Source organism: Teleopsis dalmanni, chromosome 2 (genome assembly GCF_002237135.1).
Source record: "Teleopsis dalmanni isolate 2A chromosome 2, ASM223713v2, whole genome shotgun sequence".
Lineage (NCBI taxonomy): Eukaryota > Metazoa > Arthropoda > Insecta > Diptera > Diopsidae > Teleopsis > Teleopsis dalmanni.
Window position 1 is genome coordinate 36,503,354 of NC_051847.1, and position 64,364 is coordinate 36,567,717.

Genomic DNA, 64,364 nt, shown 5'->3' on the forward strand with positions numbered 1-64,364 from the left:
TTTATGATATACCATAACGCTAAATTTTTCTCTTGAACTATATATATTCATATATAAAGAAAATGAAACGTCTCGGTCAAGTTATCAACACCAAAATTATTCGATAATAATTTTATAATGAAATTATATAGAATGAAAATAATAGATTTTAATATTATACAATATATATAATGACAATCCCAAGCGATATAGCCAGGACCTATTGTCATACTATAGGGGGATACTTTTTCCTAGCTTTCTTAGCAAGGTCCAGCAAAACTATTCAGTTTCCAACAGAAACCTTGAAAGTTCGATTTAAATTAAATAATACTACAACAAAACTGAATAGAATAATATACATTATTATTATTATACATTATTATTATTATTTTTATAGTGACAGTCCCAACACCAAAGTTATTAGGACACAAATACATTGTAATGTCATGGATGAAATTTTCGATCGCCTTCATAGCAACCTCCAGTAAAATCATTTAGTATCCGACAGCAATCTTGAAAGATTTGTTGTGGTCAAATAAATCCAAAACAGAAATATATACAATGATATTTATAGAATAATAATAATAATTTAAAATAACAGTCTTAACACAAAATGTATTCGAATTCATGTAGGTCATTGTGATGCTATAACGAAACTTCTCCCAAACCTACCCAGAACCCTCTACGGCAATTTGATTTTTAACAGATTAATTGAAAGTCTTAATAGGTTAACTGTGTCTACGTCTGCTAATTCCTATAAATCTCCCAAGAAGTCAACTCTTCGTGTGGAAAGAGCTGGACACCCCACTGTCTAGCTAATATTTACTCTAACAAGTACTGAATTATTTCTTTATCCTTACATTATTATTTCTATTAACGGCACCTTATCTAGTCACGTGCATATCTACCATATAATGACCTGTAAGAACAGACAACATTAGATTTACTCTTTTGTTTGAACTTAGAAGAGTGTTAAGTTAATAAAGTTTATTAAGCTTCCAAACTCATGCTAATTTTGGTTCTTACAGATCATTGTGCTATTCCATTGTAATAAAGGCACTCTGTAACATATCTTTTAGCCAAAGTTATCTTAACATAAGACAGGTTTTTTGTTGTAAACCTATGCCGAATATTATTACATTATCCAAAAGGGCAATACTGTGTTTGGACCGCTCATCAGGTTTACATTTTTTTGCAACATGAATGTGACTTGGAAAAGTAGTCTACTTTACTCCTCTTATTTAAGAATGAATGACACAATTATACTGATCCTAATCTCGTCTCTACACTTGTGAGCAACTTTATGACAGCATAACAATCCGTAATATTTTGCCAAACTTTTTAGTTTGTCTTGGTCTTCCTAACAATATTATTCAAATCTTAAAGCTTGCCTTAGCCGTTGTTATCTTCCTTGCAACAGTTTTCCAAACCTCATAGCTTTATCGTAACTGTCATTAGAGAGTGAATAATATACACCAAGAATTTACAATTTCCTATTGAGATAACAGAAAGGAAGAGGAACCAACTCTATTCCACTTAAGTTAAAGAATAAAATAATTTTCTATTGATGTCATATACGTAAAAGGAGAAATATTTATTATGAAATAGTTTTTAATAAATTTTCCTTAAAGATAATTTGATGACGAAAACACTACAAAAAATATATTTACAAATAGTTGCAAAATATTGAAAAAAAATAAATCAATTAATAGTGATAAGACTTGATTTTGAGATTTATATTTGTTTACTTTAATTCAGTCTTAGCTTATATATAGGTTCGGAAGGCGCGTGCTGACCGTTGTCAGCACTTCCACTCGGAGGCATATATTGCCCATTGTGATGCCCTCAAAAATTTTGCAGGGAGAGGCGTAGGTGTAGCTTATATATACAATTTATAAAAATGCAATGAGTTCAAAAATGATCTTTAAACTAATATTGCTTTTCAATAAACAAAACATTAGCTTTAATTAACAGTTAAGTGTCTATTAGTAATTAAAATCACTAATAAAGAAAAGATATCGGATTACTTATAATCGCAAACTACTTCAAAATAAAGTAGAGCAATGAGTATGTTTTCAAAAAAATTTTAAAAATTTCTACGACATTTTGTGTGGCAAAAAAAATGAAAGTTTATGGGGCTTTTAACAATTTGCAATCAATTAATAACGATCGTCCGATAACATGAGAACTTGTGATTCATTTTTAAAGAAAACAATACTTTTCATGTAAGCAAAATATAGATACTTGCGTTTTAGTAGTTAAACGAAACGAATTTCGATAACGCAGCGAATTTAATGGAACGAAAGTTTAACTAAAAAACAATGACTAAGCATATCACTTTTTTATATATCTACGAATTACTTGGATTTCAATATCTAAAATTCTCAAAAAAAAAAAAAAAAATTAAAAACATAAACGGTTTTATAGCTAAAAGGAAATAAAAATGATAAAATATAGGAAACAGAATATTTAGAAGGAGAGAAAGTAAGATCGAGAAAGAGAGAGAATAATAAATCTTATTCTTTTTTTAGCATATTTCTCCCCACACATGCAAACAATATGTGGATATTAATTTCTTAATCTGACATCTAGATACGACTTCTACAATAATCGATTTACCCAGTCCAAAGTACCCACCTTTATAAGATAATTGGCAAGGTTTAATAACCTTTATTTAGGTGACAAGAAACATTGACCAGTTACTCCGAAGATATGTCGATAGTCAGCTGAGGGGACAGCAAACTACGAAAACCAAACAAAGTGCAACAAACAGCGAGAAAAGTATAGCAGCTTTACTTAAGAATAAGAATTTCAGAAACACTGTCAAAAGTGATTACGTATATTATATAGCATTACTGGATTGTATACACACCCCATTGAAGTGGCCAAGTTTTTCCGTCTGGAGCCTGATAATTGAACTTTAATTTAATCCATTTTTTCTTCCCATTCCTTCTCCCACATTTTCAACCACCACCCACCCATATCATAACCCATGCAATCGTTTTGTAAATCCTTTCATGTTATCTGCTTATCTGCTTTCAGATCCCAGCGGGTTACAACAATAAATATATGCCATATATAAAAGATAGCATACAAGAAAGGTTCTAAAATAAATAAAAAAAACTGTTCTTTCATCAAGACAATGCACTATTACTAAACTATTTGTAATGATTAGAATTGCACTCTGAATTGATATCATTTGCACATGGCGTTTTCTCCAGATCCGACCTCACTGCATCAAAAAATTACTGCGAAAAACATAGTTACTTTGAGGATCTCAACGAAACAACGTATATGATGTAGAAGTTTTAGTTTTTAACAATGACAATTGCACTAGGAATTATTCGAAGTGGAGAGAAGGTTACTCTGTGAAATTTCAGTGGAGTATATGTATGAACGTTTGCTATATATCAAAAAACTATTTATAGTTAAATAAAATGACAGATCTATAGATCTATACTACAGCTGCGAACTCCTAGACTTATTCTCCTGCATATATTGCATATCAACATAAGGTCAAACTGTTTACTATTAAATAGTGTTATAGACTTACAAATAAATACTATATCTATTGATTCCTAGAGATATTTTCTTGCTTTCATCACTAAAAAATATAACTCCTAAGTAAATTTTATAATTGTTTTCAGTACTGATATTATATAGAATTCATTGATAAAAAAATACTTGAATAAAACAAAAACATTTACCACGATTAGTCATCGTTTCAAATTTGACAGGCACGAGTTCTAAGCCTAGTACTTGCGGTCTAACATATTATAAACTAATTAAATAAAAATTCGTATATTTTCTAAAATCACTGATGATGAGTACTTGGCATTACTTGAAACAGCGTTGTTTGATCAGCCAAATTTCAATAAATCAAACAAAATTTTTGTTGTTGTTTCTTCATTACTTTTGAAACCCTACTAAAAACGTTTACTTTAAACCTTTACATTTACTATAAAGTATGGGATATTCATTTTTCTCCCCTTTTTCACGTATTCCAAGAATAATTTACTACATTTTACTTGATATCTTAAACATATTTGATAATAATTTGTACACTAATTAATGATTGATATGAAAAGTATTATAAGGTATTTAGTATGGGCGTACATAGAGACTCATTTAAGGGGTTATTCAGGTTTTTATGAAAACATTTAATATAAAAATAATCAATATTTTTGGGGGTGTCAAACACCACAAAATCTATCCCCTGGTATACGCTATTGGTATGTAGTAATCAATATTATATTAATTTATTGAACAGAAATATTTAGAGAAAATTTTGATAAGAGTTTTAGACTTTTATTTAATGCGATATTTTATATTATTTTTATAGTATTTCAAAATTTACTGAAACTGACTAAGTCCAAGCTGAAATATTTTATTACAATAAATGTTATTTATTATAATATTAGCATCATTTTTTTAAATGTGAATTATATTAACGCAAAACAATTATTATTGCGGTTATCGATATTTTAATATAACTAAATGCCAGATATTTTTATTTTAATATGAAAGTTTTTTGGTACTCAAATGAATCTATATACACCTTTAGATCTTCTTCATCGGAAGTTTTTAGATCCACGCCTACTCTGAATAGAATAGAAAATACTTTCAAAAAGTACTCATATAAGTAATTATCATTACTTTTAGTTATCGTGCTATCCTGATCCTGATACAAGATTTGTTATAATTTTAACGCAAGGTTTCGATTAGTAAATCTGGATTCAATCTTAACTTTCATAAATAGATATAGCGAATCACTTCATATTTTATTTGTTCTCATATAAAACATCTGTTAATATCAAGATAATCTTACTTCCCTAGCGAAATATTAGTGTTATAAATTAAGCTCGAAGTGAAAACCACACTAAGTGAATCTTGATTGAAAAACTTACTTCAGACTTACCAATCATAAACTGCATTAGATTCAATTAATTCATTTATAGTACAAAGTTCATAAGCATATAAAAACCAAATTATTTTAATAAGTCGAAAATTATTATAATAAATTAATATTTATTACAATAAGTCGAAATAATTAGTTTAAAAATTGATTTTGAAAAATTGTTTTATTTTAATTAACTATATTGAATCACTGCTAGCTTAGACATAAGACTTTGCTCAAAAATTTATTAATATTATTATTGTAAATATAATAACCACGAAGAAGAAAAGTGTTTTACTGGAAGTATAACATAATACTTTTTAAAAGTAGGAATATAAATAAATATCGTTACTTTCAGGTATAGTGCAATACTTAATATGGATTCTAGATTTGTAATATTGACAATGCAAGGTACGAATATAAATAAATATCGTTACTTTCAGGTATGGTGCAATACTAAATGAGGATTCTAGATTTGTAATATTGACAATGCAAGGTTATATTTTAATTAAACATTGCACGTATTATATGAGATAACTATGCATTGCGTGATATATGAGTATTAAAATGCCTAAACAATTCCATATTATATTCATTATGAGCTCTGCAATCCAAAATGTATCTTGTTTTTCATATTTTATTGTTTAATATATCAGATATATAAACTTCACATTATTCAATTATTAGGTATAGATACTGTGTAGATACTGTGTTATCTCTCACATACACTAGAAACATTTAAAATAAATTGAATATTTTCTGTTAACTCAATTAGATTGAAATGTTATTTAATAAAATGACCTATTTGAACTCAACTACCTAAAATTTGAGTTCAATTAATAAAGCAAGTGTAAATTTATTTGTTTTTTTTGCTTCTAATTTTTTCTAACTTTATCGCTATGAAAAAAGCCTCAGACATGCTTAAACGGGCATACAAAAATATGTGCAAAAAATAGTTCTCACAAAAATTACTAAAAAAAATAAATATTAGATAAGAAAAAACAGTTTAAATTATACAAACTACAATAAAAAAAATTTAAACCAAAAGTAAAAAACAAGAATTATAAAAATCACCTTTTAATAAATTTCCGTCTACGCATTAATACCATCACTGCAAAATAGAGAAATAAAATATTTTATTTATTAAATATATTTCAGTCATTTTATTATAAATTTTTTATATTTAATTTTCATACAAAGTCAAGACCCTACAAATTACTGAACTTGCGGAACTAACAGAGCTATGATTTTAGACTAGCAGTTCAACAAGGGGGAGTTAGGAAGACCGCAAGTGACCTTTTCATATGTAAATAAATAACAGCTGCATTAAAACAATAAATAGCAGTTATTAACCAATGAGAGAGTTAGAGAGCAAGAGTAAAAACAAGACAGACAGTCAGAGAGAGAGAGAGAGGAAGAGAGAGAGGCAGAAAACGAGAGAATTCACATTAAATTTAATTATAATTAATTTCATAATTTAAAAACAAAATATATAAGCAAATTAATAAAACTTTTTTTAATTTTTATTTCTTTAATGCAACAATTTTATGTACTCGTTTAAATGTCATTAGTATTTACACTTGAACTTGAAAGAGACTCATTACAACAAACGCCCACTGTACATTTTAATTAATATAAATTATTTTTAATATTTATTTTTTTTTTTTTTGCTTAATTAAGCAAATTGCACTTTTTGTTAAAGCTTTAAATAAATTAAAAATAAAAATAAATATTATTCAGCGAAATAGTATCACATCGAAAACAGCGGTTAACAAACTATATTTCGCATAACAAAAATAATTGCAAGTGTAATCATTTATTTTTCAATTGTGATTATATTTCATTATATTTTTTTTAATTTTTTTTTTTTTTTCGATCAAGTATATTACGAGATATACTAGTACGACTGAAATTACCCGATATTAATGCCACGGCTAGCTAATCGTACGTACGCACAGCGCGGCTGACTGTTTCGGACTGAACTATGATGAGTTTACTGAGTTTTGCTGGAGTAGATAAAAGTGACAAAACAACAATTTAATTTCTAATAAATTTTTTATATATCTCTTAACCATGGCTGCCAACAATATATTATATTATTTAAAAAATAACAGTCCATAAGGATTACACAGATAATTAAAATAAATTAATTATTATTCGCTGCTACTCTCTAAAATTATATTAAAATTCTTTTAATATTAATTAAAAAAAAAACTCTTAAATGCAGGAATATTTATTGTGCAAAGATAAAGAAAATGTAATTAACTGCAGGTGTTATCTATAACACAAACCGAGGAGATCATTATAAGAGCTAGTACCGAAGCTTCTGTGAAGTGATCAACGAAGCACCATAATACAGTCAAGCAGCTATCTTACACAGGTATCCAACAATAAGATAAAAACATTCTAAACTTTAGAAAAACTTCGAAATGGCTCAATAAATAGAACAGTCAAGCTTCAGTGTTAAGCAATAGTATTATAATGAAGCTGTAAGATCTAAATAAGTTGGTAGACTAGACTTGAATAACACACTAACCTAATCAAACCTAATAACATAATGAGATACCTTTTCAATAAGTAGAATCAAACATTTCATTTTTTTACACACGAATGCGAAAGGTCCCCGGATCACAGTCAAGTAATGAATAATGACGACATTTTTTGATATCAAACTACGATTGCCTAAAATTCCTCGTCCAGAAAGCATTTCATGTGCATCGATAAACTCATATCTCATTTAAAAATATATAAGTAGGTCTCTTTAATGCAAGCTTGAATGTTAAGACAATATCTACTAGCCATCTACAAAATGACTTAAATGCCTGGAAAGACTACATGGGTCCACTAGTTGAAAAAGTAGCTTCAAATTGAGTTTTTTTCCCAATATACCGACAACATATCGTAATCTCATTTACGATATATGATATTTTAGTACAAGCTTCAATGTTGTGAAAACACCAACTAGACTTTTAATGATTTAAGGACGTGTGTGAGTTAGGCTAAGGTGATGCTAAACGAAATGGGAAATTTTTTGGGGGTTTTTGCACTGCACACATTTAGCCATTTATCAACACGTATCGACACATCACTACATTATCGGCACAACTTAAAATTTCCCTCATTTAGAACGCAATTTAGCTTAACTCGCACACGTCCTAAATGCCTGAAAAACGCTGCAGTGATCCGCTAGTCACCGATAATATTTCTATTTAACAATATAGGGGATTTCAATAGAAGTAGCTAAATATTGTGAAAACACTAACTAAGAACTAAATAACCCAAATGCTTGAAAAACATTGCAGTCGAAAGTATAGTTTCATATTGAGTTCTTTGGAGAATTCTCCAACGATATACCGATATCTCATTCAACAATATAGGACATTCCATTATAAGCTTGAATGTTGTGAAAACATCTATTAGGAACTAAATGAACGCTAGTCCTGTATTCTTAGGAGAACACCTATGTTAATCCAAACAGACGCATTTGTTGTATTTGCATTTTTATATATTCAAAAATATGATAAAAAAAATTCAAATTCCAAGCAATTTTCAACCTTTTGGACCTGACAGCATTCCAAGCAAATCAAAAAGTAAGAAAAGGCTATGATGAGAATAGGATATAAAAATATGATGAAAAGTAACACCATAAAAGGGGATCTTCAGTGGACTTCACAATATAGCCGTCGACAGATTCAACCCAAGTAAACGGGAATGTGATCCAAAAACCAATAAAAAGGAAGCATGAGCTGAAATGCGTTACAATGTACAGGATAGAGATAGTTAGAGAGAATTGTTTGCATAAAGCGGAGACTATGGATACTAATATATATATATATATATATATATATATATATATATATATATATATATATGAATGTTATTAATGCTTGTATTATAATATATGTGTATAAATATTGGTAAGAAACTAATAACAAATAAATAAAAAATTAGCAATGTATAGAAATTGGTCTGAAACTAATTTCTTTCCTTAAAACACATTAAACGAGTTTTGTGTGTCATAATAGACAGACTGAGTATTAAATCTTTTATCATATCTCAGTGATATAATGAGTGTTAATAAAAATTTATTATTCATTAACATCGTTTTAACTGGAAACACAATTTTAATGATGATATAGGATTTTTAATATATAATAAATAATTTGTGAATTGTTTCTTTAGAAATGTTTTTCTAGCGTACGATCATATGTAATTACTTTTAAATTGCTTTCAATAATGATTAAGATAATATGTTGGTGTAATTGTAATTTAATAATAGTTACATTCACTCAGAGTTAAAAAAAAGAAGAAATAAAACTGAGCATTTACCTCAATGAAACTTTTAGGTGTTGTAGAGAGAAGAATGAGACCTCAAAACTGATGCATAAACATAGTAATTACATAGAAAGGTTTTTCATTTCGGATAAAACTCTTAATGTAGGTTTAATGCTACAAAATATAGGGCTTAGAGAAATACTCTAAGCTCATGAAAGGGAACATAATAAATTTGTAGGTTGCAGTACAAACACCCTAAATAATAATAAAATTAAATTCATCCAGGAGTTGAAATGTGAAGATAAATAATGTAACTTGAAGAGAGAAGAGAAGGGGGAGTACACTATAAAACAATATGAGCAAATAACTGAACTTAAATTGGTTTCAATATATTTTTATTTCGCAAGCAAAGAATATAATATATTTTAAGAGGTCTCAAGTGCTGTTGGGGAACGAAAAAAAATAAATCAATAAATCAAAAAATTTACCTAAATACTTTTTTAAGAAGGGTTCTAAGAAATAACCCTTAACTTTCCAACTTTGTTAGGTTACACCTTAAAACCTAAGTCCACATACATGAAGACAATTGAAAAACTCTTTCAAATTGACTACGTTTTTTACTGACTAACTACTACAATATTATTTCAACTTCAGATAAATGACTATGTTAGGGTATACTTCGTAATGTATATCCAGATACCAGAAAAGAAGTTTATAGAATTATTATATTTTTTTGTTTTTTTACATACCTTTTGAATATGTTTATTTATATCTTTAATCTTCTTTCTTTTCTTGTAAAAAATAAATAAGTATTATATAATATTGGAGAGGTAATATCCAAGTTAAACACAATCTAATAGATTGGATCAACTTGATTGCATTTTACAAACACTATAATCGAACATCTCATCTGTTGAATAACCTGTAAAATAAGTAAAGTTTAAACTATATTAGCGAAATTAACAATAAAAAATTGAGTTAAATTAAGTCAAGGTAATAAATAATAACTAAACGAAGGTTTTAGAAATGCTATATATACTCATACAATGAAGTTAGCATAGGTGCAGTTTTATTTAATGTACATATTAAGTTCATGTGTAGTCAACTAGTGCAGGAGAAAATCAATATATTTTCATATTCTAACTTTCACCTGGGAAAAACTTAAACTAATTCACATGTTAATAAACATTAAATAGATAATTAGAGTAAATTCAAGGACACTATCATTTAAAATTCACCTATTTAACTCTAGAACTTTTGAAAGTTGCTATAGTATCAGTAAGTGACCAAAACACTAGACAAACTATTGCAGGAAATTGAACTCCTCAATTGTTTGTCGAACAAACATTTTAAAATTATGTTGCAGAAGGAACAAATGTCTCTTATTAAATATATTACCACACCCTCCCCCCCTTTTTTGGTCAAATTTAATTACAGTTGTTATTTCTGTCTGGGACGTAGGCCATATTTAGTCGCATTGAAAATTTTAATATTCTTCAAATAAGATTGTCATAAAAATATATAAATTAATAATATTTCATAATAATAATATTGCAATATGATGGAGAAGTTCTAATAGTATCTACAGAGATAGGCGATTGAAGTGTTACCTATTCAAGCGACAGATCCTTTTTGTGTGAAATTATTTTTTATTGATTCGAATTATAAAAATTTGTGATAATAATCATAATTTCAGAATCTATTCACTCTAGGTCCCCCTTTACCTTGACTATGGACTTCAAATGGTTAAAAAATAAATTGCATGCTTCACGAATGTGATCTTCCGGTATTTTGGCGCATTCCTGAACAATGACTTTCTTTAGCACATGTATACTGGCATATTTTTTAGTCCGCACCTTGCTCTCTAAAATGACCCACATGGAATAATTCATTCGTATGAAATTCACAGAGTTGGCTATATCAGTTTGACAGATGTACCTGTCTGTAATTGGTAACACTTCAATCGCTTAACCCTGTATTTAGTCAAAGCGTTTCTAATACATTGAAAGTTCTAAACTGTAAACCTTTTAAAGATTATATATAAACAGATATATATCAATAAGATGGCACATTTGTGACATTTCAAGCTCTAATGAAAACCAAGTCATATTCCCATGCTTTGAATACAGTAGACATTATGTGAAAGTGTCAAAAGGCCTCGTCTACTTAGAATAGGCTGTTACTGTTACTGATAAATAGGGTGAATAGGATCTGCTATAGTAAGAGTTAGATTCCAAGGACTACAGAATATACTCAAACCACTCTTGTGTGTTTTCTACTTAAAATAGGCTTTTACTGGGATCTACTACTGTAAGAGTGAGGTTTCTGGGTCTATGTCGCGAAAAGACTCGTCTATAAATCGCTGTTTGCAACGGGAAAATAGGTTTATATTATTTCTCTTAATTTTTGTTTGAAATTTGTTTTGTTTCGTGGCTTTATATTCTCGTTGTTTTTATTAAAATTTGCATCCATGATTTACACATTGGAATGTTTTATTGTGTAAATGAAGGATTTTTAAAACTTGCACCTATAATTTACACATTGGCATGTTTTATTGTCTAAATGAAGGATTTTTAAAAATACACACTCTTTTGGATTTTGTATGGCGATTAAATGGTGTATATATGTATATCAAAATTAATAGAAAAAAATTATAATGTAAATTGTAACTAATCGAGAATAACCCCTGAAGATTACTTGGCTGTTATAACAATCGAGACTGATACTTGACTTTGGATATATATGAGTTTTTGAATCCTGAGTAGGTTTTCCTGTAAAACAAGCTGTCAATTCACCCTACACTTTTTTCACATATATCATACATCTGTTAGAAACACAGAAGATGAAGGTGTCTTGGAACTGATGGGATAAAAATGGAGTATATAAACAAGAAAATGGATATGGAATTTTTATGATCTTTATGGTGTACTTCAAATTAAAGTTTCTGAAGATGGTTATTGAAAATAATAATTATTTTAATTTTTTGATATATCCCAAAATTTATTTTATTAAAATTCATTTTTATTGCATATGAAATTAGTGTCATTGAATTAGCCGGCACAAAATTTGAGTTCTTACCTATTTATGACACTAAAAACATTTCAAAGCACCACAACAATAATTCTGATAATTGTTTGACTAATTATTTGAAAAGAAATAATTTTTACAATTCAATGCCAAACGAGAGTGAATAAATTATAATTGCTTCCCCAGTGCGTTATTATGGCCTGTATATACCGCAGTTGTTGTTGTTTTCTTATTGAAATTTTTTTTGGCAATTTTACAATATCTACAGGAGAGGGCACCGTTGTGATGTCAGTCATTTTGAGATATATATTGCTAAACTAAAAGTTTTATACTTACTTTTTATATTATATGTTGATAATTACTGCTTAATTGATTTAATTGCATTACTTATTTGCGTATATAAACAATTGTTATTGCATGAAAATTATTGTTGTGATAGGATATTTTTACTTTAAAAATTTTACATTAGGTATAAACAATACAGTTTATATTTTTAAACTTTGAATAATATGTATTGTTTTTTATTCGTTAAGTAATCTTCGATAATCATAGTAGAAATTAGCACGATAATCTAATTATTTTACATTTTTCTGCAAAGATTTTTACTACACTTAACTTTTCCAGATGATTTTTCGCGTAATAATATTTTGACAGAATTGTTATGACATACTAAAGTAAAACAGGGTTGTTAAGATTTTTACGGCGAATTTCTTTTAACTGAAATTATTGTTTGAATCAATTTGTTTAGATTATAGTAAATGTACTTTTGAATTTATTATTTTGAGATGCTTTAATTTTTAATTATATAAAAATTTGATTGTTGTCTTATAACGCTATAATTTTTAGAATTGCTTATATATATTTATAAATATATAAACAGACCATAATTAGCGATAATTGAACAACTAGAATTAAATGTTTATAATACGAAAGTTCAATTAGCAAAGCAAATAAGCAAAGCAAATAACAAAAAAAATAACAGACATCACAAAACAAATTTAATCTTTCTAAGTAAAATTTTTTGTCTGTACGAGTTCACTAAATAGTAAATACTTATTTACTATATATATTTAAACCAGGTTTTAAGGAGAATATTTTATGGTATATTAATAATATGTTCAGACACAATTTAATTTCGCAATAATCTTAATTTTGTGTTCATTTCAATGAAATTATATTGTTTTAGTTTTAAGGTCAGAATGAAATTGTAGAAAATGGCCTTAATTTCATTGAAATGAATATTATGTTTAGACACATCTTTATTTCGCAAAAATCTTTATCTCGTATTCGTTTCAACGAAATTAAGTTGTTTTTTCCATACAAAATTTAGTTTTAAGGTTAATAATGAAATTAAAGAAAATGGCCTTAAATTCGTCGAATTCTGAAATTAAGGGTTATTTCAAATGCGTAAGATAAATTTCAAGCAAAAGATAAATTGAAAAAAAGACATTTATTTTAAAAACAGCTGACTTTAATAAAACCGGGAAAATATTTTGATAATAGTGCATATTTTTAAATGAAAAATAATAATTCACATACATGATTCGCAGATACAAATGGATTTTTCAGCATGTAAGTTTTTATAGGCGATTTGTAAACCAAAAATATACGATTTCCTTAATTTGTGGCAGTGTGAACAGTTGTGTTTGTGTGAACACTTTCCAAATTAACTTAATTTCAATTTAACGAAATTAAGGAAATTTGTCTGTATGAACAGAGTATTATAGGGGAGAGATAAATAAATTCATAGTATAATAGGTGAAAATTCTATAAACATATTTTTTATTATATGAAGCAATTTAACTATAAAGGAAGAAATAATATAGCGGCAAACCTTATTTAAAAGCAAATTTAAAAAAAAACAAAAATTACTTTTTATATTGTTGTCGGTTAGTTTGAGTTCTGAAAATTTTCTTAAGAAAACATTGCTGATTCGTGTAAGATAAGTTTAAGTTTAGTATTTATAATAATATATTAACACTATTATTTTTATTATCATGTAAACAATATAGCCAGAAACATGTTTACATAGTTGAAATTTCTTTTAACTGTTATTGGCTGTCATATTTTTTTGTTCATATTATATATTAATATATTTTGACTGGAAAATTCTAATATATTTACATTATTTATTATTAATCTTTTTAATAGTTAACATACTTTCTATTTATAAAATTATTTTGCAAATATAAAATTTATTTTTTTCAATATTTTTGACATTTCGCGGTAGTTACTTGTCAGTTTATCTGCTTCATAATTATCTGCATTATCTACATCAGTCACACACTGGCAGCGAAATGAGAAAAAGGCATAAAAAATGTCATAGTTGTTAAAAATTGCAAAATTACAAACAAAATAATAATAGCAGCAGTAGCAGCGGGCAATAAAAGTGACTCAGACATAATAAACAATAATCGAAAATAGTTTATGCAAAATTTATTGTTGTAATCTAAAGTAAAGCCATGCATAAAAACGAATTACAAATAAATTGAACAAAAAAGTTTGGGAGCTGTTGGCGTGTTGGACTAAATTTCGAATAGATTTTGACGTGTTTGCTCTGCGCTGTCGTCTATTGTGCGCTTACTTTGCAGCTAATTAAGCAAAATTTAGTATTAAATTATCGTGTTAAGTTTTTAACTTGTATATTTACATATATCATATCATATCATGAGCGTGATGTCGTTGAACGATATAAAAGCAGAATATCCATTGCATTGGCATGTCTGGAACAATAATGTGGATGAGCTGAAGAGAACCTTAAAAAATGAACAGGTAAAAATAATTACACACTCCTAACTAAAAGCGTGCCAAAGCGGTTAATTTAATTAGGGTGTGGTAAAATATACATTTGTAAGCGAAGCAAAACAACGTCAATGTACTATTGCTAATTTGGCTGTGGGCAGTAAACAATTAAAAAAACAAATTTAATTGGAGTTAAAGTCAACATCCTGTACAGAAAACACTGGCGTAACTTCTGTTTGTTTTACAAGCGATTAGCTACTAACGATAATCATATTATTAATGATCATTATTTTAGCAAATAACATACATATACTTAATTATCTTGCAGATTGATAAGGAAAAAATCGATCCGAGGGGTCGCACACCGCTCATGTTGGCCGTCAAATTATCACATATACAATGCGTTAAGTGCCTTTTAGCTGCCAAATGCAATGCCACCTATGAGTTTGAGGGTTGGTCAAGTGAGTATTAGCAATTTGTATACTATATGTATAATTAGTGGCGTATAATTAGCTAAATAACTAAAAAAATGTTGTGCCATTTTAGTTGTACAAGAGGCCGTGTGTTCGGGCGATGAAGAAATATTAACAGCCATCCTAGAGGTGAGAGATTTGCAAAGGCATGTACAACGTGTGACGCATGTACCAAAATTGCTGCAATATTTATTGGATGCTCCTGATTTTTATATTGAAATGAAATGGGAGTTCACTTCATGGGGTAATATTAAAATCATTTCTTAATTATTATTATCATTATATTATTTAAATGTTATTTTTCCTATTGTTTATAGTGCCATTAATGACTAGATATTGTCCTAGTGATACATATAAAGTATATAAGCGTGGTGCTAACGTACGCATTGATACAACTTTATTAGGTTTCGATAGCAATCAATGGCAACGGGGGAATCGCTCATACATTTTCAAGGGCTCAAGTTAGTATAGAATTATCAAATAAATTTAATAATTAATAATTATTTTTAATTTGTTTCCACAGAGGACACTGCAACTATGATCGAAATTGATCATGAAACAAGCGAAGTTATGATAGAAGAAATGAATAATGAAATTGGTGACATAATAGGCATACCACCTCCAATAGGCGCTGTAAGAGCAAGGCTTAATGCGCCCGTCATTACAAATAACATCGAAATGGCAAGAATCAGTTTCGAACGAAATAAATCCGGTATTTGGGGTTGGCGAAGTGAAAAGTCTGAACATATCAGTGGTTATAATTGCAAGGTTTACGGTGCTAGTAATGTAGAATTTGTCACAAAAACACGTATGGATCATCTCAGCGAGGAACAAATAAGGGTATATTACTATTATTATTATTTGTTATTGATTAAAAAAAAAAATTCATATGGTACTTACAAAAATTATAGAATATCACTTAGAATCTAAATTGATAATAACATACTTGTTGTGTGTTGGAATATCACACAAAAAAGTGCTGCCTATTATTAACATTAATTATTAATTATGAATAATAATAATTATACATTATGTTATTCATTATAAATAAAATTTATATAAGCCTATAAAATATATGAAAACAAAAAAAAGTAGTTTTAGCAAAATAACAGAATTTAAAATAAGTTTCTTTTAGATTATATTCATGTTGCTCTCATTAAAAATAGTTATAATAATTGTCTAAAATAATTTAAGACTATTAAATTATATTTTAACTTTTAAAATGAATATTAATTTAAAATAAATTTTTATTAATTTAAATACCACTTTTTTTTAAATATATATAAGATTTTAATCAAAATTTTTTGTTATATTATAGATTAAACAAGCGCGTACGCCACTTCACAGTTTTCTTGGTATTGCTGATGATGAATATGTGCCGAATACTGAAATAGTTAGAGTAAGCTTCTCAAAGTATAATCAATTCTATTTCCTTTAATATTCTATGTATTTTTTAGACGCCGACACCACAAATGATAGAAAATAATGAGCATCAAGTCGAAGAAGAAGACTCCGCGAGTAATAGTTCCGGTAGCGCGGCTTCCAGACATGACATTACGCCTGAAGAATATTTTTCAGAAATTGATTTAGGTGGACGTGATATTGGAAGACCAAAAAAAGTGACTACAAAGGTATATATAAGATTTAATTCCATATATATAATTCATTTCAAACAATCATATGCACGAATATGCATTAGATTTTTTTTTATGTAAATAAAAACACTAATTTTGTTGTATTATTTTTAAAATTAACAAATACTATTTTTAAAATTAACAAATATTATTTTTAATATTAACAAGTATTATTTTTAAAATTAATAATATATAAATTTTTTAATTTTTAATATAAGGTGCAACGCTTCAAGGCGAATCTGTGGCTATCTGAAGACTATCCGATACGTTTACAAGAGCAAGTGCTTCCTATATTGGATTTGATGTCTGCAATGGCTAGTCCACATGTTTCCAAATTAAAAGACTTTATTACAATGCAACTGCCATCGGGTTTTCCAGTTAAAGTTGAAATACCACTCTTCCATGTTTTAAATGCATGCATTACTTTTGGTAATGTATTTGCGCTAACGACACCTGTTGATAATGTTACAACGATTAATGAAGATGATCGCATTACATGCATTGTTGATGATCGCTGTTTTGATATACCAAGTCACTACACAAATCGAGGTAAGAATTTATATATCTACGTATCTACGTCAACATTTGGAGGTAGTAATTTTCAAGACACTCTAGCCATTATTGGAACCGGAGTTTAAATTGCAGGTCTATCTGCATGATATTCTCCATTAGTTCTTATAATCTTTGACTTATTGAAAGAGGTGGCTATGTTCTCCAGTTACTATAACAAAAACTACAACACATAAGATCTTAGAGTAGATATTTTTTTTTATGTTACTATTATTTATTGATTTTTAAATATATTGTTTTAAAAATTCTTTAAAACTATTTTCTTCATAGATGCCGATACACGACGTCAATTACCGCTTGAGGAAGATGATATGTTGCAATATGCCATCGAAAAAAGTTTGGTAGAGACAAGTGGAGGTGCATGTGGTATAGCGGAGGGTTCCGAAACAGAAAGAGTTGATATATGGGAAGCTTTACGTGGGCAAGCAGTTGGTGCTGATTCAAATGTACTAACAGAAGAAGATGAACAAATGCAGAGGTAAAAATATACCATTGTAATTTTAGAAAACTTTTTAAATTTGAGTATAAATAAAAAAGATTTTGAATTGTATATTCGTACGATTAATATATAATTTTTTTCAACGCTTTAAATCTGTTCAAAAATGCTAGACTAACTCCAAGTAGATTTTCTTATGCTCAACGTGCGCAGCCAAATCGTTTAACGTCAAACAATATCACTCAAGTAAACCAACTAGTTATCACAACTACCACAACCGCCTTGAGTGGTCGTTTAACGCCGAACAGTTTGGACTCTCGTGCACGTTCTCAAGCTAATACCAATAGCTCGGTATCAACAACACCGACCCAAGCAAATCAATTTAAAAATGACATAAATTATATGAAGAAAATTTTTAAATAGTTAACGCTTTCTTTTTATATATATAAAGTTTAAAATTTGATTTTATTTTCTTTGCATATCCTTATAGTTGTAGTATTTCCTAAGTAGTAGATGATCCTTTAAATATCCTCTGCAATGTTTTCTTTTCAATTTATTTATATATAGAGTGCTGCAAGAATCATTATGCGGTGCTCGCGTCACTTCATCACCAACATCAGACGATGATGATGGCGGCTTTCGGTTCATGGATCCGGATTTAGCGATGGCATTGCGTCTCAGTCGTCAAGATCAACAGCAATACGAGTTAGACCGTAAACGTGAGGAGGAAATGCTGGAACAAGTTTTAAAGTTAAGCCTGCAAGAGCATTAGATTTCGTTGCTGTGTAAATACTTTTTAGACGGACTACGGCAGAGAGCGGTGAATTTACCAAAAAAAAAAAAAATCCTGATAAAATTGTCCTACATAAACACTAATGCCAAATTTTAGGTTGAACGTTGCTTATACATAATTCACAAAAAATAGTTATATTTTTATTTAATTTGTTTCTTAATATTTTTATTTATAAATAATTCAAGTTATATACATACATATATATATTTATATTATATTTGAAACAATCGCGTCCTTAAAGCATTGGGTACTGTGCGCATTATTTAAATAAACTTAAAACTAATAAAAACTGTAATATCCTAATAGTTGATAAAACATTAATAATCCTTAATTTTTTAAATAATAGAAGAAATTTGTTTCGAAAAAATTTTTGATTTTGTTTTGCTTTAAACTTTATTATATATTATATTATTATTATATATAATTACTATTATTGTAAGGCAAGAATTCTTAATATTATATAAAATTTTAAAATTCTTTTGATGGGCGAATTGTTGTAAGTAGAAACGAACTAAATATTAATCAAATATATATGTAATTAATATATATCACTTTATTTTATATAAAGTATATATATATATATATAACTATGTTTATATATATTTGGTTTCACATTCTTCCTTTCTGCTCTTTGTTGACCACAAGCCCACATCGTTGTGATATAAGCTGTAACTAACATTTAGGATTTGATAGGCAATATAAATAAATATATTCAAATTCGAAGTTATGTTCGAAATATTTTTTTATTCAAATTTTAAAAATAATTTCATTATACTATTATTTGAAATAATTATTTTTTAATTATTTTTAATATGTATTTGTAAACAAATATATATGTTTGTGTTTTTATTTATATAAAATTATATTCGAAACATTTTTAATTATTCATATTAAATGAAAACAATTGATATAATTTTGTTCGAAATAATCAAAAAAATATTAGTTATATTTGAGTATTTTTTATAAACGAATTCTATTGATTTCATTTCATTTAAGCCGTTGTACACTTAAATATAATTATATATACCAATTTCAATTATGTAAGTTAAACACATATGATATATTTTCATATACCAAATATATTTAATATATATATGTATGTATGTATGTATGTATGTATATATAATACAATATATTTAGTATATATAATATATATTAATATCGTACGCAAGAAAGGTATAATTTATAAAATATATGTAATACTAAACAATTATTATATATAATATTTAAATATAAAATATATAATGCGGATTCTGCAGAAACTCCCCAGCTATCAAAGAGTAGAAGTGCCCAGATGCACTAACTCGGAAAAGGCTCAACATTACATTACACAATATATTACAATATATTAAATATATTTGGTATTACATATATATAAAATGTATTGTATATATATGCAAAATAGTCTAAATACAATATATTAAATATATATAGTACTAAAAAGTTAAATAAATAAATTATATTGAATATGTATAATACCAAACAGTTATATATATTGTATCTATATAATACTAAATTGTTATATATATAATGTATTATTATATACATATATATATTAATATATGTAGACTTATATTGAATATATGGTGTACTAATTTATTATATATATAATATATAATAATAAATAGTAACATGTACAATATATTAAATATATTTGGTACTAAAATGTTATATATATGAAATATATTGAATATATTTAATACTAAATATTAAAATATACAATATATATATATTAAATAATATATATAATATATAATTTAATATGATATGTAATTAGAATATAATATTATATATTAATATAGTATAATATAACATAATAATATATATAATTAATATTTAATATAATATATTTATATATATTAATACATGTATATATATATTTTAAATATATATGATACTAAAAAGATATGTAACTAATATATGTTATAAATATATATAAATATATTATTAATATTATAATATATATTATAAACACTAAATAATTTATTTATAAAATATTTTATATATAAATTACTAAATAGTTACATATAAAATATATTAAATGTATACTAAATAATATATATAATGTATTAAATGTATATTAAAAGTGTTATCTTCTATAACTCAATGAGTGAAATGGAATTTATTTAAACGTACATATATTTATTTAAAACATTGTTTTCAAAGTAATTTCGATTATTGATTCTAATCTAAAAATTAAGTAATATATAAAATTAAAATAAACTTAGATTATATATCAAATCTTTTTTGTGTAAAGATCATAAAATATAAAAAATAATTGTGTCCCAACTGATATGGTTTCTTTTATAAACTAAATGCTTTTCATTAATGTTCATAACTCAAAATAAATAATTTATATTTAAAAACACTATTTAACAATATTAACAGTAGAATAACAATAACTCTAATAGAACATTAAAAGCTGTACGGGGACAATCTCAAAAGTTTGAAAATTTATTATAATATAAAATGTATATATATTTATAATTGTCACAATTGTTTTTGATAAAAACCAAATATATTTAATATATAATAATAAAATTAAAATGATTCAAGTAAAATAAACGAAACCCATTTTCTGTAAACAATCAAATTATTAATATAATTTTTAAATTATAGTGTCTATCAAATCAATTTAAATATTATATTTTTATAAAATTAAGAGTCAAAACCTATCATAATTTGTTCACAAAAAATTTCACTAAAATTTATTTTATATATTATTTTTAACTAAACATTTCACAAATAATATATATATATATATAAAATAGATTAAAAAATTATACATGTGTATATTTTCACTATATATACGTAAGAGAAATTTTAGTATAATGCAGCTAATATAATGAAAGTAGATAATAAATATATAAATATAATATAATTATAAATAATATTATATATATATATATATATATATATATATATATATATATATATATAAAATGTAACAAAATAACTAAAAAATAGATAAAATTTATATAAAAAAAATTTGTTGTACTTTATTACACTTACCTATACAAATTTAATATATTTTTCCTATATAGAGCAGTGTTTTCTTACCTTTTCGAGATACGCCCCACTTAAAGCTTTGAAAAATTCTAACGTCCTCCTTGCTTAACATTTACAAGGTGCATTCGTAAAGGCAAGCAGATCAATGGAATATTTCCATATTCTTTTAAAAGACGAACTGTAACTTTCGCATAGGCAATTTGGAATGCACTCGTCTCTCCCTTTAAGATGCATTGGTCGATTCCTCTTTTCTTATCATAGAGATATCAACACCTTTCGCAATTGAGCTATAATCAGTTACGTTAAATATATACACGTGGACCAATATATCCTATTTGAGAGCAAGGTTAACTCACAACAGAGTTCTCAACAGGCTCCCGCCTAACTTCTCTCAAGAAGGACGTTTTCCCCGTGCAGCAAGAACTGTGCTAACTCAATTGAGATCAGAATATAGGTGCTAAAGGGTTAGTTTTCATGCATAAACACGTCTATTCCCACGTCGTTCTCTGTTCTGTCATCTGTTCTCCTGCCCCACTGCACACACAAACTTTCATCTAATCGGTCTTTGGACTCGCCCCATTGAAGTAACCAGGTTTCTCCGTTTGGACCCGGGTTGGTGTCAATTTAAATTCCATTCATCCCCAATTCACCTCTTTTCTCTTATTTCTTTCCTCCCTAACATCATCCATTCACATCTTTAACTATGTATTCGTATTGTAAAACCTTTAAGTTATCTGCTTTTAGGTCCTAGTGGGTTACCACATAAACAACAATCCAGGCCTCATGATTTCTAACAGCGTGACTAACAGAGAAGAACTTTGTGCTAGCCCTGAATATAAAAACATAATGTAAATCAAGGCTATATATAAATCTTCTTTCTGTTGCTTTTAATTGAATGAATATTGGATAAAGCTATTAAGACTGATTCCTAATAATCATAGAAAAGCAATAAACAAGGTTGATGGTTTTAGATTGTTTTTTAATCGGTCGGTGTCAGCATCCTTTACTTGAAATTTTAATAGGTGTGTGCTTTATTAACTTTTATTTCCAGTTAAGATACCAGTAACTAATCAGAGTTCAGTTGTCAGCATATTTGTTATGGACCCAAGTAAGCTAAGGCGTGGTTTCCTTTGATATCAAAATAATAGAAAAGAATATTTTGACACATTTCATGCATTATTAGTTTATTTTATTTATACATTTTATTTTCATAGTCACATCACATTTATATACACATTTGTTAAAGGTTATTAATAAAGGGAGAAAAAATCATATTAAAATACACTTAATTATAATTTATATTTAAGGATTTAGGCCTGCATTTGAAGCTTTATTGGAATTATCAGCTAAACGTTCTTACCGCAACATTAGACCTAATCGTTGTTTAGAATTTAGATCTTCAAAATATATATAAATGTATATAATATTATATTCATATATGAAATATCTATATATATAGATTAGGTTAACCTGTTTGACTACAAACCACTAATAGACCTTTTGGTCCATAGCGATACCAGATACAGTTTTACTTTTTTGTAAAATTTGTAGTAGATATTTTAGCGAATTTAGGGAATGCTTAAAGCTTTATTTCTCAGACAGAACTTTTTATTTTTTTTTTCACGGACTGTTCAATCCGACGTCAGTGGATCTACATGTATGCCTGATGTATGCTACAGTTTCAGTATATACACACAGTGCCAATAGGGTGGTCATCTATGTATATAAAAGAGAAATATACTTCAATTATATATAGACATAATACATATATTAGGTTGGACGTTTACAGGATTTCTAACAGTTAATTCGCCAACTAAGCGGAGCTCTACGATCAAAGTAGATCTTGTGTGTTAGGTAATATATATACATTTATATATTTTAAAAGTGTAAAATACAAATTAATGTAGTAAATATTTAATATGTAATAATTAAAATAAATGGTATATAGGACAGCTAAAACAATGAATTATATCTGTTTAATATTTACCCAATTATATTTAATTTTTTTTTTAGTATTTTCTACTTAAATATTAACATACAAATTATTATTTATATAACATAGGTAATAAACTTAACTAAATCTTCTATACAAATTAAAGCTATATAAACTAATATGACACATTTTGCATAACATATATAAAAATTATAGTGCTTTCTTAATTATTGGATGTAACAAACTTTGTGGTTATCTATATATAATGTAAGGTGATAGATAAATTTATCTTTCCTGTATGTGTTATATATAAACTCGTGAACATGTGCTCTAAGTACAAAAATAATTAATATTAAAATTGCTTTACATACAATATACATATTTCATTATATACTCGTATTCTATTTCGGTTACATTGGGAAAGTTGTGTGCCACTAAAAACTTCCCTCTCTAACTCCAGCTATTTGAAAGCAACGATTTTATAGTATATCCTACTTAGCATAGATAGCAGTCAATATATAAAAATGTATAAAAAACTATATACTAAATCAAAACAAATATGATATATTACATATATAAAAAAATTATATGTATTTGAAACATTTTTGTTTGTCGTGTGGTATTCGCGTTTTAAAGAGTATTGAATCAGCTCGATATTGTGTGCTCAGCAGTGGAGTATAGCCAAAAACCTGAAAAGAAGTTTCATTAAAAATGTAAAGTAAATATAAGATAAATTTATCGATTAAAGTTTGTTCCAATTTAATGGTAGGGTAGCATGAGTGATATTTCGAGATTGAAGACGTCTTCTGTGGCAATAACTACAATATTGAATTTTGTGTTATCTTAATTTGTCTTTACAAAAAGAGCTTAAAAAACATTATTCTGAATGAAAATTCAGAGAAATTCTTTGGATCGCTGGTATAACATAACCTAATCTTACACTTTTAATACCATTTAAATTAAAGTAAAATTTACTAATTAAATTATAAACCAACCCCTCACCTGTGTAAAGAAATTTATACATTTGTGTCGCTCCTGAAAGTGCGTATCATCTTCGCTTAGCGAAACTGGGCAACCAGGGCAACGGAATGTCCAACGTGATGTGACTTTCACAGGTGGTTGGCGTGTGATGTGTGAAACTAAAAAGTTCATTGCGATATCCTCGCAATTCATATATTCATCGACTTTATCGCGTATAGCCTGAGGTAAGTGATAAGTATATAAATACATATAGTATTTATGTATGAATGCAGCACCAGTTAGCACCATGCTCAGCTCACAGCTATAATTTGAATTATAATTCCAATTTTGATTCGTGTTCAGATCCCAAGCGTGAAAGCGACCCGGAAAACCGACTACACGATCACGATGTTCACGCCAAACGCGAAAACCGAATAGTATTTCATCATGTCGGAGATGTGCATCATCATCCACTGAGAGTACGGCTTCGGTTTCAATAACATCGAATGGTAGGAAACGATTGTTTAGCGAGTTACGTGGTGCACGTACCACAGCTACTGGTACACCAATATCTGGCCAACGTAAATCATCTAATGGTGGCTTTGGTGAGTTCCATACAACAACCACTTTATGCAGATATGGCAGTCCATAAAGTCTGCCCAAAGAGTCCATCAAAACCTGTTCACGTTCATAAGTTAATATGATAATAGTGAATTGCTCGCGTGGATAATTGCCACCGAGTGCTTCGCTGAATTCTTTACCAGCACCACCACTGCCTTTACCAATTGGTCGAAATCCCATATGTGAACCAAGAAATTTGGCTTCAGATGGTAAAACTGGATCGAAGGGTAATTGTGGATACATATAAAATGGATCCGCCTGCAATTAATTATAATTTTATTTATTTTTTTTCATTATTTTATTTATATGCATAAAAACCTACCCATTCGTTCCATGCTTCACGAGATTGTATGCGTAGTATGGTGTAGTTGCGTCTAAAAGCTGGACTAGGATATGGTGGCTCAATAGGACCAAGTGATTCTTCAGGTTCTGTATCCATGCCAACAGGTGGATCAGATTTTAATGGAATAAATGTGTTATTGAAAACACTTTGTGCAACAATCGGCGGCACTGGTCTTGGCGGTATGCCCAAACGGTCACGTAAGCTGGCTATAATAGTATCCACGGTTGCTTGTACTGAACTAAGATAGCGTTCCCATATCAAGCGACCATGGCGGCGCATCAATAATAAATCACTGTCCTGTACTGCACGTAGGAGAAAATGTAATTCAGTGATGCGTGCTTTAGGTAAGAGTATAGCAACACGCCGCCAGTCTATCGTCTCGGCGTAAGGAAGTCGTATTTCATCTGCACCCAATATAACAGGTATAGCACCCGAGCGTAAGGCTTCATATAAGCGCGCTAACATTAAAGTAGAACTAACACGTTGCTCTAGTGGTGGTAAAACGAGCGCAAAAGTAGATTCTCTTAAAATGGACTTACGTGAAGAATCTGTGCCACATAATGCCCAATCTACTACAGAGTTTTCATCTAATTGCTCAGTTGCGGGCACACATTGAAACTGTAAAAGGAATTTATCTTGTGTAGAACCCTTAGACATATCAGTCAAATGTTCCAGTATAAAATCATCTAAAGGATGTGATTTTATTGCCACATCAAGCGGACGTAGTTCACCCTGAAATGTTAGCAAATATTTGCGTCTAGCTGGTACCATAGTAGAACATTCTTGCCAGACATCGCCACCAGGTGGTCCCAATATTGGCGGTACTATTAAATCATAATTGGTACGAAATTGTGAGAGTTCGAATGAGGATTGTACAACAATGGCACGCATAGTATTCTGATTCAACAATACGTTAGTACCTTTCGAGTTGAGATCGCGACGTGCTAAATTCAAAAGCACATGATTACGTCCATCGCCACCCCAGAATGGTAAACGATACAAGCGTTGCATATCAATTGCTTCAGGCAGTGGTAACACAATAGCCTTGTGTTCCTCTTCCTCAGCTGCGTAGCGATTATTCTTTATTAAATTATTTTCCAAAAGTGCCTCCCCAACTAACACTAAATATATACAAGCCAGCTTGGGATCACGCACAATGTGTGCGTTATAACCAAGTGTTTGTTTTATGGTTGTTTTGAGAAAGCCATCGATATCGTAACCAGAACGCAAGACACTATAACTGTCCGGATCGTATAAGTAGACGGGAAATCCTGATGTTAAACTACAACGTGAGTGATCGAAACAATTGTGCATTTCACAACTGTGGGAGATAGCTGTACTTATAGGCGGCATTTTACGTGGCAATGCATTCGGATAAAGCGTTCGCGGTAGTGCCAAATCTGGTGTGTTACGCTGCACAGCTTCACGTTGCGCAACTTGCGCTTGTTCTACAGATATTTTCAAGCGTTCCAGTTCTGTTTGTTCACGCAGCAGCTCCTGTTTGAGATCTTCAATTTTTTGATTATATTGGCCAATGTCGGATTGTAATTTTTGCCGACGAGATTCAAGTTCACGTAATTCAATCGAGACTGTATTCTGTTTCAACACATCCAATAATTAATTTTATAAAATAAATTTAAATGTAAACTTACTTTTATTCTTAACATTTCTTCAATGCGCATTTTAAGCTCACTAGCACGCATTGAACTGAAATCCTCATACGCATCCAATAGGGGACGACGCCGCAGCGCATCTGATGTAGGTACATCATTTTCGGGCTATAAATTGTTAAATGTTATATTGGCATAAATTTGTATCTTCGTTGTTATGCTTACATTTAGCAGTTTGCGGTGTGCAATTAATGGCAGTAGTACTAGCATAAATAGTATTAATAAAATTAGTTTGTACACACGAAAGTTACGGAAGTAACTGCTCATGGTACTTGTCCCATTGGTATTTGCTGGTATTTTTATCAGGGTCTCGCTGCTGCCCACCATGGCTTCTTCATATGCTCCCTTCTTTAATACAAAAAATAGTTATATTTTTGTAATGTGAAGAAATTTAATAACTTATTAATATTTATTTACCAAGAAGTCCACGCGAACTATAACCAAATTCAGGCAGCCTATGCACGCTACTGCGGCTATTAACTTCCTTTCTAAAAATACTCAGCTATTTTTCGTATGCTTAGCAACATATTTTATTAATTTATTAATTTGAAATATGCCGAAAATTTCTTTTTATTTATCTTAATTTATCCAACAATCTTAAACATAAATATTGCCTCTTCTTCTACAATTGCATTCACAATCGCGCGAAAATCAGCTGATTGTAGTAGCATTTCTAAGAAATTGCTTAAATTATTTTATACGGCTGTGTCATAAATTAACTTCTTTCTTAAAAGCATTATATTTGTTTTTTTAACATATAATATATATTTTATTATATTACTCATAATTATAATTGATATTATTGCATAAATTGTATTATGTTCACAATAGATTACAGGTCAGGTGACTAACCCCTAAAAAAAATTAATAGTAAAGTGCATTTCATATTATAAACAAGATATTAACAAATAAAAAATTTCTTAAAAAATTATCTATTATATAAAATTCATATTTATTGCACGTGAATTTAATAATTTTTAATATTTAGAACAATAATTTTAAATATTCGCTTTTATTAAATGAAAAAGATATAAAAGATACTCAAACGAAAAGTAATTTATTCTTCAAAGTTTAAATTTGTTTTTCAATAGGATTTCCCACTATATTTTCACAATTATATTGAATTATATATTTTAGTAAATTATTTGTAACATATCTTTCCCAAATTAAGCATAAATATTAAATGTGATTGATATATTAAGGTCGTGTGTGAGTTCGAGTAAATTGATGGTAAACTGAGGGAAATAGTAAATTATGTCGGTATGACAGCAAATGTTGGTATTTACCAGAATTTCGAGTAGGGCAAATTAGATAAAAATCAGGTAAATTAAATGTTACCATTGTGAAAATATTATAAGGTGTTTAATAAATAAATTTGAAAACTCTTACGGAAAAATAATATATAAGTGCAATAAATATATATATATTTACATAATTGCAGTGCAAAAAATCCCTAGGAAATTTCAATTTACTTTACCTCAATTTACTATAACTCGCATACGGCCTTAATGAAATTTATTTATAATTAAAAATTAAGATTTTAAAATCTAAATCTAAAAAATATTTATTAAAAGCTATTGTCATTAATCTTTACTTCGTTTAGTTTTTGCGTCCACGATAGGCAACAAAAAATTTTAGCTGTATTTGGCGTATAACTCGATTATATTGATGATTGCTTTGAAAACATTAACATTATATTATGATTCTGTTTGTCAATTGTTATATGAGATATATTAATATTGCTTATATTGTTTTTTAAAATTAAAGGAAGTACTACAATGTGTCGATAAAACAGTACCACTAAGATGTGGCAGATTCGCACTCAATATAAACAATTGAAATTGGTGTAATGTAGATATATGCACATTTTCATAAGGTGTATATAAATAAATAACAGTATTTGTTATAAATCAAGATATATAATTAGCTTACAATTACATATATCAACTAATCTGCTAACAAAAAAAAAACACCTTGAAATTTAGACCATTGTTGATAAGACAGTACGGCCGGCAATTAGACAGCAAACTTCGAGGTTTTGTTATTGTATGCGCGCTTAAAATATTTCAAAATATTCGCAATATTTTTACAATTTTTAATAATTAATGTTGTTTAATGCAAAAATTATTTGAAATACAGTGAAAAAAATGAATAACAAAAGTTTAGAAGCGAAAATCATATCCTTTGGCGAAAAGAACAACTTAGAAGAACTGCAAAACATTATTAAAAAAACTAGTGCCAAAGAGGTGAGTGAAAAAGGGAAATAAACTAAAATTATTATAATAATTTGTTAATTGATCGTATTTATTTTATAACAAATAGTTAACTGTTGTACTAAAAGCTAAATTTGGACGAAATGATTGCACTAGTTTCTGGAATTACTTACTGCAAAGCTTCGACCTCAACAACTTCGAAGCGAAAGAGAAACGTTTCGCTTGTGTTAAGTGCTTCTTGGATGGTCTATTAAACGTGGAGTTGAGCACTAAACAAACTTATGATCTGATAACACGTCTTTGTCAAGATTTAAATACATTCGACAATAATGAACTGATAGACATTTTGGAACACTCATTAGATAGTTTACGTACGGGTGATCCAAAATGTGTGGGGTAAATATGAGCTGGGTTGACACATATATTACACACTTAATAAATCTATTTTCTTTATATAATAGCTGGAAAGATTTATTACCAGAAACATTGAATATATTGGCAGAACAACCACGTCTAAGCGTAAATGCGATAAGCATGAGTGGTGCTGAGTATCGCCAACAAACAGTACAAAATCTTACTACAATGCGTTGGCCTAAGGAAGTACTTACACCAGTTGCTGCTATGTTCCGGTAGTTATTAATGAATTGTATATCTAATATGAACTTTTAATAAGTTTATTATGTTGTTAGGAATTTAAATCTCACTAACACAGAAACTGTTTTGATTTTAAATAAATTTTCTGGTGTGATACAAAGTGTTTCTCCAATGGAATTACCAGCTTTATCCTATCAATTGTTTTTTATGTGCAAAACAGCATCAGAAATAATAATACCAATTATAGGCTTGGAGAAATATTTTCATCGATATTATTATAAAAAGTTATTTGCTGATATGAATAGTAATAGCACCGATTTTGATAGCATTGGTAGGTATATATATTGTTACATCGATACTCCATAGTGTTCAAGATCTTCAAGCAGTATCGTTTTTAGATATAACATTTATTTAATACTTTTAAAATATTATTAAACCGATTTAATTTTAGATGAGTTTTCTGATAAAGAACTACGCGAAGCAGAGGAAACTATCTTACATCATTTGAACTATTGTACACAATATAAAATGAGCGAACAGCAAGTTATAATCGCCTTAAAGGTGAATAAACGCAGTAAATAACATTGTGATTGAAACCACACTTCACTAAGACTCAGTTACGCAGGCGATCAAATAATTGTTGTTCATCACTAATCTTGCTGCTTTCAATGTCAGTTAAAAACTTAAAAGCATGTGGTCCACCGTCTCTTTATTTCTTGCTTTTAATGTAAATTAAAAAAGTGTAAGCATTGAATGTAGCTACAAATGCGGTGATGGTTCCAAAAATGGTCGGATCTACGTCTCAAAGCCACTCGCCAACCACGACGACCAAGTGCCGTTCACTACCTCCTAAAGAAATTTTACAATCAGATCCCAGCGAGTAACAAAAACAGCAAATGCAGTGATCGACATTCATTTAATCTTCTCTGTTGACATGGCTAAGTTTTTCTGCTGCGGCCTAGGTCAACTTCAATCTATCCTGAATTCTTACTCCTAATTAATCACCTCCATTCTTACACTACTATCACCCAACCAAATCCTAAACCATGTTAATGTATTTGTCATTATATTAATTGCTTGATAGAGACTCCCGATCACTTGATTGCCTGCGTAATACGTCTCTTAAACTATCCTCTAAAAAGCCTCATTCCAATTTACAATTTTATTAATATTTTTATTAGTTCATATAAATGTTCAGTATTTTTTTTTTATTCTATAGAATTTTCAATGCATGCCAGACACTATACTAACTCCTTTCGTCATAAGCGCCATATTGACAATGGCTTCAGCAAATCGTGATCCAGATGCACATCAGTCTATGTTTACATTATTACAATTTCTACGTGGTGTTATAAGGTGTAACGAAGATGAGCGAAACTTAGCCGATTATTCAGTTTGGTGTCGTGATACTTTACAACGCAAACAAGTTGATTTGGATCAAATTTTTAATGTACTTATTGATCGCAATAAGGATGGCAAGGATATAATAACACCAGGTTTACTCAATCTTGTATTTGTGCTGTTAAAAACGAAAAATGCACTAACACTGCATAGTTTAGCAATTGGTTTCCTCACGAGATTTATTCGAAAACGTTTTGTATTTGGTCAAGGCATAGTGGAGAAGATAGCTAAATGGTTGGTTGTTGAACAGGATCAATATCAATATTCTGGTAAGTTCAGTAATGAACTTTAATATATATTTAATAAACAATATTTCCCTTACAGAATGTTTAACATTGTTAAGTGTTGCAGATACTTATACTGTATCCGAATGTCTTACGACTATTAAATATGTCATGGGATTTTTCTTATCTGTAAGTGTTTATTGTTTTAATTTAATTTTTAGTAGGTAGTAATCTAGTAACGAATTAGTAAGTTATATATGGTGTTCAAGCTCGTTTTTCCTAATAATTAAAGAATACTAGAAAAGAATATAAATGGATGTTTAGATATCGGTATTATTTAATGAGATATTTAAATGTAGATAATATACTATATAACATCATACTATATAAATGTAAATCATTTATATATGTTTGAAATGGAAGAGGTTACAACTTTATTAATAGTTAGAAAGCTTTGCCTTGTTTCAAGTAAATATAAATATGAATGAGAGATATTTTTAGGTTTCCTTTCTTAGACACCAGTAAACGCAAATTAAAGCGTTTACTATATTATCTTTCTTATTATCTATTATAAATTCTATTATTATCTACTCTAGTATTATATATTTTATTATTTACTATTTATTCTATTATCATCTGTTTTATTATTACTTATTCTACTATTATCCATTATATATCTATCCATTATCCATTATATATACTATCTATTCTGTTACTGTCTACTCTATTCTCATATGTTTTATTAGTATCTATTTTATTATTATCTATTCAATTATTATCTATTTTATTACTATTTATTCTATTATCTATTCTATAATGATCTATTCCATTAATATTTATACGATTATCGTTTATACTACGGTCTACTCTATGATCATATATTTTATTATTATTCATACTATATTATCTATTCTGTACTTATGTATTTCATACTTAGCGCTTGAATACTTATATATTTTATTATTATCTATTTCCATTATTATCTATTCTAACATATCAAGTATTTTGTGATTTTTAAATGGGTTACATTTTCATTAGTTACCAGCGGAACAATCTATGCGTATGATGGGCTTCATATTACCTGTTTTAAAATTGTCTGCACAAGTGCGTGATGCCTTCATTGATGAATTACGAAAAGCTATAAATTCAAGGTATAGTTCTAGCTCCCTTCACACATTTATCAAGTAAATTTTTAAACCTCTACTCAACTTTTTAGTTCCGTTAAAATACGTCGGATGGCGGTTTATGGGTTTTGTATGGTACTGAAGCAGTTGAACGTCAATAATTCCCATCGTTCTCAGCTGAGTGGTGTATCAAGTTGTACCCAGCATAGCATTTCAGGTTTATCCCTAATGTCACAAGCAATTTTAAGCAGTCATAGTGGTGGTCAGCGTAATTTTGATATGTTGACTTTGGAAATCATCGGTTTATTAAGTAAATGCTTTAATGAGAATCTGGAAATTAAGATAACATTATATGAGAGTAAGTTTTCTGAAATATTAATTGAAAATTAAAATTTAATTAAATGCTCGATTCCTTTTTAGATTTACAACGTGCTGTTGAGCTAAATGGAAAATTATCACCACATATTATACAATTTATTGATTGGCATTTTCGTTCGTTTTTCGATGAGAATACAAATGATGAAGATATTACCACATTTACGGTTCAATTTGATTGCATCGTGCGATCTCAGGAAGAGGATGAGAACGTCGTCATAGTAAAGGATAATCTAGGCAGTCTTATTCTATTTCTCAGCCATGCTTTAATCGTATTTGAAAAATTTGAAAGTTATTATGATGTACGCCCAATAAAACGATTATTAAACTTATCTGTGGAAAATGTAATTGCAAAGGCACTTAATTTGGAGATGGTAATATAATTAAAGCCTTTATATAATTTGTAAGAATGTGTTGTATAATTAAGAAAATATTGATCTTGAAGGGGGTTTCCTTTTTTAAAACACTTTAAGTAACTAAAAAAAGTTCCAGAAGATAAATAATATATTATTTATTATTATATTTATATATTTATTATATTTATTTATTTATTATATTTGTTTATTATATTTATTTATTATATTTATTTATTATATTTATTTACTATATCTATTTATTATATTTATTTATTATATCTATTTATTAAATTTATTAGTTATATTTATTTATTTATTATATTTATTTACTATATCTATTTATTATATTTATTTATTATATCTATTTATTAAATTTATTAATTATATTTATTCATTACTTTATTTAATTATCTTATTTATTTGTTTTATTTATTTAATTATTATTTTTTTTTTATTTTAGTTTTTTAAATTTTTTTTTTGTATTTTCATTTTTTATTTTAGAATACACCAAACTCTTCTTATAAAAATGAAATTGTCGCACAACAAATAAATTTCATTGAAGGTCTTATCGCTTACATGGTCCTTACTTCCCAACAAACGAATGATAATGCCAAAAAATTGTCTTCACTCTTCAGGGAACACCAACGTCTTATAGATCTTTTAAAGGTAAATATCATTTTAAAATAAATTATTAATTTGTAGTAAACATTTAAAATAATAACTTCTAGACAAGCTCTTCAAAGAAGAGTAATAAGGCTAAGGTCTCCAATGATTCAGAAGCAACTACAATAAATATCAGCGGTAACAATGCTGGTTCAAAAAAAGCAAACACAGGTGCTAAAAATATTTGGGACTTAGCTATTGTAGAAAAGTGCTTACGTCTATTACATGAGTAAGTAAAAATATAATATTTCTTTTGACTATACTCTTACACACACACAAAAAAAATTATGTAAAGTTTATTATGTTAAGTGTTAATAAGGAAGATAAAAAAAATTTAGAAAAACACATTGAAGAATTTAAAAATAGTCTTGAAAAAGTATATGATAAAATTGGCGTAATAATGAATAAATTTCCTCGTTGATCTAAGCAAAGTCGTGATCCATAAGTTTATAGAGAGTGAAGCATTATGATCCTAACTGAACACAAAATACTCAGCTTATTAAATAAAGACTAAATTGTCACTTGTTGAAGATTTTCTAATATCATACGAGAATAGAAATCCCAAGCCCAGTAATCTCGTTCTGCCTCAAATCAAAGTCAGACAGTAAGAAGGATTCACGAAAGAATTACAGTGGTTAGCGCAGAAGCAAGGTCGAAAGGGATATCCAGCCAAAGATATTGAATCCAGCCAATGACAGTGGTAGTAAGTCATTACCTTATAGTATAACTCTGTATCTGGATTGTTCCTCTAGCTTGTGCTTAGTGTTTACTGCAACATTTCACAAAGTGAAGAAAGGACATCACACTGTGGCAACTAACATTGATATCTTACTTATTAGTACTTTTAAATTACAATTTATCTTATTTAGAAAAAAGAATTTATCTTAAGATAATTTATCTTAGAATTTATCTTAACTATTTACCTATACATTTAGAGATATAGTGCCTTTTGCTTCTTCAGCAAATACTTCATCACTACGCAGCAATCCTTTAATAGTGCGCTACGTTTTAGAAGTTGCAACTTTGAAAGTAGAAGGTATACGTCTGGAACCAGTTTACAAACAATTAGCGCATAGTAAACGTACTTTGAAATATTTAACCGATATTACAAAAGTGGTTTATGAGCGTTGTATAAAACGTTTAGCAGACTTATCACAAAACTTTGATGAGAAAAGTGCTGTACTAGCTGCAGAATGTTTTAAGGAATGTATCATCACTGCGAACACTGTCTACAAAGCAAAGTTTAATGACAATTTCATTAGAGGATTAGGTACGTATCTTTAATAGCATATCAATGAAATAATGATAAATAAATAAATAATATTTTAATCAATTTTAGAGTTTTGTTCTGCAAGTCACGCGGAACAAATTATTGCAACGCTGCATAAAACTGTTGATCATTTTATGCAGGAAAATGCAGCTACACAGCAGGAGAAAAATAAGGAACCAATTGCGCAAAAACTAGTCTGTGCTTTATTACAAAGTTTGGAAGTGCTTTATGATAATCTGTCGTTCTCTGATCGTATGACGACAGAGTCATATACTTGGCTAATGAATTTCTGTAAAAAATATGAAGTGCAGACGAAAGAATTAAGTTTGATACATAAATTGCTTTTTACACAAAGGCAAAAAACACATTCCGGTGCTTTCTTCAATAAAATCGCACATCAATTAGGAAAAATTATTGGTACCATGGATGAAGAAGAGGATGAGGACGAAGATGTATGCAATATTTATAAGAAATATTATGTGATTTTTTTATTCATTTAATTTTTATTGTTTTGGTGCCTTATAGGAGGGTCCTACACAAAATACTTATAAACTAAAGTCCATTACGAGTAGCAGTTTTGAGTCTTGCTTTGTTTATTTATGTGCAGCTGTACGTAAGCAGATCGAGAATGTTGATTACTTCATCCTTAAAGCGAATAATTCAAGCTATAAGATTCGCATCATACCAGAAGAAGATCGGGATGTTAATCTAGCTGCCTTGCGTAAATTGGAGCGTTCAATATGTTCACAGTTAATGCATATATCGCAAACACTGTTAAAGTTAACCAACATAACCATACCTTTAGGTGTGTGTATGGACACTCTGTTAAAGCTTTTAATGCAGCATTTCATTTGTTTGAAGAACTTAACAAAACATTTTCTAAGTTGTGGTATGACAACCAAACATTCCGTACAGAATGCTAAGTGAGTGAACTTAAGTTCTTACTAAAACCTAGTACTGATAAATAATATCTTTACAGATTCGATGCGTTAGTACATGCCATGGGAAGGTCATTACCAAAAAATATCTACGAACTCATAACATATTTGGAAGCAAATATACTTGGCAGTGAGCGAGAACATAAGAAATCAAATCCACAAAGTGAGAAAAGTAAAGTTTTACGTGAAACTAAACTTGTGCCTAAGGTTATTCTCTGTGTCGAGAATTTCAATAAACACGTCATTCTATTGGCTAAAAAAACAAATGATCGTTTGGCCAGCTTTCTGCATATTGGTTCCGTACATGATTTTCGTATAAATACCAAACGTTTAAAAGAGGCAATCGAGCGCACACTTTCTCACAGCAGCGATATTGAAACAGTTGGTAGTGAACAGTATGAAAGTGAAGAAACCAATATATATGAAGAAGATATGACAGATGATAATGATAATGAAGAAGAAGAAGAGAATTCAGAAGCGGATGCAGATGTTGAAACTACTGTTAAAAAAACCGTTGAAAAACCCATTAAGAAAACAACTGAAAAGTCCAATAAAAATGTCAAAACGAAGAAAAATGTTCCAAGTCGTAAGCAGAGCAGTGACAATGATAAAAAAAAACAATCCAATACTCAAGCTAATAAAAAAACTACGGGTAGACAAACGAAGCGCTCCAGTACTGATAATCAGGATAATAATGAGGAAGATTGTATAACTCCGGATAATGCAATTATTTTGGAAAATGAAAGTGATAGAAATTCAGTTTCTCAATTAATGAAAAACGTAGAAAAAATTAATAAAAAAGCCAAGAAACGCACACTCAGAGAGTTGGAGAATAATGATGCGGATGTTAGATCAATAACACCGGAACCAAAAATACGTAGAGGCCGTTCCTCAAAGAAATAAGTATTAAAATAGTTGTTAATAACTTAAAAAATATTTGCTTAAAAGTAGCCGGTTACTTTATTATGTGCAGTTAATATACCAGACTATGTTTAATTTTTACTTTTTTATATTAATAATCCTTATATCAAAAATATGTTTTATAATAATATTATAATATAATGTTACGTTACTAGTTTTTATCTTAAAAATCGATAGTTCGATAGGTTTACTTTAGGCAAATACGTTTTTTTTAATAAGTCAGGTTAACAAGATAGGTCTGTCTAAATTGATGAATGAGATCTCTGTCCATAATAGTCATTCATTCGATCAAACTATCATTTAAATGCTAGTTATTAGATTCTTTGTAACTTTTTGGTTTTAAACTGAGTCGGAAGAGGAATACTGAACACTGACACTTAGGAATTTTTCACTTCAAGATATTTTCATCTTTATTCCAAAGAGATATACAGATAGCAATATTGAGCCTTTATCTGTACGTTATGTTAATTTGGGTTGCAGGTGAAAGAATCTAGCGACCGTAATAGAACGGATCATGTTGTTGTTACGTGCTGGGAACTGTTAGCAGATAACATGAAAGGGTGGATCTCATCAATCTCAATTGGGGTCAAATTTATGTGTGCAGTTGGAAAAGAGAATAGATAAGAGACGTCACATGGAGAAGATGTGCGTCATATGAAGTAGAGTAGTAGTTGCGGCACACATTGAAAATGGACGTATTTATGAGTGATAGGGAACTGTTGCTAACGTCAATTGAGCATAGGCAGTTCTTGCTGCATGAAGGATACGTCTTTCAAAACCCAGAAATATCAGGTGAGACTGTTTAAAACGTTGCTGTTAAACTACAATGGTCACGAAGTGGATGCTCTGGAGGGCGGAAGCTCATTGTTGTTATCTCCGTTGCAGTGAGAGTGATACGAAAATACACCTCGACCTATGTTACGACGAGGTCGTTTCTCCTGTTATTGTAACTCACTCGAACTAGGTAAAAAGCAAAAAGGTTTGACAAGACGAATACTTGGGGTAGGATGTGGATGGTTTGAAGGTAGAGGCAAGGGTAATAAGGGAGAAGAGGTTAGTTGAGGATTGGTGGAAATTGGAGTTAACTCGAGTCAAGACGGAGAAATCTGGCCATTGCGTCAAAAGGTCGGTTAAACAAGGTTTCTCCTTCCTTCACGTTGTGGTGGAAGGAAATGCCGTTTAAATGTTCAACTTCGTGACACAAAAAATATTGTTTTGAGAATATGCAGATTGAGGTTGGAGCATTCTAGACTCCGCAGAACGTTAGTTAACAAGATAGTTAATAGTTGAAGAGCGAGGTGGTGAATTTGGATTTGCTTGGATATTAGCCCAGTGTGTCTCGCAGAGCTATGGGGTTGATACTAGTGCAGCATATGCCACTATAGATTGCGCTATTGCTTTTTGCTCAGCATGGCTTCTGTATTTTTATTCTATAAATAGACTGTAAGCTTCTTCAGCACGTTGTTACGACCGATTAACCGATTGCATTTAGCTGTCATATGTGAGGGGAAAGCAAGCATACGTAGGCATAGGTAAGTTGAATGGAACAATAGAGTTTGCAATTTGGGAAAAGTCCAACTAATTTTTTTAAACGGTATGCATGAATGCAGTCCTACTATGGGTTTCTAATTACGACTTTACTCATATCGATATGATACCATGAGAAAATCACGCAAACTAGTTAAACTTCTTAACAGATTGTTTTACATTTTATTGAAGGGTGTACAACTGATTTGAAATTACTATATAAAAAATGGTTAAGTATAAAATAAATTTCCATCTGAGACACAAGTATTTATATCCACCTATCACAAAAAATTGGTGGACAAAAGAATCAAGACCAATTGGGGTGCATTATGTTAATTAAAAAAGTTTATTTTTCAAATGAGCAAACTACTCTGCAAATAACAACTCACCTTTCCAATTCCTCACCAATTCCAACAAAACTCACATCATTAAATTAAAAATTTTTGATGATTGGATGGATGAATGGATGGTTGGATTGCTGGTTGGTTGGTTGAATGAATGAATGATGCTTCTTAATGTAGGTAACGCGTTCAAATTTTATTGCACTTCAAAAATCTAATTAGATGGGCTGTTCTGAAATGTTTGGACTTCTTTGTTTTATTTTCTGGGATTTTTATGTGATGAAGTGTTTGTTGGCCAAAGTAATTTGTTATAAAATTTGATGTAATTTAAGCAAAAAATATACTTTACTTGAATAAAAAGAAGCGAAATATCAGAAATAAAGACAAAGTTAACACAACATTTCATTTAACTTTTCAGCCATCAACTTTTTCGGATACATCATTTGTAACAGGACCATTTTATATTTGTGGATGGTGGATGGATGACCACAAATGTGGAGTAAGAATCAAGCTGCTGATTATGGTTTCCTTACATTTGCGTGGAAAGTTTTACGCACTTTTGGCAAGTTTTTCGCTGGTTTATTGCGTGCGTGTTGTGTTTTTATTACCAAAAGTACCTTTCCCTTCTCGATTTTTGGAAGGGGCGATACCTTTCACTTAAAAACAGATCACGTTTATAATTCTGCTTAAAAACAAAAAAAAAAAAAAGAATGAATAGAAGCGCGAAAATGTTTTTCGAAATAAGAAGCTACTTTTGGGCTATTAAAATAATGTACCCCCTGGTACAGGTATAAATGGATGGTACTCACTTAGTACAACATTTGCAATCAGAATTTTAATAGTTACTTTTTCAACTGATTTAATGATTTCATTTAATATGAGCTTGTGTAGTTTTTATGGACTTATCGAATATTTTTCTATCCCCCCCGACACATATATTGAAGGGAAATAAAGAATAGTTCAAATGTAAATGTTTGAGTAAATTAAGTGATTGTGATGGCTACCTTTTTATCCGGTACGATTCTCTATTGATAAGATTGTTATTATTGTGTACGGATAGATTTGATTAATAGAAAACAATATCTTTTAGTAGTGTCCTTGTAGTCCTCAATATGACTACACTGATTTAATTGTTTTGAAGGAAGAGTCGTGGGAGTTACCTAAGAGCCACCAATATAACACTACCAGAGCTTATTATTTCGTTTTAAAAAAAAACCTTCCAAAAGTAGAGAGCAGTGGTAGTAGCAGTAAGATTCATTTGACATTTTTTTAAATGATTTGAAGAAAGTTACTTCATTAAGCCACCAACAGAACACTACCAAACCTTATCATGCCTATTTGAAATATTAAACCTCGTACAACTAGAGAGAAACAAAATGTTATGGTAGTGTCCTAGCTATTCTCGATATGACTGCACTAAATTACTTGATTTAAAGAAAGTATCAAGTATTTAGTAATTAGCGTAATTAAGTCACTAGCGTTACAACTTATCATGTTTTAGTAAAATTAGAGGTGTACCAAAAGTGGAGGAAATAAGAGTAAAATAGTTCGATGCAGAGTCCATTTTTTGGCTTATATTGAATATGTGCATATTTGTATATATCAATGTAATTGATATGAAATCCATGAGGACCAAGATCCCAAAATTATCCGGGTTGCCGATACATGATGGGTTAACTCAACCATTTGCAAAAACACAAGAATAATATATGCTTTATAGTATATATATATAATATATATATTGAATCGGATTTAAAAAATTAAGAATAGAACTTACAGACAAAGACTTTTATCGAAAATCTGCACAACAAGGACATATAGAAATATCAGAGTACATATGTATAATAAATCCTGTTGTATTGAGACGTGATGAAATTTGAAGTAACAATGTTTTTAAGGTACTCAATAGTATAAAGCAGTGACCACCAATATCTAAAACGATGCTGAGTCTGTCGCATCACTAAGGACTTAGTGGCACCTATACACGATACTATAGTTATTTAATCATTAATCTTTATTTAGTTCGAAAACTAACGTTTCCTCGTTTTGTTTCGTTTCGTTACCTAATGCATTTCTTGAATTGCATGCCTTTTGTGATGCCAGTTTGGACGCCTACGGAACTTGTGTCGTCTCCAGGTTTGAAAATTCATTCAGTGTCAATTTACTTTGTTCAACATCTAGAGTATCACCTCAATTGCGCCGGTCTTATCATTTTTCAATTTATTAGGTTTTAATTAAAGAACTTCAAAAAGGCTTGAAGTTCTCATATGATATCAAAAGAGTTTCTTTATTCGCTCTGACCACTCATATGTAATCATAAGAAGATTAAAATTATATATTATGTGAAAGAAAAGCTAAACAGTGTATATTATTATTTACTTACTACTATTTTTAACAACTCGTAGTGCATACTGCTTGAAGATATTTTGGAATTGAGTCCTGTTTGAACATTTCATCACTTCAATTATAATTTCACATCTTTATTTTGGTTAGATGTGCTAAATCCTGCTTACAGCACTTTCTGCTAGGTTCAAATTAGTTTTTGTTTTATTTGGTCGCTATTTAGTTTACTTAATATGTGAACAATGTCCTATTGTGATACAATGGATTAGCTTTGTACATATACAGACTAGAAGAACCGCAGTTGTCAGCGTATAGACCTGATAGACACAACTACCACAAGTTAAAGTTAACCAATCTGATACGTCAATAAACGTGATTCAAGCTCGTAGTCTAAACATGGCAGAATGACGGCTTTATCAGGTAGGTAAGAAAAGGTGTCCCAAAGAATTTTAAATTTAATCAAAGATGCGCATTAAAAAAGTAGGCGAGTCTTTCTCCTCTTCAGAGTTGATATTTACGAAAACAAGTAATAATATAAATACTACTATTTAGTTAATAAAAATCGGAAGTTTTGGATATATACTACATTATGATAGATATATGCTTAGGAAAAACATCTAAACTAATTTTATATGATAAAGATCAGAACAAGGGTAAAAATGAGTGGATAATAAATTTACAGAAATCATTTAGAATCCTTAAAAACCCTGAAGGGTGTTTAAAATGTACGTACTTGTGAAAAATGTTATTTTAATGAACACTTAATGTTAAATGGAAAAGCTATTGAACTGAAAATAGGTGTCAGAGGTTATCTGCATATGGCGCTCCAGAATGTTGTACGGCCGCAAGCAGCGCAAGACAATGCACTATTTTTAACAGTTTCGGAACGGTAAAATGGGAATAATTAGTGCGAAAATGGAATAAAAAAGAATTAGTGTTTGATTGTTTAAAGGTTGTTAAGGAAAATTCCAAAAGTGGGGAAAGTGCCTTACAATAGGCCTGCGTTGTGGCCTGCCTTATCAGTTCGAAGAGATCAGTTAAGCGTAAATGTTGAAAGAATATTTCGTTAAATGCAACTTTGACATTTCGATTGCAACAAAGGCAGCAGCAACATGCAATCGTTGGTACTTCAGAAATCAACAACTTTTCTAATTTTGATTCGATGGTTACCGTCGCGTACGTTTGTTGCTTTAACAGCCACAAATTAGATACATTCCCTTTGGACGTCATGGTTTCGTTACTTTTTTGTGGGATTTTTTGCCTTTTGTCTTTCATGATTGACAATCACAATCAACTAGTCGAGGGGTGGTTAGTTTGTCCATAAAAAAATGTGTATGTTTGTATATATTGTATCTATTATATATGTATTTATATAGAGGAGGACTGTTGCATATACTGTAGGACTATTTAACATGTATGTGGTTGGTTCGTTAGTGAAATTTTATTTAGAAAAATTTGAATTTTCTATTATTTTGCATTGGATTTGATTTCCATTTTATTTGTTTATGTTTTGTTGGTGTTTTAAATAAATTTTCTTTCCTCTAAACAAACACCAATCGTTGGTGGTTTACTTTCTATACATATTTGGGGGGTTCTTCTTCATTTGATATATATTCTTTTGTATTTTTTTTTTTTTGATAAACTTAACTAGCCTTCATAATACCAAGTATCTGCTTATCTGGCTCTATGCTACCCTAATTCGACCGTTCACTAAATGGCATGTATCCTACTTTCTTGCGAGGATTGATTGTGTTGAGTTGTCAACCATTTGATATTCTTTGTTTTCATTTCAATTTGAAGGGAAAAATATTTGAAAATTTTTCTTTTTTCTAACAATTGCAACAAATTTAATATTCAAATTTTCGTACACATCTCATTTATTGTAACATGGGAAAATATTAAAAAAAAAATATGAGATTCATTCGATTTGTTAGTCAATTTTAATCCATGTTTCAGTTATTTATTTGATGTTAATACTCATGGATGTTTTATGGTATCCCTTTAAATTAAAGTTAATTAATATGTCAACAAACCATCACCTTATTAGAGTTCTTGTTTCTTATGGAAGTGTATCAAGGATTATAGGAATTAAAAAATTTAATTTAAAGATATTGATATGGGTTTACAATAACTTTGTTAGTTATGATAGTTAAAAAATCTGCTATGGAATAAGAAATATTGGGATTAAAAACGCACAATAAAACAGACATATATATTGTATTATCCAAATTAATATGTAAGCAACTTTATATTACCAGAACTTTGGTATTAGTTTCAACATTGTCTTCAACTATCTCATTCATGATAGTTGAAGCATATACTCGTATGTTTTTAGTAGCATACGTGTCCCTATTTATATTTTGAGCCTAACATCAATCAAGACAAATACCCAACAAATAGACAAATACCCAAGACTCAAAATATAAGTAGGGAATATATATTAGTCTTCATTATATTAGACTGTTATATTATAGTCTATTATTATAGTCTATTATTATAGTCTACTATTATATTAATCTATTATTAATCAGTGGAAAACTTAATTTATTCCTTGTGACGTTATGTCGCAATGACTGTAGACTACTAATTGGTTCGATTACTGAAAACGCAAATGCGCCAACCACCTTGATGTCATTAACAACAGCTTATGTCCACTTTGTCCTTTCCTTTTATATATCAGCTCTTTATCTCTTTCAAACCCTATGAAAGAGAGATAGCCTGGAGAATAAATGGGCAACTGCAGTCTTAGACACCACGGAAAATAAATGAGTAACTGCAGTCAGAGTCAAGCTATCTTTAAAGTTCTTGTTCAACCTTAAAGATATTTACCAAACTTATTGGCTAAGAACCATTTGATTTTGTAAACTCCGTAGAATTTCTTTGTTAAGTGAATTTTATTTGTGGCAGACGAACAGAGACGTAATTCTTGTATTTTTCTTGGAATTTAATCCCCATATAGAATCCGTACCTTCGGCTATCCAGACCAATAGAGGTAGACTCATTAAAGGGACTGTCGTGGTAACTGTAGTTAAAACCCAATTATATGCGGCTAGAACGACGGTATTCATTATCTTTCATTCGATGTGAATTTGCATTTTTTAACATCCTAATCCAACGAACAGCAGAGGTGTGAGAAAAATTATATTCAAACGTATATTTACAATTAATATCGGTGAAGTTTTACGGTATTCCAATCCGCGTTATTTATCTGTTTATTTATTGTCACGTGGACTATCATGCAACTATATAAAGATCACGTTATTCTTTTCTTTTAATGGTAAATAAACATTTAACAGAATAGGATTTCGCCATCTTATCTTATGGTTTCTGTATTGCAAAATATTTGTATTGCAAGTCATAGTGGAACTACTTAAATAATAAGTGTGACTATTAAATATTGGCTTATAATCAAGTTATGATTTCGTGGATCAATATATAACATATATATATGACCTCAAACCAACCAATATTTGTTAAGTATTCAAAAATACTGTTTTTGTACGTTTTGAAATTTATTAAAAAAATGATAGCTTCCTCTCTGCTTGATCAAATTTCTTCTAATATAATATATTGACTCCACTTTTGAAAGTAATTTTAATATATACATCACTGTTATACTATAATAATCACTTTTCTAAAATCTGACGGAAATACATAATAAAAGTCTGTACTTAAAAATTAAATAAAACATAAAATATTATTTAAGTAAACCAAACTGACGACATCGTTTATAGTAGCAATGAACGCCCTAACATAATTCACGCTCTGTTTATGAGTCGCTGATTAGAGGATTGGGTTCGCTTTAACTACTCACCCACCCACTCGTGTTCCATTACCACTTAACCATTACTCACTCAATAAGCAAAGCTCTGCGGCTCATAACTAAAGCTGCTAACTATTTTATGTTCTGAACTTTTGATCTTTCGTCTCGGTTTTCGATCTACACTAGATTCAGTTTTCGCTTAATGAGCGAAGTAGTTTTAAGAGAACTAGCGCATTAATGATTGAGAATGAGTTTGTAGTTTGTAACGTATATATCTCTAGTTTGTATGAAGAGCAATTTGAGTTCTTTTTATGATCTTCCATAAACAAAAATTAATTTGTGCGTTGTTGTTGTTGTGTTTTATGTAAATAAAAGAAAAGCTAAATTCTTAATAATAAATCAGTCACCTCAGTGCAACGGTCGTAGTTCTTTCGAAAAGTTCTAAGCGAGAACTGCAGTGTTTAATACTTAAAGTTTTGTGTTAAAAATAAAAAAAATAAAAAAAAAATATTAAAAGGATTTTTAAAACCCTTCAAATTTTTATAAAAATAATATTAAATAATTATTTAAAATGCAAAAAGTTTTAATTGTATTCGCTGCTCTTATAGCAAATTGTTTGGCTAAGCTACGTAAGTAAATTGATTTATTTTACAAATTAAAATTATAAACAAAAAAGAAATCCTGTTTATAACTTAAATTATATAAAATATATCAAATATATTATTAGTTTTGGTAATACAAAATTAAAAAAAAAAAGAATTTATAATTTATTTTTAAAAATTGTACTTAAATTAAAATAATACAATTTTTATTAAAAATTACTCAACTATAATATATATCATCGTACTATATAACGTTCTGTTATAAAAATTAAAATAATAATTTAATAATAATTTAAATTTTATATAAATAATTATTAATAGAAACTTATAAAGAAGATTTTATTTATAATCAAGTCAATTTATAAAGTCCTGTTTTAATAGTCAAACTTGGTAATCATTACAAATGAGACAATTTAGGACGATTTTGTGATTCTTAATTAAGAAACAATTAAACTTATATGTTAATTAGTGTTATCACAATGGACCTGTAGGGTCTAAATTAAACCTGTTTGGACTTTGGTAAGATTTTTATGTTCGAATACAAATACGTGTTCTTTTCTATTTTTTTGCATTTTTTGTATATACAAAGTCCTGCCAAAGTCCAGCGAGTGTAAACACAGGCTAACTTAGGACGCTTATAATAACAAAGAAATTTTATGTTTATTGATATTCTTTATATATTCTTATATTAAAAATCTCTTGTAGAAAAACTTTGTGATAAAAATCTCAAAATTTCAAAAATAAATTATTTGAATATTGTAACTTAAAGTTTTTTTAAAAAACAGCATGTAGTTTATATATGTCGCCCATTTAAGGAAAATTATTTGATATTTTCTATTTTTTTTTAAATACCTTAAAACCTATTATTATTTCTATGGCTATTATGTCGAATCGAAGTTAACTTCTTAAAAAAATTAATTAATTCATTCATTGACTTTTTTGTCATTGATTTAAATTAATGAATAATTGTAATAACTATTTTTCGAGATATTGCAGTTTTATTTAAAAAATTTTTTTTTTGAGACTTTTTTTCCCACATAAGATTTTCCAACAGTTTACAAAATGGATCCGGTCTCTTAAAAAATTTGTTACGCTTCTTGCACCAAGGCAATATATATTTCCTTTCATTTGAGACACTATATAAAGTCTCGGTAAATATCTTTAAGAAAATTTAACTATTTGTAGAAAGATATTTGACAAAATGTTGGTGAAAATTATTGTATATGGACTTAGTAAGATTAAATCTTTTTTATAAAGTTAAAGCATAAATCTATTACTTATACTGTATGTGTTAACCAAATTTAATACTATTTTATTCTTTTGAAATCAGATTAGTACAATTAGTAGTTTAGATTAGTTGTACAGTACAATTAAAGAGATTCAATAAAGATAGAACATATGCAATATGAAAGATACTATCTCATTATTTTTTGAATAGGCAATATTGCGATTATAGAATTTTATTGCCAATATTTATATATTTAATTGCTATAATTATAGAATTATAATAGAATTTGAGTGTTATTATCTTTCGTTTTCCCGTGTTAATTAAATATCTCTAGGATGTTTCTTGAGCAATTAGGAGAGTGAACAGTGGATGTGGGAGAACAAAAACGTGCAAAAATTATATCTTCCATCTGAGTTTAAGATCTTAATTGATTTCTTTGATTGATTACATTATAAAAATAATCTTAATAACGATGAAAATAATTTTGTATTAATGGCGATAATGAAATATTTTTTAGAAGGTCATTATGAATAAAAAATCGTTAAAAAATGCAATGTAATTCTTATCATAAAATTGTCATAAATGCCTTCAGCTTCGTATGCTTTATTGCATATAATTTTATTAATTAACGAACAAATTTATAGCAAGTAATAATTGATTTATTACTTGTTTAATAACTAATACGAACGTTAAATTCAATTACTATATTAAATTTATTTAATATATATTTTTAGCATATTTTATATGTATATATATTTTTTTTAAATATTCAAGTCCATAGTGTTACTGACATTTACCTTAGCAATGAATTGCATTTTAATATTGCATATTATATTTCTTTTAGTTTAAAATATACATATATTTAAAAGTATTATTATTATTTTCTTGATTTATATGTTAATTGTTATTTTTATACTTCACTTTATGAATTCTTAATTACTTGCGATACACATTTACTTTTAAAAACCCAAGTAAAGCACTTACATGGCTTTTGCTTTTAATTTGAAATTGCTTAATGCTTAATTTAAAAATTCAAAAGCAAATACATTTTGAAATATTAATAAAATATTAATCACGAAATTAGTTCATATATGAGTTATTTCATTTCATGAAGAAAGAAAATATATCCCTAAAGTTATTATAATATATTTTGTTAAGAAACTCAATGGGTGTACCTTAATCAGTAAATTAATCAGCTTAAAATAGAAAAATTTTAAAACGAATTGCTTAATAAAGAAATTAAAAAAATATTAGCCACAAATTTGAAAGAGTTGTCTTCAAATCATCCCATCTCATTTTCTTCATCTCATCGGCTACAACAGCACCTGCCAAAATTTTTGTGCCTCAAGCATTTGCTTCCATTTTGTCGTATCTTTTATCGAGTCTAACTAATAAGTGGTATCTATTTTTTTTTTAATTTTGAGTGATCACCATCAACTATCGATTTGCTCTTCTATCTACGATAATAGCTTTTTCCAGTTATATCAATATCTAGTTTTTTTATTATCGACTATCCAACAGCTCTTTTATTGCAACCAAGTTTCTCCGTTAATTCAAACGTCGTTAGTTTCATACGTTAGTTGAGATTATTTTTATTATTATTATGTTTAGGGCCCCCTAGATATCTATAAATATTGCGCTCCCTTCATAAAATTAGGATGTCTTTCCAAGTGCAACTTCTATGGTAGTGATATTATGTGGTAAGCTTAAATACTTATAACAAATACTTACAGTCTTATATATTTATACAATAAATACTCTTTATTGTATTCAATCCCATTTTACATATTGCTCGGTGCTTGTATTTTATCGTCACAGATGTTCTCCTAGTTATTCAAAACTATTCCTTCCTTTTTTCATCAAACATACTATCAGTATTGTATGTTGATTATTAAATCATTTTGAATCCATGTCTGCGATATTTTTTTAGTTAGCCATTAGTTCTTCAATGGAACTACAAAAAAAGTTATTTTTGGCATCCTGAGTTATAAGTCATTTGAGGGTAGAAGTGGAAAGGTGTAGAAAGCTAGAGACGCTCTTAGTTCTAAACAACTATAGAAATATAAACGAAAGAACAAGTGACTTGTTTCTAACATGTTAAGCTGTAATTTTTTAAGAAGCTGTAGTAGGCTATAGAGACTTTTAGTACCATTTTAGAACTATAAACGAAAAAATATATAACTTTTGATCATACAACGCTTTTCGAGTTTATACACGAAACATTATTGTGTGGTCAGTTAAATTTCAATAAATTAATTAAAATTTTTATTTTTGTTTCTTCATTACTGTTCGAACCCTTTTGACGTATAAATAGTTTCTTTACGTTATAGAACACGTCACATTTGACAAAAAATTAATATTTATAAATTACTTCTTTATCGTATGTTCAGCTGTCATTTTCAAATAGGCAGTAGAAAGCTGGAGAGACTCTTAATACCAAACTAGAACCATTTTTTTTTATTAGTTTATTTATTGAATCTTTTTAAATAGAAACTGACAATAATATTGCCGGATCTTAAATAATAAACATGTATGCTATTAAGCTAGAGTATTCATATTTATAAATGATTTTCTTTTAAGGCGTTTTAGTGCAGTTGTAGAAGATAAAGATTTGAATGTGACTGGAGTCTCTCTCTGACAACTAGAACTATAAACGAAAAAATAAATACCTTTTTTTTGGTATGTTGAACTGTAATTTTTAGAGAGACTGTAGAAGGTTGGAAAGACTCTAAGTACCAAACTAGAACTACCATATAAACGAAAGAATACATAATTTTTTTTTTGTTGTGTTTAGCTGTAATTTTCAAGAGGCAGTAGAAGGTTGGAGAGACTATTGATATCAAACTAGAACTATAAACAAAAGAATCAATAACTTTTTTTTTGGTATGTTCAACTGTATTTTTTGAAGAAGCAGTCGAAGGCTACAGCGATTGTTGGTTCCTAAGCTGTCAATTTTTAGACAATTATAACGAGAATTTATTATTTTACCATATAAGTGGATATATAATAAAAAATATTAATATTTCAATACTTAATATTTTGTACTATTAAATGTAAAAATTTGCGAAAATAGTTTTCAAAAAAACCGGAAAAAAAAAAAATTTCATACCATCGTTCTAAAAAAAACTCTTGGTTTCATATTTCCAAACAAATTATTTAATATATTAACTTCTTAAATCAACAAATATTAACAGTTTTACGCTTTTGGCTTTGTTAAATAAGATTTTTTGCTTCTCTGTAAATTTCCACATAAAAGTATTGAGTATTAGGCAAGACCCTATAGGTCATAAACAGCATAATAAGTAGTTGATTGAAGACTAAACAAATCATTAAATGAATTAACCGACAAATAAAATTGCAACCGGTCTTAACCAGAAAAACTTAATAATTGTTAAAATGACAAGTAATATCTGTAAAAATTATATAGTCCGGAAAATAATGAATTTTTCTTATAATTACTTCCGGCATTTCGGTTGCAATAAAAACTCAACAAATTAAAACCTTGTTTACTTTCAATTTAGCGATTATTCAGCGATTATTTAGCGATTTCAGCATAAATTCAACATTGAACTTGACTGATCGCATTCACTGCAGCCATGAAGAACCGTTTTCGTGGCCATCTCCACTGAGTTCACGGTCATTACAAGCTCAAAACTTAGCGGTTCGTGCTAACTTTTTGCTTTGAGTGTAAAATTGGTCAGCAATTCTAGTGCAGTTTGTTTATATTTTGCAACTCAAACAATTTACCATGTCAATGAAATTAACTTGATAACTTGGCAGCAAAATATGGCAAAAATGAAAAACCAAAATAAAGACAAAAACAAAAACAAAAAAAAAAATTAAATAAAATTAAATAATTTTTTTTTTCCAACAAATGGAAAAGAGTTGATCACATATGCGAAGCACGAATCTGCAAGGCCGTTTCGATTTACTTGGTTGCGTATGAAATGAAAACATGCTAATTTCAGGTTTAAACAATTTTGACTGTGGTCAGTTCAAAAAGTCAAAAGTAAAAAAAAAAATAAAAAATTATTTTTAAACAAAAATGCAAAATTAACAGTTAATGTGGCAATGCACTTTAGTAATATAACAACAATAACAACAACGAAAAAAAAAATGTAAATAAAAATGTTAACAATTCTTTTGTTGCATTTTTTTTTGTATTTTTTTTTAATTTATATATATTATATATATATATATATAATATATATATATATATATATATTATATATATTATTTATATATATTTTATTCATATTTATTAACAATTAATTAACAATTAAAAATTTATTTAAGCTCTGGTTTTCTTGAAATCGATAACAATCTATCGATAATATGGATTTACTATTACTTTTCACTAGGCGTACATGTATTCGATATTTTCCCCAATAGAACACAGGACTTGTATAATGAATTTAAATCGAACTCTATGATGGAACAACATAACGACGATGATCCAGTAACAATTTTCATCCTTTATTTTAAAGACAATGGATCACAGAACTTGTGTAGTGAATTTAAATCGAACTCTATGATGGAACAACATAACGATGATGTTCCAGTAACAATTTCCTTCATTTAATTTAAAGACAATGGATCACGGAACTTGTGTAGTGAATTTAAATCGAACTCTATGATGGAACAACATAACGATGATGTTCCAGTAACAATTTCCTTCCTTTAATTTAAAGATAATGGATTACAGAACTTGTATAATGAATTGAAATCGAACTCTATGATGGAACAATATAACGATGATGCAGTAACAATTTCCTTCCTTTAATTTAAAGACAATGGATCACAGAACTTGTGTAGTGAATTTAAATCGAACTCTATGATGGAACAACATAACGATGACGTTCCATTAACAATTTCCCTCCTTTTATTTAAAGACAATGGATCCATGTTTCTTCATATGCTCTAATATGCTCTAACCACATAGTAAAATTGACCTGATCATTTTGTTAGAGAGATTTTAACTTATGTGGTAAATAAAATATGATAACTAACATGTGCTATGATTAAAACAACTTGATGTGTTGAGTAAGAATATTTTGACCTAAAATTTAGTTAAAATCAGGTTAAATTAAATAAATTATTTTTCTGAATGCTTAAGTTATTTTGTCTAGAATTTTGCGGCTTCCACTTCAATTCTGCCTTTAATTCTATTTGTTATTTGGTGTTTCTAAAGGTAACTTACCTAGTTTCAATTGTGTCTCTAAATTTTTTTCGTTGCTTTAGTGTGGCTTGTCTAACCAACACAGTTCGATATTGGTTAATCTCTGTAACCCCCAAATGCATAAGATTTGTCATAGACTTTGGTTTATTAGTTTTATTATTAAGCGTGAAATCGCCCAACAGCCGGCATTGCAGCCAGAAGAGTCCTATTGTACCAGTTTTACTATTGATTACACAAAGCCCCTTAAAACTTTGTGAATAAAGTCTACAACTAAATTTAGAGAAGAGTTTTTAATCTGTTCTCTGATGACAGAAGTTCCATATAAAACAAGTTTCTTTTGAGCGTTATTAAAGCTGGGCATTCACAAAGAATATGCATGGTGGTTTCCTCATCTTCGAGACATAATCTGCATTCCTAGTCTTTTATTAAGGTTTATATGTTGGATTGAATTATAGTGGTATACTTCCATGGTTTACTTTCACAATAGAGAACTGCATTTATGTTGGTAATGAATATGTACTGTTTTGTTGAGGTGAAAATTATGCTTTTTTATTTTAATAAATGGCTTGACTTTTTTGATTCTGACAGTAACATTTTTCTCGGACACACTATTATATATAATATTTTTAACAATGCTTTCGAAGGAAATGCTTACACAAACTTGAGCTATTCAGCCTCTAATTAAAGGGAAGGAGAAAATCACCATTTCCGCTCCTTGTGATCTTTCTTTATTTTCTCTAAGGATATTCAAACCACAAAAAACACAACTGGAAATGCACAAAACGTAAATCCGGCGGGTGGTAACGTATGGTTGCGAGGTATGGGGATTAACTGCAACGAATAAAATAGCAGTACTTGAAAGAAGAATTCTAAGAAAAATTTTAAGATATGCCTCTTAAGAATGTTTTTAATACTAAAAATATGCATTTCATTTATAAAATATGAATCTTGTACATATAAATTTTATGTAATGCAGAATTTAAATTATAATTCTCAAGAGGTTTAGATGATATTTAACGTAAAAATACAATTCAAATAATTACTATTGATTATGTTAATGTAAATACTATTGATTGAGCTTGGTTGAACTTCCATTACTAGTTTTTTTTGTAAATTTTGATTACGTATGAAGTGCGTTGTGTGGATATATAAACAATATATTATATACATTTATATATATAATATGTGTTTGCTCTGGAAACTTTCAAATTCTATTTCTTCAATATTTTGTTTGTCAAACCACGTTTCAGGAAAAAACTGAACGAAGAGAAATGTCGCGACTGTTATTGTAAAAGATTCAATAACCTTTTTTGTACTTAATATATCTTGTAACCAAATTCAAGCTTAGGCATTTTTAGAGAGCTTGTGCTCATTTTTCAAGTATATACCGGCTTTTTTATAGAATGTTTTAACTTTTAAATATTTATAATATATAAATTAGCAAAATATTTTCTAACATATAAAAGAATAATTTTAAATATATAGTACATTTAATAGACATTACATTTTTTACAAAATAGCAATATAATTATAATTATTTCTTTCAGCTTCTGTTATAACCCCTTGCCATCGTAATGATCCCGAGTTAGAAAAATGCATTATCGATGCAGTTTATATGTTACGACCGTTGTTTGCAAAAGGTGATTTAGGTGATGGTTATCATGTACCTCCATTGGAGCCGCTATTATTAGAGAATATTGAGATGCACCGTGGCAGACAATTTCAAGCAGAATTCAGTAATATTGAAGCACGTGGAGGAAGCAATTTTGTGATTGATAAACTCAGGTAATATGAAAGCTTCATTACATTAAGAGCCTGGTTATTAAGTCTTAATCATTATTTGTCTAATTATAACTTTAATACTTATTTAAAATTTAACTTACATTTTCATTCTAACAATATAAAAATAATCTATATAAGATACATGAATTTATCATATTGCTTTTTTAATTTATTTTTTCCAGAGCAAATGCATCGGCTATAATGTATGACATATCTCTAACTTTACCAAAAGTTGAATTTGTTGGAAAATACTTCATGAAGTTGAATATACTTTTATTAGATATACAAGGAAAGGGTGATATGCGTGGACAATTTGGTATGATATTCATAGCATATAAACTACACTAAGAGATATTAACTATTTTCGTAATATTAACCCTTCTAGAAAATGGTAAGGCTGTAGTGAAAATGCGTGGTACTCGTTATGTGAAGAATGGCGTTGAATACGTGAAGTTTACTAAAATGCCTATGCGTATTACCATTGATAGCTTCAAATTGCATTTGGATAATTTATTTAATGGAGACAAAGTTCTAGGTGAAGTCGGAAATAATATAATTAATGACAATCAGGACTTGTACTTAAATGAAATCATACCAGGTTTGGAGAAGAGCTTGTCTCAAAAGTTTCTGGCTGTAGCTAATGAAATATTGGCAACAGCCACTTTTGATGAAATGTTTCCAATATAATGCTTCAGTTTAAGATGTTTATCTTAAGATATTTAATAATAAGTTTATTGTTTAAGATAATTAGTTATGTAATTTAAACTAATATTGAAATTAAAATGAAATAAATTATTCACAAAATTTTATTTCTTTAGTTTCAATCTGAAATATGTAGTAGATCTATCTAGTTTTTTAGCTTGAGATTACTTGTAGTCCTGTCGTTTTCAACTGATTATTTATAAAGCATGAGACTTTTTGCGCTCTTAACCTTTTTTACTCATTAATTTTCTAGCATGAGTCTTCTGATGGTTCTGCCCTTTTTTAACACATTATTTTTGTAGTATGGAATGACGGCACATTGTGCCCAAAGCCTACTGGACCTGTTGGGACACCACAGGTTTGTGTTGTTCAATCGCATGCTAGAGATTCTTCCATTCAAATGATAGCTAACTAACCTGACAAGTCTATACAATTGACCAAGTCCGTAATTTTACAGATAATCTCTTCTTAGTACGCAGTGATCTGTCAGCACCGATACTGTAGTGTTGAGCAGATTGTACTTTAGTTAAAGCTGGTGACTAACATGTTTCTTGTCCTTGATCTGACAGAAAGGTATATCTGACCAATTTTGTTTAGCCATGATTATTTTTGTTTCCTTGCAGGTTTTCCTCTTGCAAGTGTTATATGGAAATATTATAGACATATTTAGTTTAGATTTAATTGTTTAACTCAGAAGTCTAGCTGTTCGTTGTATAAAACATTTGTCTATTGCATGTATTACTTGGATAATGGCGACCTAATAATAACCTGCAATTTTGATTCATGTCGATATAATCTTTTCCATTGTTTTGAGAAATTTTATTCATTTATGTTTAGAGTTTTTTGACTTATTCTATATGCATGAAGGAAATATATCGGTGGTAGAAGAAGCGAAACGATTGTTTCCCTTAAAATAATGCTACTGAGGCCACTGATTTAGAAAATCCGAACATAAACTTTATTGAGAATAGAAAAGAAAAATTTACTAATCAAAAAGAAAGTATGACTTTCACTCAAACAAGTTTAGCGCTGTAATATTTAAAAAATTCAGATAGTACTAATATATATAACTACTATATAGGTGGAGTTCGAGACTATCTATGTGCGAGTACTATGTATTCTGATTCATTCTGTAAATCTTATTTTTGGTGCAAATATAAAAAAGTAAAAAAAAAGTATTTTCTAATAGCTTTTAACCATTATCAGACTATATAAACTGTAATGCTATAATCCATTTAGTGTTTGAAATTTAAATTAATGATGAAATTTTTTAACTTTATTCTAAAGAAAAAAAAAATAGTGACAAAGCCTAATTTGCCTAAAAGTAGACACGCAAAATTGTATGTTCACCGAGTATCTGAGAAACTTTGTTTATTCCATTTTCGTTCTAAAGAGAAATTTTTCAATTCACAACAAAGTCATTAGCGAAACAAAGATAGTAGTGGACGTGGTATCAATGCTGGAGGTGCAACATCCTACAATATACTTACTGACACAAAAGGTGTAGCTAAACAATAGACCACACAGTCCACCAGAATCGCACAACACAATACAAACACACTAACACACATACAGGCAAAGAATCTTAATGACATTAATTTTTTCTTTAAATTCTTATCAACTAACTCCATTTGAAAACTTTTTAATCTGTGACAAAGCCAGTTGCGAGCAACCTGGTGGCCAGCTTGGCATATTAACCAACACGAAGAAATCTGGAGGACGAACACCCGAGATGGTTTAACTGCCATGCCAGTTTTGATGCGTACAAGTTAAGCAAGCAGCGCGTGTTGGCTTAAATACTTGCGTGAAAAGAAGTGTTCCTTGTACTCCTTGTATTCCTTTTGATGCGGCAATTGTCCTTTTGATTAATCACCTTAGTCACTATGAATTTTATGTACTCGCAAACGTTGTTTTTCGTACTTGTTTTGTAGAGTAAAATTTTGAACCGCTAGTGGGGCAGTAAAGCGGGCTTAAATGAATTCACTTTTTTTTGTTTAGTTGAAATTTAATAAAGAACTTTCATTATTTATAAAATAAAAAGCAAAATATATAAAAAGTTGAAATTTTTAGTGAATAATGGTAACGTTGGTAATTTATAGGCTTAAATAATAGAAAAACATTTACTAAGTGATGACCAGTAGGAGTAAACATCATTCAGTTCATACACGATATAAAGATAAGAATTTCTTTTTAAAAAATTACCAAAAAAAAAACTAAGGATGAATTATAAAAAAAACGGATTATATAAAAAATATAATAAAATCAAAAGAAACTTTAAGAAAAGACTTAAAGATAAGACAAATGCGTGATATTAATTTATTTTGATAAGATTGTTATTTTATAGTTGTAAGAAACAATATGATGCAATAGTTCGTATGTTATTTCTATTTTCTGGATTTAGCTATAATTTTTCCACTTACGATTGATAAAACTACAATTCGTGTGATAACTTGATAGCCCCATATCTTTTGGCCTTTTGCATGTCATAAACATGCAAACTCTTTAAAGTTGTGTTAAACAGTAAAAGTTTTTACTTTTATTACTGGATTAAGGTAATATTTTTCCAGTTCCAATTTTGGCTAAATACGTCACATACCCCATGGTAACTTGAAAGCTTTGTCTATTTTAGCCTTTTGCATGTCATAAACATTAAGATTTTTTCTAGTTGTGATAAACTACATAATACAAAAGTACTTCTTTTTAATGCTGGACTTTAATCTGATGTCCCCGATACCACTTTTGATTGATAATGCTACCTATCTACCTACCACGTTGTAACTATGCGTGCTCGTATCTTTCAACCTTTTATGTATCGCAAACTACACGATTCCAAGATGCCACGATTTTAAAAAATATAGCTTTGCTCTTCATATATAGTCAACTATTATATGGAATTTTTGCATTGATTATAAAAATATAGATAACGAAAATTCCGTACGCCTGTGTGCTTTTCAAAACAAAATCTGCCACAGTGAAGCCCGATATATCAAGAATCAACTTATAACATTGTGAAAACTTGCTTAGAATTGATCCATGCCTTATCTTGAATAGTATCCCTTGTGATTCATATAGCCAATTACAAACCAGAATATCTAAAAACACTTTATTCTACTTTTGTTTTAAATATAATAAGGATTTTATAGCATATGCAGTGGATTTCATAATAATATTTTATATAGATATTAAAGAAACTTATTTACTAAAGTTATCAAGTCAACTTAAATATATATGATATACATATATATGTATACAAATTCTCTTTATTTCATTCATTCCTAGTGTGACACAGAGATTCCAACATATCCTTTAAAGGCTATTAAGATCTTTATGGCTGGTGTTACAGTAAGACTACAAAAATATTACGACAGGTTACAGCATTTTAGATTGACATGACTTATCAGTAGTGAGCTATATAGCAAACTTCAAGAAGCTGAGAATAAATTTCAATTTAGAACATATTCCTTGTTAATATCCTGCGCTTGAACACGCTTAAAAGGTTTGAGAAATTTACAATTTAAAAGATTAATAAATTTCCTAGGAAAGCAACTTTAATTACAATAATCAATTCCAATCTATTTTAATCTACAATCTACAATCTTATTCTTAAGTTATTTTTTCTTAGTTCTATGCAGTCAATAGAGCATTTCAGCTTATAAGTCCCAAAACGCGTTAGTTTTCATAACCTTTTCCAATACAATTCACTTTTCTTTTCCTTTGCGCAGTTCATAAGAAGGGATAGAGTTTCTTTGCCTAAAAGGTTTTCTGACTATCATCATTGAAGTCGCGTCTCTCCTTGCGAGTTTGTCTGCCACCTTATTGTCTTGGATCCCAACGTGCCCCAGAATCCATATTATGTGAATCTGATTGTTCCAACCAAGTATGTTCAGCTTGTAAATATACTCCAACGTCAGCTTGGATGTTACTCGTATAGGCGGTAAGGTCATAGTCGATCAATTTTTTTGAAGGCAACTGCCCTCAGGGCTTTACTTAAGAATTGTCTGACGATATGTGATGTTTGATGTGTGCCTATAAAATTAATAATAGTCTAGAATTTAAATTAAATTTAATTTATTCTAAGATTATTCTTATATAGTATTTAAATAAAATTAAAAATAAATTTATGTCACTTAAATACATTTTTTGAGAATTTGTTTTTTGTTATTTAGATTTAATGTTATTTGTTATAAGTAATGAATGAAATAGAATGGTAAAGAAATATTATTTGAATTATTTTCGGAAAATATTAAATTGATATTACAAGCTTAGAAATTCATAAGACTTAAATGACTTTTACATCTGATACTCTTTTAAAATTCATTATTCAATTACGTACGCTATTAAATTATTTTTAATGCACTCTTAACTTAGATAGACGAGATACATATATATACATACATATATATACTGTTCCATATTGTACACTATCCATGTAAGGGAGTCTGCCCCAAATGTCCTTAAGTCTAAATGGTTCATGATAATTGATTTAGTTTTGATATTATTAAGCCTTATTAAAACAGAAATGTAAAATTATTTTTTATTTCAAAGCAAATAAGAGTAACTTACTTTCTTTTGAAATGTTATGACAGGCTAAGCTCAAATCATGTAAGGACATCAGCTTTAAAAAGGACATAAGTTATGGGAAATTATTTACTGTGTAATTGTTTATATTTTGGTATGTTTTTGTGGGTGGTTTCAAAATGGGGCAGGGGGGTAAGATACAAAATTAATGAATAAGCTACAAGAAAGTACATGGAACAAAATTTTTAGAAGAAAATATATTTTTCAATAAAAGGACATATATATAAGTATATATATGTACATAAATTGTCGCAAACCTGTTTAAAATATTTCTTACCCCACAGCTCATTTTTTATTTTCATGATTTTTTTCTTTTCGTTTTTGTAACTTTTGTGACCATTATGCGTGCAAGACAATATCCTTTTTGTACTATGTCGACTTGGTTTGAATAATTAATAGCAACCTTAAAAGAGCGGACGCGGTACAAGTGCGCGTGAATCCTCAAAAAGTGATTTTTCTAAAAGAAAGGTGAGTGGGTATGCAAAACCTTCCAACAAAGTGGTGTTTCAACTGGTTTAAAAATGAAGAAACCAAAGAAAGGAAAAAAAATTTGTAAATGAAGAATTGAATGAAAAAAAGTTTTAAAATTTCATACAACACCCCCTTACAGAATAATAACTAAGAGAGCACTTTCTTACGTGTTGTTTTTACAGTTGCACAATGGTGCTTTCTGGATTGCCCTTATACTAGTGGGCGGCTGTGCTCCATTTGCCATTAATTTAATAGCACATTTGTAGCGCTTCTTCGTAGCCTCTTCTTCTTCGTCAATTCCACGTATTTCACTCTTCTCTTTTTTACCTTTGCTAAGCAGTTAAAGCTTAGCGAAATTATTTTAATGGCCACTTCGTTCCCTTTTATTTTGTTAATTTTTTTATTTTTTCTATGTTTTTTTTTTCGCAAGTGGTTAAAAGCCATGCTAAAGCAAGACGATTCCTTCTGAATTTCCCACCAAATACGCACAATTTTTAATGTACATTTTGACTAACAGAGTAATAAGCGGACCATACTAATTTTTTTAATACGTATTTTTTTCTAGTTTGTTGTGCTTGGTCCAGGTGCTGGAATGTCCTTTTGCGAAATTACTTAAATAAGGCACAAAGAATGTTCAATGTTATGTTATGTACTTTCTCTTAACGCCTTTAAGTATTTTGCATCTTAGAAATATTTCTGCTTAAATGAATTTACCTTTTTATTCATTTTGAAGGCACGAGTATGAGGAGTCAGGTACAGTGGAGTATGTCAGAATAATTTTGTAAAAAAATTTTCGTAAAAATTGTATATGAACACATAAGCTAAATAATAGTTGCAATACATACAGCACTTTTAAGTATTATGCTAACACTGAATTTCATATTAATTATTTATATTAATAGTTTATCAAGTTATCAAATGCAATATATATTCCATTGCAGCGCAGATTGGACCTATAACTCCCGAAAATATAGTTAAAATGATGAGAGCGAACCCAGAGAGTTGGAGAACGATAGAGTCATATGTGATTCAAGTGCTCAAAACGAAGAAATTAGATCTAAAAAGGAGAACCAGAAACTAGAAAAATAAATAATGCAGACACCAAGAAAATGCGGTAAAAAAGTGGTGGTCTGGATGCAGATCGAAAATAACAAGAGCGTGGTTTTTATTGCATCGTGTCCATTAAAATTTATAATATATATGAATCTTCCTTTAAGTGTAATATGTTTAGCAAAGTCTTCTATAATAGGGTTTTATAGGTTTTATTCTTTTACCTTATAGGGTTTTATTCTGTTATTGAATTTGTGTGAAGAATAAACTTTTGGATATTCTTGCAGACAATTATAAACAACAGTTTTTCTTTTCCTGAAATCAAAATTACATCTTATATACAACTTTGAAGAGTTTTCAAAATATATATCTTTTTTTATTAAGGTTTTTCACATCTAAGCTTGTGTAGATTTTTTTATATACTTATAATTTTTGTATTAATTAATTCACACGATAAACTATAAACCTATTCATAGGTTGTAGATACAGCAAATAGATTAGATTAGATTTTAAGACGTGTTGGGAACTTGTCACCACGTCACTGCATCTTTTGAGGATTATTGTGACATACTCACTTCAGTTCCATAGACGTGTAGCAGTTAAGAACGCCATTATGTCCTTTAGAGAGATGTTGCCTAATTCCGTTATAAGTGGTTAGGCAGTGGATAAGTACTGACACAGTGACACAGAATGTGTTCCTCTTCTTTGCAACAAAATCTGCCGCTCTCGCCTCTAGTAATACCTAGGTTCGATAGATGCTTTTTAACTTCGCAGTACCCAGTGAGAAACCCTGTGAAAAGTCGAATGCCGCTTTTGTTCAGCATATGATTGGAATACAACTTTCAAGCATATCTCTAACTGATATATGTTAGGACCTGGGATCTATACGGGACCAAACACTTGAACTTAATAAGATGATATTAATATGCATATATACATAACCTCATGTGATATAAATATGTACCTTTTAGTATAGATATATGGCGTAGAACCATAAGCAATGAAACAAATAAATCGATAGGTGAACTGATATATATCGCTGAAATAGGCAAAATTGGAAAACTTGTGTACAAAGTCTTTGTAAATAGGCTAAGTTTATACAATTAAATATTGTACCGAACATGTTATAAATAAATAAATAAAATATAAGTAATAACATATGTATTATTAATATAACATATATGTAAAAACATATTATAATTTTTTAAAATACATTTATCAATTAGTCCCATTGTAAGATGTTCTTGGGTTGGTGAAGACACCTTTAAGTGTGACGCGTAAAAAATCGCCTTCATTTTTTAATGGCCGCCACTCTATGAGAAATTAATTTTTATTTTGAAAGAATTGGGTTGGCATGGACTTTAAAATGCGAAAATGAAAAAAAAAATAAAAAAAGTAAAAAAATAAAAGAATTAAAAAAAGAAAGAAAGTCTTAGAAATAAGCTCAGCATACGCATTAAAACAAAATTTTCACTCGACGCGATATTTTTTATCGGAGTTGTTGCTCTACTGTTGTTTTCGTGGCTCTTGATAATGATAAAAGGGCATTAGAAGAAGATTCACGTGCGTCAAGTATCCACACTCTTCATACTTGTTTTTATGTTTATTTTTTCTGTTAATTTTTTATTTTTTAGCAGTCAAAAGAAAGGAATTAAAAATTCTTTCAAAAAAAAAAACAGAAAAAAAATAAATAAAAAGTTGAAAAGAAAAGATATTTTCTTAATTTTTTGTTTCTTCCTTCATTCATTTTGTTAAGAGTAACAACAAAACATGGACCGAAGTTTGGGTACTAGGTAGTCGGGGTAAATTAATAAATGAAATTAATGGCATTCTACAATTTTAACATGGCGACACTTTCATTTTCTATTATGAGTAAGGCTTATTCCAGGGAACTTTTGTACTTCTTACTTTTTTTGTTTTGTATAAAAAGTTCGATAGATGACGTTGCTAGGGTTTCCTTTGAGTTTAGGCTTTTCTAATTTTGCTCGGTTTTCGGTAATTTGCACCCAACGGCACCAATGCCTATTAACACATTTAAAAAGTTTTGGTTAATACGAGGGACAAAAAAAATATAAAATTTTTTTTTTATTTTTATTTTTAAGAAGATTAAATTTTTTATTTTAATTTTGTCATAAAAACCAATAAAATATTCCCAAAAGCTTTTTCTAAATATTATATTAATTCGATATATAAAATGATTATAAAAATTATATTATAATTCACTTCATATGGATTTATAAAACTCCTAATGAAGTAAAATACGATACATATACAAAAAAAATAATTTCACGTGATTTCGTACCAAGTACTAATAAACTTAATAGAGTTCTCTATCATTCCACAAGATTTGATCGCGTCTATAAACCACGATTAATTCCCTATATATTTCACTCTACTCGCATTCTGAAAATTCCTGTCTGAAAATTCAAATTCTAAAAATCCAAACTGGACTAGAAACTTACTAGTCAGCTGCTTCAATTAATGGTAAACCATTTCTACACTACTTATCCTATTTAGTATATTAGGAACTTCTCCCATGAGAATAAGTTTAACCTATAATATCTTTTGTTGGGGTTGAGGCTTTGAAGAGAGGGAGCAATTGGTGCTTGACATTATTTGTCAATGCTTATCTTTGGCCAATACAAAATTAAAAATCTTTTGGATACGTTTTCTTATCGACCTCTTAGAACTGTTATCTTGTAAAATTAGGACCTTATCCAAGTCCATAGACTTGTCACATCGATTCCTTTGGAGGATTCAAAAGCATTGGGGTTGTCGCGTGTTTTTTGTACGTTGATCACCACGGTGTATTTGGTGGTTAATCTAGTCTACATATGAGTAACGTAAAACTGAGGTATTACAACAAATAATGGTTCTGTTTTGGTATACAATGTTTGCAGTTCTGTCTAACTTAACTTAAGTGTTGACCGCTAGTTCAATCTAACCTAACATAAGTGATAGCATAACATAAAATAAAATTTATTTTACAGTATGCGGTTTTATAAACAGAATCTGGCTAATGAGTTGATCGTTAAAAAATTTTTTTATTGAGCTGAAGAATATAACAAATATGGTAAAATACTTAACACCGGGTAGAAAAATAAAAATTCTATTTAAATTAAAATAAATGGTATTACAAACATGGAATAAAAAAAATTCCATTAAAATTAAATTAAAATTATTGACATTTCATTAACCTTTATTTTCAAATATTTTCTATGTAAATAGTTGTCTCTAGTATCTATTATTATATTTTTACATTATATGTATTATTTTTTCAACCCGGAAGATTATCTGCAACTATGACTTTCAGAGTTTATGCCGCTAGTATATAAGTTCGTAAAGGTCAAGCATTTG

At 28.9% G+C, this 64,364-nt stretch overlaps 5 protein-coding genes across 5 annotated transcripts in view; 3 read left to right on the forward strand and 2 right to left on the reverse strand.

The window, feature by feature from the left end:
* The window catches only part of LOC119680420 (lysophosphatidylserine lipase ABHD12), a 17,322-nt gene extending 7,399 nt beyond the window's left edge, over positions 1–9,923 (reverse strand). The window contains exons 1-2 of the mRNA XM_038093226.1: positions 9,901–9,923; positions 5,951–5,987 (exon numbers count right to left, since the gene is read on the reverse strand). Of these exons, the coding sequence (XP_037949154.1) occupies positions 5,951–5,985 (35 nt within the window). The 5' untranslated portion in view covers positions 5,986–5,987; positions 9,901–9,923. The remainder of the gene's footprint in view (positions 1–5,950; positions 5,988–9,900) is intronic.
* Positions 9,924–14,353: 4,430 nt separating this feature from the next.
* On the forward strand, positions 14,354–19,116 carry LOC119680917 (ankyrin repeat domain-containing protein 13D-like). Its single transcript, XM_038093940.1, has 10 exons — positions 14,354–14,950; positions 15,249–15,381; positions 15,467–15,637; positions 15,711–15,854; positions 15,917–16,233; positions 16,712–16,792; positions 16,851–17,024; positions 17,246–17,576; positions 17,868–18,075; positions 18,601–19,116. The coding sequence occupies exons 1-10, from the start codon at positions 14,846–14,848 to the stop codon at positions 18,803–18,805; spliced, it is 1,869 nt and encodes a 622-aa protein (XP_037949868.1). The 5' UTR covers positions 14,354–14,845; the 3' UTR covers positions 18,806–19,116.
* A 3,926-nt stretch (positions 19,117–23,042) lies between these two features.
* LOC119679817 (exostosin-3) lies at positions 23,043–27,956 on the reverse strand. Its single transcript, XM_038092376.1, has 6 exons — positions 27,780–27,956; positions 27,528–27,710; positions 27,345–27,470; positions 25,672–27,288; positions 24,771–25,607; positions 23,043–24,457 (listed from the first exon to the last, which is right to left on the reverse strand). Exons 2-6 carry the CDS (start codon positions 27,687–27,689, stop codon positions 24,353–24,355), a joined length of 2,847 nt encoding a protein of 948 aa, XP_037948304.1. The 5' UTR covers positions 27,690–27,710; positions 27,780–27,956; the 3' UTR covers positions 23,043–24,352.
* A 1,237-nt stretch (positions 27,957–29,193) lies between these two features.
* Positions 29,194–37,526, forward strand: LOC119679426 (Fanconi anemia group I protein). Its single transcript, XM_038091775.1, has 16 exons — positions 29,194–29,608; positions 29,685–29,971; positions 30,037–30,204; positions 30,265–30,500; positions 30,621–30,730; positions 31,389–31,839; positions 31,895–31,983; positions 32,833–32,945; positions 33,011–33,276; positions 33,339–33,667; positions 34,151–34,315; positions 34,378–34,541; positions 35,248–35,582; positions 35,652–36,034; positions 36,108–36,505; positions 36,562–37,526. The coding sequence occupies exons 1-16, from the start codon at positions 29,510–29,512 to the stop codon at positions 37,421–37,423; spliced, it is 4,455 nt and encodes a 1,484-aa protein (XP_037947703.1). The 5' UTR covers positions 29,194–29,509; the 3' UTR covers positions 37,424–37,526.
* An 8,431-nt stretch (positions 37,527–45,957) lies between these two features.
* LOC119683344 (protein takeout-like) lies at positions 45,958–54,993 on the forward strand. The gene is made up of 4 exons (XM_038096999.1): positions 45,958–46,044; positions 53,972–54,209; positions 54,389–54,522; positions 54,592–54,993. Exons 1-4 carry the CDS (start codon positions 45,987–45,989, stop codon positions 54,891–54,893), a joined length of 732 nt encoding a protein of 243 aa, XP_037952927.1. The 5' UTR covers positions 45,958–45,986; the 3' UTR covers positions 54,894–54,993.
* The last annotated feature ends 9,371 nt before the right edge of the window (positions 54,994–64,364 follow it).

Coding starts and splice junctions, on each gene's coding strand:
- LOC119680917 (XM_038093940.1), top strand. CDS start 14,846: ATGAGCGTGATGTCGTTGAACGATATAAAAGCAGAATATCCATTGCAT. Junction 15,638..15,710: donor ATGGGAGTTCACTTCATGGG/GTAATATTAAAA, acceptor TATTGTTTATAG/TGCCATTAATGACTAGATAT. Junction 15,855..15,916: donor ATACATTTTCAAGGGCTCAA/GTTAGTATAGAA, acceptor TTGTTTCCACAG/AGGACACTGCAACTATGATC.
- LOC119679817 (XM_038092376.1), bottom strand. CDS start 27,689: ATGGTGGGCAGCAGCGAGACCCTGATAAAAATACCAGCAAATACCAAT. Junction 27,471..27,527: donor CACACCGCAAACTGCTAAAT/GTAAGCATAACA, acceptor AACAATTTATAG/CCCGAAAATGATGTACCTAC. Junction 24,458..24,770: donor GTATAAATTTCTTTACACAG/GTGAGGGGTTGG, acceptor ACTTCTTTTCAG/GTTTTTGGCTATACTCCACT.
- LOC119679426 (XM_038091775.1), top strand. CDS start 29,510: ATGAATAACAAAAGTTTAGAAGCGAAAATCATATCCTTTGGCGAAAAG. Junction 29,972..30,036: donor GGTGATCCAAAATGTGTGGG/GTAAATATGAGC, acceptor TTTATATAATAG/CTGGAAAGATTTATTACCAG. Junction 31,984..32,832: donor TCATGGGATTTTTCTTATCT/GTAAGTGTTTAT, acceptor CATTTTCATTAG/TTACCAGCGGAACAATCTAT.
- LOC119683344 (XM_038096999.1), top strand. CDS start 45,987: ATGCAAAAAGTTTTAATTGTATTCGCTGCTCTTATAGCAAATTGTTTG. Junction 54,210..54,388: donor TTTGTGATTGATAAACTCAG/GTAATATGAAAG, acceptor TATTTTTTCCAG/AGCAAATGCATCGGCTATAA. Junction 54,523..54,591: donor TGATATGCGTGGACAATTTG/GTATGATATTCA, acceptor TAACCCTTCTAG/AAAATGGTAAGGCTGTAGTG.